This window comes from Eutrema salsugineum, unplaced genomic scaffold (genome assembly GCF_000478725.1).
Source record: "Eutrema salsugineum unplaced genomic scaffold, Eutsalg1_0 scaffold_9, whole genome shotgun sequence".
In the NCBI taxonomy this organism is placed as follows: domain Eukaryota; kingdom Viridiplantae; phylum Streptophyta; class Magnoliopsida; order Brassicales; family Brassicaceae; genus Eutrema; species Eutrema salsugineum.
In genome coordinates, this window is record NW_006256342.1 from 8,265,293 (window position 1) to 8,336,104 (window position 70,812).

Here is a 70,812-nt window from a genome sequence, read left to right on the forward strand (position 1 = left end):
AACCCTGTCTTTTTGGCAGACTTCTTCGTGAAATATACCTGGTGGAGTTTTGCTGGAAGTCTGCATTTTTTCATTTTTAAAAAGCATTTTTTAAAACTTTTGTGTGATGAATTTTTTGTTTTAATTTTTATTCTTGTTGTGAAGGTATATTTCCTTCACCTGTATTAATTTTGTATGCTTATGTGTTATACATTAATAGTTATTATTTTTATAGATTTGAAAGGTAATTGGCACATATTAGCAGACTGCATAAGAAGTCTGCTTGGCGAAGGAGAATAACACAGCAGACTACACTTGAAGTCTTCCTAATTAATTTAACAAAAAAACCGTTTTCGAATTAATGGTATATGTTAAAATAAATTTCTTGTTTGGACATCTTGATTTGCCTTTTTTGGTTACATATACGTGAGTTTCACGTTGATATGTGTTATAATTAGAAAGTGATGAATTTTCTTGAATGTTTAGACTTTTAGCCGATTATAGCAGACTTTTAGAAGTCTGCTCTATGTTACTTGGAAAACACGGTTTAGCTTATGTGGTTTACCTTTTTTGCAGATGCCGGCTCAGTTGCCTGTTGTATTTGGAGAATGGGTTATGGGTGCTCAGTTGTGGTATTTTGTGGTGGATAATCGCAAAGGAGGGAGGTTGTTCTTCTTGAATGATGGTTGTACACATGGAGAACTCGTAGCTATGGCTCTAGATGATTACATGCTGGATGGAAATACGGACAGCGTGTCTATCACTTATGCATTGCCAGATTCAATGTTAGCAAACATGGCTCCAGATACCCCTCCTATGCATATTACTAATGATAGACAAGTACAGAGCTTGATTGGGTTGAGTAAGACGCATGTTATACGTCTTTGTGTATCTAGTCGCAAGGACCATGATGGACGTACTAGTGGTGTTGATGCTGCTGATGGGTGTTCTGTTGAATGTGGGAATCAAACTACAGAGGAAGGTGAAGATGAAAATGTTGATGAGTATGATGATGATGAGATAAACGAGGACATCAAAAACGATCCAGTAAAGGAGGAAGATGGTACTGACTCTGAGGATCAGGACTACAGCCAATATGGGAAAATGAAGGATGAGGATTCAAATTCTGATTCAGAGGATGAGTGGATTGAAGAACCGGTTAAGGCTCCTCAAAGAGGATATGAAAGAAATTGGGTTGACAAAATAAAAGTAAACGGAAGTTTTGCTACAAAAGACGAGCTGATTTCTGAGATCAGGTTGACGGCTGTTATGTTGAAGTTTGCATTCAGAGCTGATAAGTCATCGAGACGTTTGTTTGTTGCTAAATGTGCTGTTAAAAGATGCCAATGGAGAGTTAGAGCATCTGTAAAGAATGAAGCAAAGACGTTTTGGGTCACAAAATATGTCAAAACTCATACCTGTTCTGTTTCAGAACGGTTGGCTCACCGAAAGCATACGACTCCAAGATACATTGGGAAGTTATTTATAGAGCGTGTGGGAATAATTGATGGGATTACTGCACAACACATCAAAGATTCAATACAGGTGATGTTTGGACTGAAAATAGACTACACAACTTCGTATAGAGCTTTGATGTATGCACAAGAATATGTGAGGGGAACCCCTGAGGATGGATATAGCCGACTGCCTTCTTATTTGCATCTGATCGCTGAAGCAAATCCGGGTACTATAACTGCCCTTGAACGCGACAGTCAGAATAGGTTCAAGTACCTATTCTTAGCCTTCAGAGCCTCCATAGCTGGTTTATAATATCTCAGACGGGTCATTGTTGTCGATGGGTGTCATCTGACTGGAAAGTATGAAGGGACTCTGCTAGTGGCGACAGCACAAGATGGTAACTTCCAGACGACGGTTATTTTTTTTTTTTACCGATTTGTGTTAATACAGTGTCCGTAGAAACGCTTATATATGTCCGTAGAAACCTATTTAACCGTCGTACCGGTTCAATAACCGTCGTACCAGTTCAATCGGATCCAGTAGGATCGATTAGATTTGGTTTATCGTACTGTTTTTTAAAACGCAATTGGTTTAGCCTTCAATTGGTATAGCTGGTTTGCAATATAATTTTAAAACTGTCTGGTTTAGTTTAATCTACGTATTAAGTCTGCATATGAAGTCTGCATATTAAGTCTGCATAATAAGTCTGCATAAAAAGTTTGCCTAAGAAGTCTGCGTAATAAGTCTGCATAATAAGTCTTCATAATAAGTCGGCATAATAAGTCTGCTAGTCTACAAATATGTCAGACACATAGTTTACATAATTAAACATTTGTTCATATATCTTCCGAGAACAACTACGATCAAGCTAAACAAACACCAAGAAAGACAATAACAGCAATCAGGATTGCACCAGCCACCATCGCATGAATCAACTTTAAGCCTCCAAAACGTGACTCCAAAAGTTTGTCCCTTAGTTGTGCTATATCTGCATCCAAGCTCATGATCCTGCAATGCATTGCCTCCATTGCTGGCTTATCAATACAATTCTGTACAGCTTTGCAATCACCAATTTTGAAGTAACGAATGGAGTCTGCGTGTTGCTCCACAACCAACCTAAGCTCTTGAAGCTCCTCGGTCATAGCTTCATCCCACCACTTGAATATATGGTAGCCACCATCCTATACAAACACTCAGAACCCATCACTAATCATCACAAAGGGAAACAATCACAAACATAACTATTCAACACAACAAATTATCACAAACCAATACAGCAAACGACTTATTACCTCATTATTATGGCATCCGTAGAACCTTCTACCTGGATTCAGGTCTGTAGAAGATGTCTGGAGCATTGGCACCAAACCGCAGTAACAACGGATAGGAAATCCAAAATTTCCACCAGATCGACGTCGAGCAGTCGAACTCATACATTCTCTCGAGCTGCTTGAAGGTTGAGTGTACCTGTATTGACCCATTCCAGCTAAAAAAGATTTTTTATGTAAGAAATGCATGCTTTTGGAAAAATTATATATAGACTTCAAGCTAAAGGCCAGAATCACATGAAAACAACAACTAAAAAAAATAACAAAATAATAACTTTGCAGCTAAAAACAAAACAACAAAAACAAACTTTCCAAACAAGTATTTCTTACTCGCTAAACAACAAAATAACAAAAAAGGTATATCTTGAAATAAAGAATTATTTTTACTTACTTGCTCACGGGATTGGGCTTAGATCTGTAAAAAAATAGTAAAGCAAAAGGACAAAAGAACAAAAGAACAATTTTAAAGGACAAACAAGTAAACAATAAGATACGGACTAAATAGAGAATGTAATGGCGAATAACTCACTGATCTGGAGAGATAACTAAGAACGATGAAGACGCCGGGTGAGATCTGCAGCAACAATATATATAGTGAGATATATAAAACAACATATGCATCAGAAACGAAAAAGAAGAGATGAGGAGTGCCGGGAAAGGCTTACTGCGAGAGAGAGTCGCGGCGAGAGAGACCAGAGTGCAGCGCCGTTTTACAGTGATCTAGAGTTTTTTATTTATGGTAACGACTGGTAAGTTTCTTTTTAAAAAAATTCCGGTTAGGTTAATTATTCCCGATTTATATCAATATTTAATTTTGATTTCGGTTCCGGTTTGACAAGACTTCGATCCGTAGTCTGCTGAGCAGACTGATAAAGAAGTCTGCAGCCCTAGTTATAATTATTCACTTTTTATGTTTATCTTAGATGGTTAAAAATGATTCATTTTTAATAAATTCTAATTTATATAGATCATACTTGTTGACATTTGATTTATAGAAACATATTTCAGTTTAAATAATTTTTATATAATTTTAAAATGTAAATATAAGATTAATAATATAGTAGACTTCGATCCGTAGTCTGCTGAGCAGACTGGTAAAGAAGTCTCCAACCCTAGTTTATAATTATTCACTTTTTATGTTTATCTTAGATGGTTAAAAATGATTCATTTTTAATAAATTCTAATTTATATAGATCATAATTGTTGACATTTGATTTATAAAAATATATTTCAGTTTAAATAATTTTTATATAATTTTAAAATTTAAATAATAATATAGCAGACTTCTTTATAAATCTGCTGAGCAGACTGATAAAGAAGTCTGCAGCCCTAGTTTATAATTATTCACTTTTTATGTTTATCTTAGATGGTTAAGAATGATTCATTTTTAATAAATTATAATCTTTATAGATCATACTTGTTGACATTTGATTTATAGAAACAAATTTCAGTTTACATTATTTTTATATAATTTTTAAATTTAAAATAAGATTAAATAATATAGCAGACTTCTTTATAAGTCTGCTCTGCAGACTTCATTAATATTTGCAGACTTCGCAGGGTTATAATCGTAATTGAGACATCCGTTTTATTGTTTACTCATGTAGGAGATAATAGTAATTTCTCTACCCCCTCTGACCTGTTTTTGCAATAGGTTGAATTTGGGGTATAATTTTGCATTTGGATTCAAATTGTGGCATATTTTTAGCAATTCCCCCGAAAAGTAATTAGTTGTAAAGATTCATTCCCTACATTGTGATAACATAACAGAATTGGTTTATTTTCCCAAAAATAATTATGATATTAAATGAAACTCTGACCAAAATATAGAGTTTAAAGTAAGTAAGAAACTCTCTTGTTTTCCTTTATACTATATATATTGAAGAAACCAGTTTCTAGTTTCTTGCTTTGCTCTTCTTATCATTTTCTTGGGCTCATCATCTCTGGTTTTCTGGGTGTTTATGCTGAATGTAACATAATCTTCGCTCTTGAGTTTTCTTACAAGTCATGGAAAATATCAATTCTGATGATCTTTTGTTGAAGATATATATTATTGTTTCTTCCAACAAAAGTCGCTGTAAGCACTAGCGTTTTGTCCAAGCGTTGGGAGTTTCTTTGGATGTGTTTGCCTAAACTTGAGTACGATCATAGTATTCTCCCTAGGCTTGAATTTTTTGGGAAGGGTAACCCATCCTGTCGCGCATCCATCCCGAATTTCTCGAACTTTTCAAAAAATATAGGAAATATTATTAGGCGACATCTAGGTGAATCTAAGTGAATATAGGATTAAGGGAATATTTCCATTCCATGTTATCTATTACTTGAAGGTGAAGCTAAGGCACACCTATATAATGTAATCTTTTGGAATGAATAACACATATCGATTGAGAGCAATACACCACTTTATCATGGTATCAGAGCCTCCCTTCACTACAAGAAAACAATCGTTTTCCAACTGTCCATTACGACGGTTTTAAAATCGTCGCAAACTTACAACTATTTTACGACGATGTTACGTCAAATTTAAAAACCGTCGTAAAACCGTCGTATAAAAAAATCATCGTAAACTCGACGTACAATTTACGACGAATTACGACGAATATACATCGATAACGAGAGATTTGCTAGTAAATGTAAAATCATCGTAAATTAGATGCAAAATTACGACGAATATACGACGACTGCATTTCGATGTACATATTACGACGATTTTACGTTGACAAAGAATTTAGGTGAAGAACATTTAAAACATGTTTACCTAACAATTGTAGATGAAAGATTTTATCGCATAATTGTCGTAAAATCGTCGTAATATTATTGTTGAATGTAAATTCGTCGTAAAATGTCGTCGTAAAAGCGTTGTAAAGCCCGAAATTTTCCTATATATAGATCTTCATTCCTTCTTTCAATCACAACACATCATCATTCAAACATAAGAGCATCATCATCTTGGAGACCCATTGTAGGTCTCTTAAATTTTAGTATAGTGTTGTAAATCCTTATATATTGGGTTGTCCATTGCTGGAAACCCGAATTAGGAGTTATTTACTTTGAAAAAAAGAAGTAATAATATTAAAAGGTTAATTTACTCCATTCACGTGGCTAGACGTGACACAAGAGACCAGCTCCTTTATTGTCTAATCAATAAAAAGAAATAGTATTTTGAGTTTATTTTCAAGATGTCTATTTACGGGCTAAGAAGTTGGATGTATATGCGTAAAGATTCAGATGGGGCGTTGACAGAAGAGTTCAAGAACGGGTTAGAAATATTTATATTTCAGGCTACAAATATGGAGAGAACGAAATATAGTGGGAAGATGTTTTATCCTTGTTTGATATGCAAGAATACGAGGTATACACTAACCAAAACCGTGTGGACGCATTTATTAAATAGAGGGTTTATGCCGCAATATTTTGTTTCCTATCTACATGGAGAAGGATATGGCAGTAATACTCATGGGAATGCTGGTAGTAGTAGTAATTATCAAAGTCATGTTGATTTTGATGAATCGAATTATGGTCATCAGCCTAGTCAGTATCAATATGATCAAAGTGTAGATCATGATATGATGCACGAAATGGTGACTGATGTATTTCATGAAACGCATACTGGTAATGCTGTTGAGGAACCTAATGTAGATGCCAAACGATTTTATGATTTGTTAGACAATGCTAATCAGCCAATCTACGAAGGATGTAGAGAAGGCTTGTCTAAATTATCGTTGGCAGCTAGGATGATGTCAATTAAAACAGATCATAACCTGGCATGGATGATTAGGCTGATCTTCTGAAAGAGTATCTACCGGAGGATAACTTGGCAGCGGGAACATACTATGAAATACAGAAGTTGATTTTTAGTCTTGGTCTACCTTCTGAGATGATAGATGTATGTGTTGACAACTGTATGATTTTTTGGAAAGATGATAATCAGCTGGAGGAATGTCAATTTTGCCAAAAACCAAGATACAGGCCGCAAACTGGTGGGCGTAAAAGGATACTGTACCAACGTATGTGGTATCTCCCTATAACTGATAGGTTAAAACGGCTTTATCAATCTGAAATTACAGCTGCATCAATGAGATGGCATGCAGAACATACACAAGTATATGGAGAAGTTGTTCATCCATCAGATGCAAAGGCATGGAAACACTTCAATATGGTATACCCAGATTTTGCTAAGTTCAAACGGAATGTCTATCTTGACCTGTGCACTGATGGTTTTAGTCCATTTGGTATGTCTGGTAAACAATATTCATTAAGGCCAGTAATCCTAACTCCTTATAACCTTCCTCCAGATTTGTGCATGCAAAGAGAATTTCTTTTCCTAAGTATTTTGGTTCCAGGTCCAAATCATCCGAAGCGAGCTCTCGATGTATTTCTGCAGCCACTCATACATGAGTTGAATCAGTTATGGTATACTGGCGTTCGCATTTATGACTGTTCTACGAGGAAATTTTTTACTATGCGGGCTGTGCTTATGTGGACAATAAGCGATTTCCCCGCTTATGGTATGCTATCAGGATGGATTACACATGGGAGGCTATCTTGTCCTTATTGTCTTCATCGAACTGATGCGTTTCAGCTAAAACATGGTAGAAAAACTTGTTGGTTTGATTGTCACCGGAGGTTTTTACCGGATAACCATCCATATCGGAGGAACAAGAGGTTATTTATGAAGAACAAAAGTGTACATGTCCCTCCACCCGTAAATTTAACAGGAGCTGATATACAGGCGCAAATCGATCATTGGAGGGCAGAGGAAACAGTAACGCTTGGGGGAAACTGGCACACTCCTGCAAATATGCCTGAAGGTTATGGAGTTCATCATAATTGGCACAAGAAAAGTATCTTTTGGCAATTACCTTATTGGAAAGATCATCTGCTCAGACACAATCTTGATGTCATGCACATTGAAAAAAACTTTTTTGATAACATCATGCATATAGTTATGAACGTAGCGGGAAGAACAAAAGACAATGGTAAGTCAAGATTGGACTTGCCTGATTTATGCAACAGAAGTGAGTTGCATCTACTGAGAAACGGGAAAGCACCAGTTCCTGTATTTCGGTTGAGTGCAGATCAAAAGTCAGCATTGTTCAGATGGGTTTCTTCTGACGTTAAATTTCCTGATGGTTATGTTTCTAATCTTTCCAAATCTGTTGAGAAGGGGGTAAAGTTTACTGGGATGAAAAGCCATGACTGCCATGTGTTTATGCAACGATTATTTCCATTTGCATTTGCTGAACTCTTGCCCAAAAATGTCCATGAAGCTATTGGAGGCATTGGTGCTTTTTTTCGGGATCTTAGTACACGAACTTTATCAGTTGATGTAATATCACAACTGGCATTGAATATTCCAATCTTGTTGTGCAATTTGGAAAAGATCTTTCCACCATCATTTTTTGATGTTATGGAACATCTTCCTGTTTATCTCCCACACGAAGCAGAGCTCGGTGGACCCATTCAGTACAAGTGGATGTATCCGTTCGAGCGTTTCATGAAGCATCTTAAGGGTAAAGCCAAAAAACTAGCTAAAGTGGAAGGCTCAATTGTGGCGGGAAGCTTGACGCAAGAGACTTCACATTTCACTTCATACTATTTTGCACCGAAAGTACGAACATGCAAAAGAGCTACTCGTCGATATGATGATGGAGGAGTTGGCCAAACATATTCTCACCGATCGGACGTCTTAGTGGAAAACTAAAAGAAGTTTGGTGGTCCAATGAAAAAGATTATCACAGTGCACATACGTATATCCTGTTAAATTGTGAAGAGTTGTCATCGTATGAAAGGTACTTTTTAATTAATAATATCTTTATATGAGTTGTCAGTATTAATAACTAATTGTTGTTTTCTCAGCACATTTGTTGATGAGGTTAAAAAATGCATATATGGGGTTTCTGAAACTGAAATCAATGATCGTAAAGATCAACACTTTGCCCAGTGGTTAAAAGCGCAAGTAAGTATAAAAATTTGAATTAAAAGACTACTTTGATATATATCCAAATGTATAAATTAAAGCATATTTTTTCCTTACTATTATAGGTGGACCCGAATGATCCTGACGAATTTCCAACATGGTTCCATGAGTTACTACTAGGTCCGATGGCAAAAATAACTACAGCCTCCATGTATTTCACTCGGGGCTATGTTTTTCACACATATCGTCACGGTGCAAAGCGGGCGACAACTAACTATGGAGTTTGTGTGAGAGGTGAAATAGATTTTTATGGAGTTCTGCAAGAAATAATTGAAGTAGAGTATCCTGGATTGTTAAGGCTGAAAACTGTTCTCTTCAAATGTGATTGGTTTGATCCAACTGTTGGAAGAGGGGTACGTCTAAACAAGTTCGGAGTTGTTGACGTTAACAAATCACGACGGTACAACAGGTTTAAGTCATTTATATTAGCTTCTCAAGCAGAACAGGTAACGTTTCTGCCATACCCTCGAGTTCGATCAACAGAAATCTCATGGTTAACTGTAGTTAAAGTCGCTCCGAGGGGCAAGATTGTAGGGGTTGAAGATGTTCCACTTCAACAGGACACTTGCATAGAGTTGTCTGAACCAGATATTGATGAGCAGATTTTCTTAATAGACCCTCGGAACAGGCAAGTTGAAGATCTTCCCGATGATACAGAAGAAGAAGGTGATGATGATGAGTTTGCTGAAACCGAAGATGACGATTTGGCGGAAGACGAAGGTGATGGTGACGAAGTAATAGAGGAAGAGGAGTCTGATTAAGGTTCATGCATTGTATGTAGTGAATACTTAATGTTTGTTATTATGTCATTTGTAACTTTGATTGTTAGAAAATTTAAAATTGAAAAAATTCGATTTTACGATCGTTTTACGACGATTTTACTAAACCCTAAACCCTAATTCTAGGTTATAAGCCCTAAATGAATAGGGTTTCAACATTATGACGTCTTTACGACGAACAGTCATAATATCATCGTAATATTACGACGATTTTACGACGAGTACACTATTTCGTCGTAAAACCGTTGTAATGTTGAAATCCAAGAATTTGAATCTTTTATATCTTATTGGTTGTAAGGTATTTCACAAATGTTTTTGATTGGTTATCTTATTGTATATGAAATGCTATCAATCTGATCAAAATTAAAAATTTGAAAAAAAACATACATATTTACAAGTTCATGCATGTTTTCGTAAATGCTAAGTGAAAGGTTATATATTATATTATGGAATTTCAATATTTACAATCTCATGTCTTAAATCCATCATACATGCAAAGTTGTAAACCTTTTGTTATATGTTAGGATACAATAACCTTTGCATTGTTCTTTATGCAATATCCTTTTTTTAAGATTTAGGGTTTAATAACTTTTTAAAAAAACATCGTAAAACCGTCGTAATATAATCGTAACTTTACGACGGTTTTACGACTAAGTTCTCTAAAACCGTTGTTGAACCGTCGTAACGTTTGCACCGGATAGGCTCTTGATCCGAGGTACGAGGTTATAAATGTTTAGACGTTACGACGGTTTTACGACGGTTTTGGGCAAAATCGTCGTAAAACCGTCGTAACGGTCAAACGCTCCCATCATGACACGTGTCATGTCATACAGTGGACCGACTGTTATACAACCGAATCGTCGTAAAATCTTCGTAAAGTTACGACGATTTTACGACGATCACAAAATCTATATAAGGGACGCGAGTTTTCCCCCTTTCGTCGCTCATTCCTCTCTTCTCCCCTCTCTCTCTACAAAACTTTCTCTCTCTAAACCCTAAACCTCTCCCTCTCTCCCTACTCTCCCAGCCAATACTTGTAAGTTTTTTTAAAATTATTTTCATTACAGATTCTTTTAGATTTAGGTTCGGAATTTAGATTTAGGTTCGGAATTTAGATTTAGGTTTCGGAATTTAGATAGGCCCGGATTTTATAATTAAATATATGATAAATTAGTAACAAATGTTTTTTAATTTTGTAGATTACGTTGATATGGCTCCTCGGGCTAAGAGGTTTCACTACCGACAGCTGGTAGATTCAGACGGTATAGCCCCATCTACCTCGGCGACCGGGTCAGTCATCCCGGAGTTGTACCGCAGCCGGCACCGCCTCCACCACCACCAGCCGAACCAGCGGCCCCCGAACCGGCCGATCCTGCTGTTCCGATCCAGCCTGTACCGTATGCCCAATTTACGGTATAAGATCTTCTACAACAACCGGGTCGTGAGAGTATGAACAAACTCGACCCGGATCGAGCTCCGGGAACATTTTGGTACGAAATTTTTTTAAAAAAATATTTTTAAAATAATTAATATTTATAATTATTTGAAATGAATTTACTTTTTCTTTGTATTTGACTAGGTTTACGACCGATAATGCAGTCGGTCGTAACGTTACGGATATCATCAAGGGGTTTTTCGTACAACCCTATACCAGCTGGAAGAAGCTGGATCAGGCCACACTTGACACCTGGTTCAAGTGTTTTGCGGTAAGTAATTTACAATTTTGTTTAATATTAATTATTATTTTTTACTTTTTACAATAATTACTAACTTTTGTTTTTTTTCCTAGCAAAACTGGCATTGGGAAACATCCGCACACGGACGTGTGGAGACGGTCTTCAAGGAGAAGGTCAAATTCTGCCTCAACAACACCGTTTCCGACTGGAAACGGAAGTGGGAGGTTGACGGCGACAAGGCCAAGCCGGCGCCTATGGCCAATTCCGTCTGGCGGGGTCTTGTCCAATACTGGTTGGATCCGCACAACCAGACTACTGCCGCCAAGTGTTCCGGATCCAGGTAATTTAATTTAATTAATAATTACATTATGTGTTTTTCTTCTTATAATATATTCTAATGAAAATATTTTTCAGGAATGCTACTGACGATGCAGGAAATCGGAAGAACGTCTCGCACACTTCCGGCCAAATTCTTTTTGCCGGAAGACGCCTTATGATGGTAAGTAAATTTAAATTATTAATTTTTTTGTTTTTAAATAATTAACCTCTTATTTGTCTTATAAATTTTTTCATTTTGATTTTGTAGGTCGAAGAAAACGGAGGAGAACTTCCTCCACGAAGGTTTTCGCCGAGACGCATAAGAAGCGGAACGTCGAATTCACGGATCCTCGGGCGGAGGAGATCTACAACGCCGCCTGTGCGGCGATCGAGGAGCGGCAGACGCAACTGACTCAGCAGGCGCGTCCACCGTCTCCCGGAGGTAGCTCGGTCCAATCGACCCCGGCGCTGACGGTGGCGGAGATGGACCAGATTTTCGAAGAGGTAAATTCAATTAATATATTTAATTAATGTAATTTTAATTTTGAAATTGAATTTCTAACCATAATGTTTTTAAATGTTTTTAAATATTTTTAGGTTGCCCCAAAGAAAAAGGGGTGGGTATTAGGGATGAGATCCATCTGTGATACCCCGAGAGCTACGGCGACAGGTCATGTCCGGGCCTCGGATCCGGTTATCCGCCAGGAGATTGACAAAATGCGGACCCACTACGAGACGAAGATCGACCAGCTGTATGGTCTCTTCGAGATCATGGGAGCCGACAACCCGGTGCTCATGGCGCAATTGGACAGGTTGCGGGCCGATGGGGTTGTCGGATCGTCTGCCGGGTCATCTTCTAGGAGGCAACCACCGGTGCAGACGGACGAGGAGATGTTCCGGTCTCTCGGGGTTGATCCTCCTAGAACTGGAGATCAGGCGCCGGAAGCCTCTAACCGAAGACCCAGCAAAGAACACGTCGAGGACGATGGGGAGCAGGCCGGTGACGGGATCGACGACATTGATGTAGATTTAGATTTAGAGCTGTAAGATTTTTTTGTAAATACTAAAATTAATTTTAATTTGAAATTTAATTAAATTTTAAATTGTAAATTAATTTTTTTTAATTTAAATTTTAATTCGAATTAAATTTTTTTTTATTTTCAATTATATTAAACGTCGTAAAATCGTCGTAATATAATTATTATTATTTTATAAAACCGTCGTATATTCGTCGTAAATAGTACGACGACGTTACAACCAAAATGTACGACGACAAATACGACGATTATACGTCCGTGTTTTACGACGATTTTACGATGGAATGATAAAATAATTTACGATTGATTGACGACGATTTTTGCGTCGTATATTTTACGACGATCTTACGTCGATTTTTAACGACCATTTAATGACGGTTCCAGGCGAAGACCAAATCGACGCAATTCGATGTAAAATCGTCGTAAACTGTACGACGCATTTACGACGATCTTTTTTCCTCGATGTTACGACGAAACGAAACTGTCGTATATTATACGACGATGTTACGATGAAACGAAACCGTCGTATATTATACGACGATGTTACGACGATTTGTCTATTACGACGATGAGTTTACGACGATTTTGAAATCGTCGGTAGTCTGTCGTAATAGCCCTATTACGACGAAATAACGACCATTTTGGCCGTTGTAAAATGATTTTTTTTTCTTGTAGTGCTTTGGTCTGTGTTAATTGCTCTCAAAAAAAAAAAAAAAAAAAAAACAAATTCCACCGTAACCTCAACGAACGATGGCTGGCAGTGGTGACAATTAAAAGGACCAACCATTGATGTCTCCTTACACCATTCAACAAGGTGAACACAGCGACCAAGTATTAACACCAATACTTTTGGATGGAGCAAACTACGAGCAATGGTCGAAGCTCATGGTCAATGTTCTCCGCACAAAGAGAAAATTAGGGTTTCTTGACGGAACCTTAAAACGACCGGAAAACGGCACAGATGGTGTTGAACGATGGGACATGGTTAACTCCATGATGATCGGTTGGCTCTACGCAAGCGTGGAACCACAACTCCACTCCGTGATTTCACTTGTCGACGACGTCTCGGTGATGTGGGCAAGTATCAAAAATTGGTTCTCGGTGAGTGATGGAACACGAGAACATCAACTTCATGAAGATATTCAGAAGTGCAAACAGGATGGGCAAACCGTAGAAGATTACTATGGCAAGTTGATGGTTCTTTGGGATGCTTTGGCAAATCTCGACAAAGGCTTCACCTGTTGCTGTAAAAAGACAAGTTGTGCGTCAATGGTGGAGTACAACAAGAAGCGAGATGGAGTTCGTATACACCAGTTCTTGATGGGACTCGATAGTCAGCAATTTAGAACAACCCGTTCTAATCTGCTTGCGCGTCTAACAGGGCTCAACTTGGACCAAGTGTACTCGCAGATCATACAAGAGGAACGCAATTTAAACGCTACTCGAAGCGCACAAGAACAAATCCCCAACGTTGGTTTCTCTGCATCAGCTGCAGTTGTTTCGCAGTCTCTCCTTTGCACTCATTGTGGTCGTGTCGCCATGAAAAGCAACAATGCTTTAAGATCGTCGGGTATCCGGACTGGTGGCCCGAACAGTTAGCAACACCCCAAAGCAACAACGGTCGAGGTCGGAGCTCTTCTTGTGGACGTGGACGAGGTCGAGGTTCCTCCTCCTCATCTTCTGCTTCTCAAGCTAATGCCACCACTACATCTATTGATGCACAAACAGGGATTTCGTCTCTTACACCTGCTCAATGGAGCAATCTGGCGAGTTTCTTAGAGAGTAAGAAGAACTCGGGTAATGAGAAGCTCTCTGGTAAGACTGAACAACTCATTTTGTTTGGTACTAAAAGTCCATTTGACTTAATCATCGATTCCGGTGCAAGTCATCATATGACCGGTGAAGTTAACTTGTTAACTAATCTCTAGAACATTGATGCGTGTCCCATCAAGTTGCCAAATGGTGGATTTACATGGGCTACTAAACATAGCACCTTGAATCTTGGTGGAAAATTGATTCTCCATAACGTGTTCTATGCACCTGATTTACATACTACACTTATCTATGTTGCTCAGTTACTTCGCGAGATTGCTGGTTCCGTGACATTTACCCGTGAGTTTTGCTTGATATTAGACCTTGCTTCAAGGACTTTGATTGGAGCGGGTGAGGCATGTGATGGGGTTTATCATTTGGCTGGAGCAGTTCTTCCTCAAGTCAGTCGGATTGCTAAGCTAAATAACCGAGAATTATGGCATAGAAGAATGGGTCATCCATCTTCGAAAGTTCTTTCCTTTCTTTCAGATGTTGGAGTTTTTAGTAGTAGTATTAGTGATTTAGAGAAGTGTTGTGATGTGTGCTTTTGCGCAAAACAATCTCGTGTTTCTTTTTAAGAAATTTCTAATAAAGCTGATGATTTATTTAGTTTGATTCAATATGACGTTTGGGGTCCATATCGAACCAAATCAACCAGTGGTTCTACATACTTTCTCACTATTGTTGACGATTTCTCATGGGCCGTATGGACACACCTTCTTCTTGAAAAATAATTTGTTGCGACAGTTCTGAAAATTTCATAGTTTGGGTTAAACGTCAGTTTGGAAAACAAGTACACACTGTACGTACGGACAATGACACAGAATTTCTTCCCTTGCGTAGCTACTTCTCGGAAAAAGGCATCTCTCATCAAACATCGTGTGTTTACACGCCGCAGCAGAATAGCCGTGTTGAGAGGAAACATAGGCATATCCTAAATGTCGTTCGAGCTTTACTATTTTAGGCTCATCTTCCAACACGTTTTTGGGGAGAAAGTATACAGGCTTCTGTTTTTCTCATCAATCGCACACCTTCCACACTCCTCCAGGGAAAAACACCTTATAAGCTCGTCTTTCAACAACCTCCAACATACGCTGATATTCGCACATTTGGCTGCTTGTGCTATGTTACACGCACACCTCGTGCCGGTGATAAGTTTGAAGATACAAGCTCTCGCTGTTTGTTTCTCGGATACCTTTTTGGCAAAAAAGGATGGCTAGTCTTTACTCAAAACAGAGAAATTATTCGTCTCTCGTGATGTTCACTTCCATGAAAATGTCTTCCCATGCTACCTGTTCCTCCTTTAATGGATATGATTGGGTTTTCTTCTACTGACTCACCTCTCATTGCACCATCGAATACGACATCCCCCGTACATCCAGAGGATTTGCAAACTGATATTGAGGGGGAGTTATCTTCGAATTTGAATCTTGGAGAGATCAGCGACGCAAATGATGACACTGCCCTGATCAAATCAGTTCCTCAGTTTGCACCTACACCAATTGTAGAAGAAGAGATACCTGCAGTTACTGAGGCTGCACCTCTACCAGTTATCGATCCAGAGAATTCATTTGAGGTTGAAGAACTGGATCGCGGTCATCACCTCAAGCGACCATCTGTTCGACTCAACAAATTTGTTACATATTCTGCAAAGATCAATGATAAACCCCCTCGTCGCGCACCTCACTCTACCACCTTGTCCTCAAGTAAGTGTCTATATCCCTTGTCTAACTCTGTTTCTCTTCATCTCCTCTCTTCTCTGCAGCAAATGTTTTTGAATGCGGTCGCTGCGTACTCTGAACCTCGGTCATTTAAAGAGGCCATGGAGCATGAACATTGGCGACTAGCCTCCAAAGATGAAGTTGTGGCACTTGAGAAAAATTACACTTGGGATATATGTGACCTTCCACCAGACAAACACGCTATTGGTAACAAATGGGTGTTTAAAGTAAAGCTCAACTCTGATGGTACACTAGAGCGATATAAGGCTCGATTGGTAGTGCTTGGAAATCGACAGAAAGAGGGAACATATTATGATGAAACTTTTGCACCGGTTGTAAAGATGACCACAATTCGGATCTTCTTAAAGGTAGCCGCTGCAAAGAATTGGAAGCTTTATCAAATGGATGTTCATAATGCGTTTCTTCACGGTGATTTAAAGGAGGAAATGCACATGAAGCTTTCTCATGGTTTTGCTGCAAGTGATCCAAAGAAAGTATGTCGGTTAAAGAAATCTCTTTACGGCCTTAAACAAGCTTCGAGATGTTAGTTCGCTAAACTTTTGAAATCATTACTTCGGTTTGGTTTCATTCAAAACAAGAAGGATTACTCTCTGTTTTCGTATCATCGAGGCACATCTTGTGTTTATGTTTTGGTATATGTTGATGACCTTGTCATTGGTGGTAATGACTCCGCGTTATTGACCAAATTCAAAGCTTATATGACCAAGTGCTTTCATATGAAGGATCTCGGTGTCTTAAAATACTTTCTTGGCTTAGAGATTTCGCGTGGAAAAGAAGGGATCTATGTTTCTTAGATGAAATACGCTCTAGATATTGTCACCGAGTGTGGACTAACAGGATCTCGGTCGTATGATACTCATATCGAGCAGAATCATACTCTGGCACATGATGAAGGAGAGTTCTTCAACAATCCTTCTCACTATCGTTGTTTGGTAGGCCGTCTGGTGTATTTGTCCATTACTCGGCCCGACTTGAGCTATGCCGTCCATTTGTTAGCTCAGTTTCTAATTAAACCATGGAAGAAACATTGGGACGCCGTGCTTCGTGTTGTTCGGTATCTCAAAGGGACTCTTGGTCAAGGAATATTTCTTAATTCTAACCCGAAACTTCACGTCAAGGCTTATTGCGACTCTGATTGGTCTGCCTGCCCCATTACGCGTCGTTCTTTAACTGGTTATGTTGTTCTCTTGGAAGACTCGCTTGTAGCTTGGAAAACTAAGAAGCAAGAGACTGTGTCTCGCTCTTCTACCGAGGCTGAATATTGTGCTATGCATTTACATACTCGGAGATACAGTAGCTTCTTCAGCTTCTTCCAGTGTTCGATATCAAACATCCAGAACCTGACTCCTTCTTTTGTGATAATAAGTCTGCACTCAACATTCTTCGGAATCCAGTTTTTCATGAGAGAACAAAGCATATAAAGAACAATAGCCACATCATTTGTGACGTATTTCAAGCTGGTGTGCTTGTTTCGGCTCATGTACGCACAACTGAGCAAATGGTGGATCTCTTAATCAAAGCACTCGGACGTGTCCAGTTCTCTTATCTTCTTCGCAAGATGGGAGTTTGCGATCTCCACTCGCCATCTTGAGGGAGAGTATTAGGCAACATCTAGGTGAATCTAAGTGAATATAGGATAAAGAAAATATTCTCATTCCATGTTATCTATTACTTGAAGGTGAAGCTAAGGCACACCTATATAACGTAATCTTTTGGAATGAATAACACATATCGATTGAAAGCAATACACCACTTTGTCAGGTAGGGACGGGAATGGGATTACCGGAACTTCCCGTTGGGTAGTTATAAAAAGTGAAATTTTAGAAATTTTGGTTAATTGAAATTTTTTTATATAATAAATATTGATTTTTTTCCAAGTTATTAACAATTAATAATTTTTTTAATAAATTTTGATTTTAGTCTAATTAGCCGAATTATCCGAACTCTTTCTCGTTCCTTTCCGGATTACATTTTACTTTCGGAATGTATGGGTAGTATGTTTTGTTTCCCGAATTTTCCGTTTCTGTCACATACCCGTAAATTTCTCTTCCGTTATTTTGTGGAAATATTTTGGATAGTATATTTAGATTGTTGAAATTCAATTCCCATCCCTTACCCGTAAATTCCCATCCTGATTCCCAAAAAATTCAAGCCTAAATTTCTCCCTAGGGGTGGGCTTGATGTTCTGTTGGAATTCCAGAGGAAGCTATGTTTTATCGACATGAATCTGTCCTTACATAGAGCTCCAGTCTTAGAGCGCTAACGTCTCAATTTAACCTGAAGATATAACATTTTGGGTTGCAAATGCTGTTTTCCGCTGTGTGCGTGAGCTAAGTATTAGTTACTTTTTATATTGTTACGAGGTCAAGCCTAATGCAACTCTGCCGCTAGGATTCTCGTGGATGTTCCTCGAATTACTTGTCTTCCCTCATTGAAAACTTTGTACCTTCGACGTGTGGCTTTGGCATACAATTTTCCACCATGTTTTGAACGGCTTTTATCTAATTGCCCTGTTCTTGAGGATCTAGTTGTGGAAGGATGTGAAGATGATCTGCAAGCATTAAGGGTAATCTCTTCGTCCTTGGGGAGACTTACCCTAGTGATAAGTATCGATTGTTATTCTTATGGGTTTGTGCTAAACACCCCTTCTTTGGAGTATTTCAAAATTTTAGATTATTATAGTAATGGTGATGGTTATTCTGATAATGACGATTATATTCCCTCCTTTTTATCGAAATTGGAAATATGCCTAAGCTGGAGGAGACCTATATCGATTCTATATACCCCAATATCCACAAGGACAACAACGTTATCAAGAAGTTTATCACGCAAATCACATCTGTCAAGCGGCTTTCATTATGCTTAGCAATCTTCGGCGAGGTAATAAGTTTCCTTCTATTAATCTAATTTTAGAACAATAGCTGGTTTTCTTAAGGTTGAATTTGTTTTATTACATATTCATTTCCTGCAGGTTATATATGGTGATAGTATTGTCTTCAATCAGCTTGAATATTTCACTAGATCAGGTTCATGTGGAAAAACCTGGTCAAACTTACTTGTCCGGTTGCTCAAAGATTCTCCTAAATTACAAGAACTGGAGATCTACGATAGTTATGTAGGTTTTCTTTATAGTTAATGTTATTTTAGTCTATAATGCACTGTTAGTGTATGGTTTAATCCAACCTCTTCTGTTTGATGCCAGGAACATATTCATTATGGTGTTAGTGAGAATCCTTGGGTGTGCTTGGAGAATAAATGTTCCTCAATGTTTGTTGTGGAGTCTCCAAACTTTCAAGTGGACAGGGATCAATGGATCGCAGAAAGATATTGATCTAGTGAAATATATCTTGAGGATTGCTAGCTGCTTAAAGACCGCTACAATCTTGGGACTCTCATCGCATGATCCAAAGAAAAAACTTGACGTGATCGAGGAGTTGTCACTTTCTTCCAGAGCTTCAACATCTTGCCAACTCAAGTTTTTTGCAAGGACTTAAACTATCATTATATGTTTTTTAAATGCCTAATTTATAATAATATTTAGAATTTCATTTATGTCCACCTATTGTCGAATAAACAAATGTATTTCAAATTTATAATAAGATATGATCTATGGTTGTATTTATATAGTGGCTACAATATGATTTATATAGATTGTTATTTGTGAACTTGTTGATTAGTCTTTAAGATTGAAACATGAAGAGGCCTTTTCAGATCGTGTTATTAATATAAATACGAAATAAAGGTCAAAGAAACAGAGCAAATCCTGACTTGCTCCAACAACAAACCCAAATACCCAAAGAGATTAAAAGAAAGGCCCCAAACCACAAACCCCGGCAGTATCAACCGGTACAAATGCTTAATAAACTGAAGAAAATCAGAAACTTGAAATCCAATGGAAGCAAATCCAAGTTGGTTTTTGATTTCTTGGATCTTTCTTTAAGGATTCCAAAGGAGTGTAGTCTCTGCAATCATGGAAGTAACGATGTAAGGGTCCATGTTTGAAGCTGGCCTCCTATCCTCAAAGTATCCTTTCCCTTCTTTCTCAGTATCACGTCCTACTCGGATCGATGCTCCACGGTTTGCAACACCCTTTTAACAAGATTCAAAACACATAAAGATTCAGTATACAAAAAAAAATGTGATTCAACTTTTTGAAATTTATAACAAAATGTTACCCATAGGAAAGTGTTGATGTCAGCAGTTTCATGGTGTCCGGTTAGACGACGCTCGTTGCCTTCACCGTAAGCTGAAATGTGCTCCTTGTGTCTTAGCCCGAGCTTATCGATTGCCTTCTTGATTACCTCATATCCTCCTTCTTCTCTCATCGATTTAGTACTGAAAAAGCATTCACCATTTTTCAGATTTTTTTCTAAGAGATCAAACTACTTAACAAGGTCAAGTTTCATGATCCTTTTACCTGTAATTGGTGTGAGCACCAGCTCCGTTCCAATCACCTGGAATTGGTTTTGGGTCAAAAGACACAACCACACCAGCAATCTCTGTGATCCTCTGTTTTTTAAAACCCACCAAAACTTGTAAATAATTTTTAAACTTTCATCAAACATTGAGAGTGGATGGTTTTAATTATACCTCCAAAATGTAACGAGCGATCCACACTTCATCAGCAGCTGAGATTCCAACTGATGGGCCGACTTGAAACTCCCACTGTCTCAACAAAATGATTTGATCATTACAACTTTTAGCAAAAAGATTGAAACTTTTGGGTCACTCATAAGTGATCTAAAGATTGGTTTTTTGAAGATTACCTGACCAGGCATGACTTCTCCATTGATGCCACTGATGTTGATTCCGGCATACAAGCAGGCCTTATAGTGAGAATCAACAATGTCTCTCCCAAAAGATTTGTCAGCTCCAACACTGCAGTAGTATGGTCCCTGCATGAGATGGGTTTATAGAAACATCAGATCGCTGCCAAGAACAGTGAATCGAGGAAGAGTGAAAACGGAATGTACCTGAGGACCGGGGAAGCCACCAATGGGCCATCCAACAGGCCACTTCACATCCTTCTGCAACAAAGTGTATTCTTGTTCTATCCCGTACCTGATTTACAGAGCAAAATCAGCAATCTAAGACCGCAAGAAACCGAAAAAAGAGTAACAAGAAACAGGGGAATTTGGACCAACCAAGGCACTTCAGCTACAACAGCAGGGTTGCTGAAGATCTGAGCTGCAGCATGTCTCTTGTTCGTAGGGATCGGTTCACCCGCAGGAGTGTAAGCATCACACATGACCTGATCAAACCGATAAAAACGGTTATAACTTCTAAAACAGAACATGTTCAAGTAAACCACAGTTTACCAACTCACAAGAATGTTGTTGCCTTTACGGAACGGATCTTTGAAAATCGCTTGAGGGCTAAGGAACACAAACAGAAAAGAAAGATTAAGAATAAGAAAAACAGAAACAAAGGAGATTGGTTTTTAAAGAAAGTGATAATATTTGTGAAAAAAATCTAAAAATGCCTTACTATAAGATCACTTCACTGTCTTCACCAGGAGCTTGGCCAGTGCTTGAACCATCGTAATTCCATTTCGGGAGTTTTGATGGATCGGTCACTGGTCCAGGTAGAGTCTGCAAGGTAAAAAAAGAACAGGGACTCAGACTTGTAATCAAATCTATGTAAATTGAAAATTTCATATAAACCAGAAAATATGAGTCAATATTTCAGAGAAATTTTCGATTTTTTATCAAATTAAAGTGAAGATTTTAGTAAAGAAAAATAATTACCCTGGCTTTGCTTCTCATATCCATTCCAGAGCCACCAACCCTATTTTGTAAAATCAAAGAAAACCCAAATTAGAAAAAGACAAAACACAACTCTTTTTGAGATTGAAGATATAAGAACGCTTAAAGAATGACTTTACAATGAAACAAAAACAGAGGGTTAAGAATGTATACAAATAGGCAAAAACAGAGGAAGAAGACGAACCATATGTATTCAGCGATGATTTTCTCAGTGCTGTCTGAGAGGTCAAGGTTAATGAGATCTGTAAGAAGACTCATGGTTACAAAAAGAGGTGATGTAATGAGAAATAATCAAATATTGGATTTGTGGTTTTTTGGTTTATGAGATGATGTTTTGGAGTTCGTGGTTGTGAGGGAGTACTTATATAGAGAGATAGAGAGAGAGACTCTGTTTTACGTATTATTTTAAAATTGAAATATAATTTTATTAATAACGCGATTTCTTTTTCTTTGTTAGCAATGGAATCACGGCGTATTAAATTGAAATTCTTTAGTTTATTTGCTTTTGTTTTCGTGTAGTCATTAATTTCATTGTGGACTTTTGTTTTAGCAAAAAAGAATAAAAAGTTAATTGTTGACTTACTCTCGCCTCTCGGGTTATATATATTCAAGTAGGTGCAGAATTTATGTATGCGTTGAATTTTTTCGTTCATACTTCGTAAGGGTAGGTATTCTAGGGTAATAATTACTTAGCATTTGCAAAGTTACCGTTCCGATTTTATAGCGTATAACTCCAAAAGAGTGTTTTATTTTTTAAAAACCAAGAAATCTGAAATTGAAGTCCAGATTAATTTATATGATATCATTTTAAAAATCTGTGTTCTTAAATAAAGAAAACACGATACATAAATCAACATAATTACAATCCCATTTTACCATCGATCTATTTGGTAGATAATGACCAAAATCATTTAGAGAATTAGAGTTGCTATTACTAAAAAAGAAATGGACAGACATTAATATGGGACGTCGTTGTGATGCTTCAATTACAAAAAACGCCATTTTAATGTTCGAAAAAAACAAAACAAGAAAAAACAAAAAAAAAATACAAAACACCATTTTTATTTATCCATGGGTTCTCTATTACGAAAGAATAATTGAAACTTTAAAAGCCAAAACATGTGCCGGTTAAAGAACCGGTTGCCGGTTAAAGACAAGTTGGAAGGCGATTGTACGGTTTCAGGACGTGTCGGGCCCATTCTCCTCAAAGTTGTTGTTGCGACTGCCTTAAGCTGCGAGCCACACCCAATTATGATCTACACAGTCCATAAGAGAGACAAACAAACAAACAAAATATAAGGAAATCAAGAAAGAAAAAATAATATAAAGAAAGCGATTTTGAGAAGCGCCCGCTGTTCTTTGTTGAAGATATAAATCTAGAAATTATTTGTTATTTTTACATGATGTTTATGTGATATTAAGAATTTATAAGGAAACATTAACCAAGATTGATGTCACCCAAGAAGTGATTTTTTTTTTCAACTCTTAAGAAGTGATGACAGTAGCACGGTGTTCGTGGTAAAAAGGTTTATGTAAGTCTAGGTTAGGGTTTGAAATCCCATTAATAATAAAATTTTATTAGAGAAGTCCTCAGGTTAGAATATTGGATTTTCATAAGTCTAAAGATTAACTTGGATTTAGTTCAGATTTGGCTCTGGTAAAATAGCTCACTTGCTACTCGTATTACTATTTTACGAAAATAGAATTAAGGTCTAGTAAAATCATTTTGTTGTGAAAACTTAGAAACTTTATTAATCACTGGAATGTATATATAGAGTACATAGGAAATCTAGATTAAGTACAATGCCCTGATGGACCTAATGGGCCGGTATAAGAGTCCATATATGATATGTGTTATAACACTCCCCCTTGGACGAGTGAACCGGGTCAGCTACTCAATCGGGATCTCGATAATGCGCTGGGGAATGTTGCCTCATTAAAACCTTACCAGGAAAAACCCAGTGGGACAAAACCATGGTGAAGGAAAAAGAGTACAATACGCATTACTCCCCCTGATTGTAGCATCACTGCAGATCTCTAAGTCTATACATTCCTATCTGTTTGACGAGCTTCCGGTGTGTTGAAGTAGGCAATGATTTGGTGAAGAGGTCAGCTGAATTCTCACTGGATCGGACCTGCTGAACGCTGAGAGTGCCGTCCTTCTGCCAGTCTGAGGTTGAGAAGAACTTCGGTAGAATGTGCTTCGTCCGATCTCCTTTGATATATCCTTCCTTGAGCTGAGCTATGCATGCCGCGTTGTCTTCATACATCACCGTGGGCTGTGTGTCTTCGTCCATACCACAATCTCTGCGGATGTGCTGAGTCATGGAGCGCAGCCAGACGCATTCCCTACTAGCCTCATGAATGGCTAGGATTTCAGCATGGTTTGATGAAGTGGCAGTGAGTGTCTGCTTCATTGATCTCCAAGAGATGGCTGTTCCTCCATGCGTAAAAACGTAGCCAGTTTGAGACTTGGCAGTGTGCGGATCTGATAGATATCCTGCATCGGCGAAGCCGACTAACCCATCTTTATTTTGGTTAGTATAGAAGAGTCGTAAGTCTTGAGTACCTCGAAGGTATCTTAGGAGATGTTTTATACCGTTCCAGTGCCTCTGAGTTGGAGATGAACTATATCGAGCGAGGAGGTTCACGGCGAAACATATGTCTGGTCTAGTGTGACTAGCCAGGTACATTAACGCTCCTACAGCACTGAAGTATGGCTTTTCAGGACCAAGGATTTCTTCATCATCCTTTTTGGGACCAACAGGGTCATCACTTAAGCTTCTAACTACCATTGGGCTGGTCAATGGGTGAGCTTGGTCCATATTAAATCGCTTGAGTACCTTTTCGATATAAGCCGATTGATGCACAAGGATTCCTCCTTTGATGTACTCAAGTTGTAATCCCAAACAGTACTTTGTTTTGCCTAGGTCTTTCACTTCGAATTCTGCTTTTAAGCAGTCGACTGTTTGGGAGATCTCACCAGATGTTCCGAGGATGTTTAGATCATCCACGTATACTGCTATGATTACAAATCCTTTGTTTGAGTACTTCTTGATGAAGATGCATGGACTGATGGGGTCATTTTTGTAGCCTTCTTTGATGAGGTAATCGCTGAGGCGGTTGTACCACATACGCCCACTTTGTTTCAGTCCATACAAGGATTTGTTCAGCCTGATGCAGTATTGATCTCGAGATGCATTTTTGTCTTTTAGTTCAATGCCATCTGGGAGTCTCATATATATTTCGTTGTCCAGGGGCCCATAGAGATATGCGGTTACAACATCCATTAACCGCAGATCAAGATTTTCTCTTATGGCCAGACTTATGAGGAATCGGAATGTTGTTGCATCCACCACTGGAGAATAAGTCTCCTCATAATCGATTCCGGGTCTCTGTGAGAATCCTTGTGCTACAAGCCGTGCTTTGTATCGAACGACTTCACCGAGTTCGTTCCTTTTGCGCACAAAGACCCATTTGTGGCCCACTGGCTTGATGTGTGATGGGGTCCGGATGATCGGACCGAACACGTTTCTGAGTTTGAGACTCTTTAACTCCACGTTTATGGCTTCTTTCCATTTTAGCCAATCTGTTCGATGTGTACACTGTGTTATTGACGTGGGTTCTAGATCCTCTTGCGTGAGCGCAACATCAAGTGCTACTTTGTATGCAAAGAGTGCATTTAAGTCGACTTCTTTTTGATTCCATTGTATTCCGGACATATTGTAATTGATGGAGATCTCATTGTTATCTTCTGAACCTGGAGATTCGGCGTCCCGAACTTCCATTGAGGGTTCATTAGATTGAGTCTCAGCCGCGGCTATGTCTGATATTGCAGGAATCCCGGTTTCGGTTATTGCACCTTTCTTTGATTTCCGGGGATTCTTATCTTTGGAACCGAGAGGTCTGCCCCGTTTGAGACGTGGTGCAGACTCTGTAGCAACTTGGGTCTGTCCCGTTGGGACAGCTATTCGTACTGGTGCATTACAAGCTGGGATGTACGATTTGGTTACTTTGGTCGGGTCAGCAAAGGAATCTGGCAATTGATTAGCTAGCTTTTGATAATGAATAATCTTTTGGATCTCTGAATCACATTCTAGAGTCCGAGGATCTTGCCAATTTAATGATGTTTGATTCCATGAAAGATCTTTGACTAGCTTGTTTGTCTCACCACCTAAAGAGGGATATACCGATTCATCGAATTGGCAATCCGCATATCTGGCCTTGAAGAGATCTCCAGTGGTTGGCTCGAGATATCTTATGATGGTGGGAGAGTCAAAACCAACATATATTCCCATCCTTCTTTGAGGTCCCATTTTGGTTCGATGTGGTGGAGCAATGGGTACATATACTGAACACCCAAATGTTTTGAGATGGGAGATGTCTGGCTCATGACCCGAGAGTAGTTGGGATGGGGAATATTTGTGTTCACTAGATGGCCGGATGCGTATGAGTTCAGCAGCATGTAATACTGCATGTCCCCATGCTGAGGCCGGGAGCTTTGATCTCATGAGTAATGGTCGGGCTATCCATTGAATGCGTTTAATGAATGATTCAGCCAATCCATTTTGAGTATGGACATGTGCTACAGGATGTTCCACGGTTACCCCTATGGCCATACAGTAGTCATTAAACGCTTGTGAGGTAAATTCACCAGCATTGTCAAGGCGGATAGTCTTTAGTGGGAAGTCGGGGAAATGGGCCCGCAATTTTATGATTTGGGCCAAGAACCTAGCGAAGGTTTGGTTCCGAGAGGACAAGAGACAAACATATGACCAACGGGTCGATGCGTCTATAAGGACCATGAAGTACCGGAATGGTCCGGAAGATGGATGTATAGGTCCACAGATATCGCCCTGGATTCTTTCTAGGAAATGAAGTGTTTGTTTAGAGATTTTAACTGGTGAAGGCCGAGTGATCAATTTGCCTTGAGAACAAGCTGTGCACATGAGGTGTTGAGGATAAGCTCGGTTTTCTTTGAGGGTATGCCCTTGAGAGTTTTGAATTAGTTTACGCATCATATTTGCACCGGGATGACCGAGCCGGTCGTGCCAAATAGTATAATCAGTAAACCGGGCTTTGAGAGTGGTATTAGCTTCAATCATACTGACTTTAGCATGGTAAAGTCCAGTAGAGAGCGCGGGTATGGTTTCGAGGATTTGTTTATGGCCGTCTACGGTTTTAGTGACTAGGAGGGATTCTTTGTTCCCTTGACCTTGGGTTTCTATGTGGAAACCATTCTGTCTTAGGAAAGTTTCTAAATTTGGAAAGTTTCTAATTTGGGTAATTTTCTAAATGAGGAAAGTTTCTATGTCGGAAAAATTTCTATATGAGGAAAGTTTTTATATGAGGAAACTGTCTATTAGAGGGAACTTTCTCGGAAATAGTAAATTTTAAAGGGTATGGTTTTAGTTACCCCGAACATGATGTCGGTTTAATATGTGATTTAATCGGTTAAAGCCGAATATAATTTCGGTTAATGAGAACCAGGTTTAGCCGGTTTTAGGCGGTTTAGGAGGAACCCTAGGGGAGCCGAATATGATTAGGGTTTTATCTAGGGTTTTAACGGTTTGGAAAACATATTTTGGATGTGATTTCGAGATCTATAGGATCTGTGGTCGATGGTTTTAATAATTTCACAAGGACAACAAAGAAATCACGTGAAAAAGACTAGGGTTTAAGCATTATGACTTACGATTTTGAAGATTACAAAATCGTGAATCAAGCTTAGGATTTAGGGTTGATTTTCTTAGTTTATTCAATCAAGTGTTTCAAGCAAGAGAATCAACAATCAAATAAGCTGCAACAAGCTTATTAAACATGAAGAAAATCGAATAGGTTTATGCCATAAACATGGCCAAAAACGGTTGTTAGGTTTTTGTAGATTAGGGTTTTATAAAACGAGTTTAAAACCTTTGAACATGCATAAACTTGTAATTTAAACAATCAATCAACAAGTTATCAATCAATCATCAGAGTATCAAACACTTTCAATCAATTAGAGATCGATTTTTTTTTTTTTATAGGGTTTTGAAGTGTTTAAACAACAGGTTCTATGGCTTTCAGTTTTAGAAGATACCTTTTCCACCTTTGGATTTCTGACAGGCTAATGAAACTGGGAGCTAATAGACCTCAGTTAGCCGCTATAAATTCCAAGGATTGATCACCAAAACTGGAGAAGCTGCTGATTGAAGAAGGAAAACTCGGATCTGGTTTTTTTTTTTTTTTTTCGGTTGATCGTCGTGTACTGTAAGTGTGCGTGAGGGCGCGTCCGACGTTGGATCGACAAACGGTTTTCACCAGTAGATTCGTCTCGTCGAGGGCTTCGATTTGATATGTAGATCGTCTTCTGGTTCCTCACGGTTTGGAAGATATGCGTCTTTTAAGTTTCGACTTGCTTTTAGGGTTTTGGTGGTGGCCGGATTTATTAGGGTTTTTCGCTCAGAGAGTCTTATCGTGCTGATAACGTGTTGTGAAAACTTAGAAACTTTATTAATCACTGGAATGTATATATAGAGTACATAGGAAATCTAGATTAAGTACAATGCCCTGATGGACCTAATGGGCCGGTATAAGAGTCCATATATGATATGTGTTATAACACATTTATGTTTTTTAAATTTAATTTTACAATAATGAACCATTTATTAATGTAAATATCTATATTCAAAGAATACCAAATTGTAAAAACCATTTTTTTTATAAGTACATTTTATGATATCAAACCGGCAAATGGCGTCCAACGTTTAATACTGATGTTAATAACTTTCATCAATGACTATGGTGAGTGGTGTCTACCACTTTGATGTGATCAACAACTTTTTTTTTGGATAACCAGAAAATTTTGGACCAAAGCTTGTACATCCTTTATGTCTGGATCAATTTTTAATATTATTATATGTTCTAACTGTTATTTGATCCGGTGATATAGAGTACATTTCCAGTCGAGCTATAATTTTTGGTAGTTTTTGTTTTAAAGTTAATATGTTCAAATATATGACTAATCCTATTATATTCAACTTAGTTAAAATTATATACAATGTTTTCAAAAAATTTAACATAATTGTTTGACACAACGTTATATACTGTTTTTCGTTAAAGACAAATCATTATATTCGTATTGAAATCGATAACTGAAAGAAGTTGACCAAAAAAAAGACGATAATTAACCAGAGTAATTTGTACCACCACAACATACTACAATGATTATCTTAACTCCCGCAATAGCCATTGCTCTTTGCACCTACAACCGCATAAAAAGAGAGGGGAAACAAAAATAAAATAAAACTTACTTACGCATGATTCTTGTTTGTGTGCTTTTAGAAAGAAAATTAATTATACAGAAGGTGTTCTAAACTTTTTCTTCTGAATCCTTTAAAAAAAAACTTTTTCTTTTCTTTTTGGTTTATATTTTCTAAACTTTTTCCGACGACACTTTGTATTAGTAATTCTTAATTGATTCAAAAGCATGTGACTTAATTCTGTTATTTTATTTTCCGGGGAAAAGTTGAAAAACAAAGTGGATGCTTTGATTCTTGACCGTACGTCTAATTTTTCAGCTTACCAATATATAAGACCTTCACCTTACCAACCAAACAGCCCCTCTTTTTTTAGCATCTACATTGAGAACTAAAGTATGTTGAAGAAGGTGTTCTTCCAATGTAGATCGAACATAACCTTCTGTGGATTGTTATGTTCGTTATTTTTCACCTGCAATCAGAAGCTGGCCTTTTTTCAAGTTTAAGCAAGAGTTGGGATTTGCGGTCTAAATATTACTTTCTCTGTTTTTAATAGAACAATATTCTAGAATTTTCACACATTTTTTTAAAAAACATATTTAGTAATAAATGATAATCTCTCATGAAACATGTTCTCATGAATTAATAATAATTCGATAATTTTAAATATTAATCTATCTGTTTTTCAGAACTTTATTTTTATTTTAGCAAGAGTTTTATTTTTTATTTCAGATGCAAATTTTTTAATATTTAGTTTTAACCTTATTGTGTTTAATGTATTAACTAGAAAGAAAAATTTATTTAGTGTATTATATAGGGTAAAGTAGAATTTTTTATAGTATTTTTTTTTAATATGTTTGAAGTTTTTAGAATTATTTTTTTGTTGGGAAACGGAAGGAGTATCAACTGAAATTTTTTAAAGGTTTATCATTTATTGATATCAATTAATAAAAAGTTCATAAAAACCTAAAAACTCATTATTTATGAAACAAAAATAAACCTGAAAAACCAATCTTAGCAGTCGTTATTTTCACACCCAAAAAAAAAAAAATTAATTACGCTAGTGGCTGAATTCCTCACAGGTGCTGTTTAGATAAGGAAAACGACCCTTCCATCATCATTAATTTCCTTTTGTTTGTTTGTTTTGAGTTCACTAGTTTATTGCGCCTTTTTTTGTTCTTTCTCAAAGCCTATACAGTTTCAAAGCCAACTCTACCCAAAGGCCAAAGTACTTTTTTTTTTACCCAAAGTACATTTTAATCTAGTTCCAGTGTATATAAAACAGAAACAGAACAAATTTTAGTCGTAACATATCGTCATCATGCATTGATAAGTTTAGTGCGTATGTTTCTCTTGGCAAAAATTGTATAGGCTGGTGCACCGAGCACTTGTTTTATGCAGGAATAACTTTTTTTTTGTTAGCTTTTTGGGTAGAGAACAAAACTATATACAAATAGATATTTTAGTAAGAAACGACGATTTGAGTACTTATGATAAAAGGATTTAACTATAAATAGACAACGATCTTGTTTGTAGCATACGGCTAATTAAAGATTAAAGAACCTCTTAGAATTTATACGTATAAAATTGATTTTTTTTCAAAAATATCTAAATTTGAACTCTAATATTGAATTCATAAGTCTTATAAACTCTTGATCAACCAATATAAGTTTTGTACAATTCTTAATAGACTTTAAGTAAACAAAAATAATTAAAAGATTGATGCTGTAAACAAACAAATATAAGTTAACCTAGTTAAAAGAATGAAGAGAGAAGAAAAACAGAAAAAAATCGTAATGCTTTGATGTAGTATTTAGTGGATAAAAATAATAATGGGAATAGAAAGAAACAAAAAATTGAGTTAAAGAACAAAATTTGATAAGAAAAAGAATCGTTGAAGCTGGAAAGCTACGAGGACCAATGAAAAAAAAAAAGAATTTAATTTACTTGTACTACCCAAACCTATCAGATTATTATTGCATCATGCAACTTCCAATGTAGATGTCGACACTTGTGCAGTGTAGATGTCGACGCAAAATGTGTTCATTCTCAACTGCAAATATGTACTGTATCTCATTTTTTTCAATGCAATTACTAAGGTTCAATAATACAAGCAATGATAATTTTTTTTTTTGCGGTAATTGGAGACCGAGAGATAGTGGTAAGAAATGTAGAAGGAAAAAAGTACAATAAAATTGTCAACACGATCGTAAAACTAAATCACATTTTTTTTTAAAAAAAAATAGTTTATTTGGTCTCGTACGTTGCAGCTTTTTTTTGGTGGGGGGGGTGGGGGGGGGGTAATAAATATATAAGTTAATATTGCTCCAATAATTGAATTGAATCTGAATCTCAACTAACTTAGAATATAGTTAAAGTCAAATCTACATGTTTATGGGTTTATGGACGTCACATTTTGTGTCCTCTCGCGATCGAGCACCCTCATCTATGACTATGCCAACAAATTTGCAATATATATAGAATCTACAACTACAACTAATACTTCTTCTTTCTGAAAAATAAAGAAATGTATAAGTGAAAAATCAAAGCCGACAATTTATAGTCGACTAAATTATAATGGGATTTCGTATAATTTAAAAATTATAAGACCATATTTTCTTTGGCGAAAATAAAACAATAAGAATACTATCATTAAAAATCCATAATTGGTCTCCTCATACATACGCAAGAAGGAGATTAAGGGACAAACGTTAGTCAACTTTGCCTTTTGGAGGAGACTTAAGCCATTGTCACTCTGTTTAATCGCAGAGGCTAAGGCTTAAACTTGGCCTTAAGTACACTTGTAAAGCTATTAAGTCTATTCAGTTTTGATTTTCTTACAAATATAAAAAAATATCAGATTTTCATTTATGTCGCGAAGATTAAAGGCCAAACTTAATTATTTCAATGATGTTAAAAACGAGGTTATCAGTTTAGAGCAATCTAAAAGCAAAATCTTTTCGGCCCATATAATTAAATTTATTTAACTCATAAAGTGAGAAATGCGGAGAAGGGAAACCGAAGAGATGATCGTAGATACTAATTGTTCTCATATTCTTTTTTTGGTAACTTATAAAAATGGTACTAATTTCCGAATTAATAGCCCCACCACGTATATATCTAGCTAGCCTTACCACATGCATGGTTTGGTAGAAAATTTCTAAAATGCCCATAATCGTTTTCTTTTTTTTTTGAACCTTCATGCCCATAATCTGTAACACTTATTTCATGGATAAAATTAAGTTTTTGATGGTTGTTCAATTAGTTGAACCGAGTGGTATTATTACATTATTACTCAATGTTTTCTTGTATGTATTATTGAAGAATATCTGTATATTAGCAAAAATATTACTAAGAGCTAAGAGATATCGACGAATTCTTTTTCTTTTATACACAGAGCTAGAAGTTCAGATTTGGATGATGGGATGCGTGTTATGCATCATGTGGCAACCTTCTTTTTTCAGATAGATTCTTTAGAGTTAGTAAAGATGACGACATATCTTACGGATTTGTCTGCGTTCTCGACTCAAATAACAAAGTTTTTGAGCCTGGAAGCAAATTTCGTATGTTCTTTGTGTTTATTTGTAAAAGCAAATCTATATGATACATAGTGCTAACTCTCGCTTTTGTGATATACTGATATTCTATTATGGTTTTAATATAATAAGACATATAGAGAAAGAAATTAAGAAAATCATTATACCACGCACATAGACATATTTATATGACAAAGTATCACTATAATTATATATTTATATGACAAAGTCGTTGTTAGCTTAAATAAAAAATGTACTAACAATAATAGTATTATAAATTGTAATAAGTTTGACAACGAAACATGCATCCGACTATTAATAAACTAGGTAATTGGTTACTATATAATTTTGAGAGAATTAAAAAATAAATAAATTCAGGTTACTTCCGTTTCAATGTCTATATACTCCGTCGTCAATAATTTACAGCAACTCATTACGTACATATTGGTTAGATGAATCACTGATTACATCAACCCAAAATAGTTTAAACTTTAGTTTATGAAATATTCAAATCGTGTATTTCGAGCATTCTCAAACTCATTATAGCGCTAAACTTGCAAATTTTTTATTTAAAAATTATTTTTACGTCAAAAAAAAATGAATGCCAAAACAAAATAAATTTTATCACAACAGAGTTGGTAATATAAAGACTTCTACAATTTGTTGCCATTTTGATATAATCTAAATAAAAAATAGTTGCCATCAAACTCAGCATCGATATATAAATAAACTAACTTTAGAAACATAACATCTTATAAATGTTCTATACATACTAGTCTATAGATTATACACATCATATCCTAGCTGAACATTCTAATTATTAGTCATCAATGGAATTACAATTTTTTTTGTTGGCTATTAATGCTAATTTCTGTATAATTATACGATTGCTTTTGTCTTGAAACAAAACCAGTAGTTTACTTGGGATCTGATGCGAATCACTTTTAGAACTCTTCTTCCATTTGTTTTAATAAGTATGAGTGACGCAGTCTCTAGTTAAATTTCCTAGATTGGGAAAATATCCACTGATAGAGCAGATCTTTTTTGATACCATATAGGTTATACTAGAGACATTTAGAAGATAGTATTCAATATGGTTCTAAAAAGAGAACGTTATTGTTTTTATATTTCTCTCACTGATGTATATGGTTTGTTCCGTATCATTTTTCTAGAGTGCTTATATAAGTAATTTTTGCAAAAAAATCGTACAACTAAATAACATATGAAATCATTTTTTTTAATCGATAACATATGAAATCATTAATCAACTTGTTTGGAGTTTTATCACACAAACAAACTATTTAACGTGTTGGATACACCACATTTGTAATAAATCCAGAAAATGTATATATCGATGGTGGATGGTTTGCCATGTATTGTCATAACTTTTTCTTAACTTTTAACTAACCTTTATCACTGCTTTTTGTTGGTTCTACGATTCGATCGATCAAGAACCACTCAGAAACTACTTTTACATCTGTTTCGATCTCACAAAGATTAATTTCACTTTAAATCCGAATATATGTATGTGTTATGTGTGTGCACCGAGTGAGCAATGACTCAGTTTAAGTAATTGGGTGGACAGAAAGAAAAGATGAAACGAAGAAATTTGCCTATTATTAGTATAGGTTCACTGGACGGTTGATAATGTTCCACCTTTTTTCCCCCTCATTACATCTTATCTTTACGTTGTACTCTAAAATATTTCTTACAATTGAAATTTTTTTCTTATATCTTTTTCCGGGAATTCATGAGTGTTGAGGTAAATAAATGAAACAATGACATCTTTTAATTAAATCACAGTGATGGAAAACAATTGATTTAAATCACAATAATTGACGATATTAGTTATGTTGTTGTTTCTTCGACATCCAAAAAAAAAAAATTTAAGATTGTTGAATCGTTAAAAAGAATGCTAAAAATAACAGAAAAAATAATCTCTAAAAAACTCATTAATCAAATCAATAAAATACCGAGAAAAAAGTAAACATAAAAAAACCTATTTATAAGAAAACTTAAAAACCCTAGTAAATATAAATTCTTATAATAATCTAACTAAATAAATAAAAGATGAATATCATAAGATACGCTCATCATTATCACATTTACTTTGCCTCCGATAGAAAACAAATTCATTTACACATTGGCACGATTTTTTACAGTATTATTCGATAATATTAAGAACTTTGTTAGATCTTGAAGTTCAAAACTCTGGTTCTCACAGAAAGAGGGATTCTGACATTGTGAGCTCCATTGTCAGTCCAAGTCAAGCTCCCAAAAAGATAATCAGTATTCGTTCTATGAGTCGTGGAGACTTTCACCTTAAATGTAATCTTCTTGGCGTTGGAACCGAACTCAAGAGTCTCAGGAGTCACCTGCACGTTAATACCTTGAGGCGGTTCGATCAAAGCTTTGTAAACCGAACCAACAGGTCCAACATTGGTCACGGTTCTAGTTATGGTGATCTCTTCACTGAGATATGGGATTGTGATGGAAGGCAAGTTGACATCAAGCATGGATGGAGTTGGAGAAGGGCAAGTGTAGTTTTTTCCAAGTAGTTTTGAGATGGATCTATCGTCGTAGCCTGCGGAGCACAAGTAATGAACATATTCATTGTAGCCCATGTCGTAGACAAGTCCCGGGTCCGCTACTTTCCCCGGGTTCACAAGGCCGCCTCCGTAGTCAAATGGATCAGCAAGTTTGCGTGGGGAACCCTCCGCCGCAATAGGCTCTCCCGATGGGTCCGATTGAAATGCTGCAATGGTTTTTCAGTCATTCACCGGTATTTCTTGGGTAGCAAGAAAACAATATTTTTGCACGAGTAAGAGTATATGAGTTTTACCGGTAGTCACAAGAGCGGATCGGATCGCAGCAGGAGACCAGTCAGGGTGTTTTTTCCTAACAAGTGCGACGATTCCTGACACGACAGGTGTAGCCATTGATGTCCCCGACATGAATTCATATCCTGCCGGAGATGGTACGGCTGCAAGTATACCGGCACCTGGTGCTGCTATATCCGGCTGTACTTAAAACCACAAGCCAACTTCAGTACCGTGCAAGACAAGTTAAATGTAAGAAAGCAAAAAGTAAGTTAGGAGTTAATATTTCACCTTGAAAATGGCAGGAGATAGTGAATTGGGACCCCTAGAAGAAAATCTTGAGACCTTAGACGCTGAAGGTCGACCAACGAATGTCTTGGTTGGGCTGATCTTAGCCTTTGGATATCTGCGGAAATCATTCAAAGAGAAAATAATCTCTAGTGCATCAAAAGATCATAATTGGGTTACAAAGAGAGCAATGTGAAGGAGGAGAAACTTACGTGGTTGTTTGGAGATACAACAAAATGTCCATCCCAAGTTCGTAGTCTACGTAGGCACATGCAATAGAGGCCGTGCACGGTTCGACAGTATCAGTTGGCTGTGTCGCGATAATGACGCCAACGGCGCCTTTTGATTGTACAAAAGTCACAAAATCGTCTGCAAATTTTACTGTTTGGAACGAAAACAAGATTTTTCCCTTAGCTATACCGGCTTGAAAATCCTCTTTTTTCAAATCGTCGAAGTAAAGAAGATCAGCGAATCCGACTTCTTTTCCAATGTATAGACTTTCTTGACCCTAAGAATGAAATCCCACAAAACTTAATTAAAGAAAAGGTTACAATTGTTTGTATCACAAGCAACCTGATACGTACCAGTAAGGTTATATTGTTTCCAAGAGTGATGGGCGTGAAGAACTCTCGATCCATGGTCATAGCCGCGACAGTTATGATCCACGGAGCAACGTTAGAGATGGTTTGAGATTGTGGACCATCGTTCCCACCAGCGCAAACCACAGGGATTCCCTTCATAACAGCATGGAAAGCAGCAATTGCGAAATCACTCCTATCAACCTCGAAATCAAGCGGGATTTCAGATCCGAGTGAGAGCGATAGAACATCGACGCCATCGCGTATGGCATGATCGATTGCTTTTAGAATATCCGGTGTAAAACACTCCTCGTTGTTCCAGCACACTTTGTAAGAGGCTATACGGGCCCGTGGAGCACTGCCTCTCGCGGTTCCCTGAGCTAGACCGAGGAAGTTCGCATCTTGGACGAAAGAACCCACAGCAGTCGATGCACAATGTGTTCCGTGGCCGACTTTGTCCAAAGGTGAGAGGACCTCGTCTTTCGCTGCGGCATTGAAAGTCCCATTGTACTTTGTGAGGAGACCCTTTGCATAGTACGTAGCTCCGATCAACTTTCTGTTGCAACTAGATGCGTTGAACGCTTCTCCTGAAACGCATTGTCCCTTCCAACGTGTCGGGATCGGTCCAAGACCAACGTCATTAAACGACTTTGAGTCTGGCCATATTCCTGAGTCAAGGATTCCTATGATTGCATCACTTCCCATGTCGGTTTCTTGGAAGAGACCGGTTGGAGCGGTTGGAGTGAGTCCCAAGTAATCATTAACCCTTGTTGTTTTCAGCTTCATATTCTTGCTTCTCGTTATGTGAACAACATGGGGATGCTCTATTACAAATCCAAATCCGAAGTGAATATTTGTTTCGTAGTTTGACCTAATTCTTGTGCAACACGTTTTGTCATAGAGAGTGGATTTAAATTTACCTGAGAGTTCCCTTGCTTGAGATGTTGTGAGCTTTGCTGAAAATCCTGAGAAACCATGTCTGTAACTATAAATTATAGACTCACGAGAAGCTTTTTTGCTGCATTATCAGTCAAAACATTTACATCCGTTAACCAATGTTGTCGAGTAACATTCATTTTTCACGCAATAATTATGATCTTGGGGACGATATACAAATGCTTATGATTGATTACCTTCCAAGAAGCGATCCGAGAATATCATGATGTGAATCAGTAACAAGTTTAGGATCATCATGTTGCCTCTCACCCAAATGTACCGTGTAAATCTATATAACATCACGTGGAAATCAAAATAGCGAAATGGTTCGCATTTAACGTCTCTCTCTTTTATCGCAGAAGAAAAAGATTCATAATAATGTACCTGGCTTTCTTCATTGGCAGCAGATGTAAGAGCTATCTTCAGGAAACATGCTAAACCTATGAACAGAACTACAATCTGCTTCCTATTGTTTGATACAATCAGAGATGACAACTCCATTTATTTTCTGGGTTTTAAGAGATGCGGAGGCTGATTCTTCTAGAAGAAGAATCTTTCAAGAATATTAGGGTTCTTATTCTTGAATCTCCTCAACAATGTCCTCTCTGATTGCATCCCAGCAGCATAATAATGATTGTGTTCAACTCATCTCGTATTTAAAATGAAGGATTTGGTTAAGAATACTGGGAGTTCTATTTTTTAGATTACAACGAAGATAGGCCATAACACCCAAGCTAAATTGTTAATTTGGGACTACTCTGGTTTATAGTTTAGGAGAAAACACGGATTTGTTTATTTTTTTCCTTTTTTCGGGTCAAACAAGGATTTGTTTCTTTTTATATAATTATCGGTGTAAAACGGTAAAACTTAAAACTGTTGTGTTTTTATTATCTGTCAAAACCATGATTTTAAGATACATATTAAAAATTATATATAAAAGTCCAATAGATTTTAATTAAAAAAGATATGATTTTTATTAAAAGAGATATCTGTCAAGCCAACCAGCGGCGATAGCAGCTCGATTCCCGAGATATAAAGTTCAATGATATATGTCAATTTACAGGTTTGATGATAGTTAAAAAATCAAATATATGTTTTTAATTTTAAAATATCAAATAAACTACTTCAATAATTAAAATTTATGGAAAATGGATAACAGTGATTAAAAAAAAAGTATTTCAGTGGAAAAGTAACAACGAAATAAGATAGAATAACATAATTAAATCTTCGCCTTGTAAAGATATTAATATTTGTAGGATAAACTAGATTTTTAGAATAACATAATCAGTTACGCTCGTCGTTTATTTCATATCAAAACGAATCTTGTTTGGATGACTGACTAAGTGGTTGTCAGTAATAAACTAGATTTTTACCTGTTTTTAACCTTTGTTTTTGAGTTTTTCTTAATCGAGTTAAAATATTTTTTTCTCTTTTTTTTCTTTCTTTTTTTACCTCTTTTGCACCTTCTCAAAAAGGACATCATTTTGAGTTAGAGAGTTGTCTATCACAATTTACAGACCAATACCTTGTGATGAAGACAAAAGGAAGGAATTATCAAATAATAGCTAGAACAGACCATTACAAGGTTATAGAGCATACAGAGTAAGTACTCGCAAGGAGAGATAAACCACTAAATTGATTCCGAAAACAGTTTTTCTTCCTATTAGGACACGGCAAGATCAGGTATGTGAGAACTGAAACAGATCTATCCAAAAGAGATAATAGATGGTTTAGCCTTCATTCACACTCATAATCTTCTTCATATCTACGAGCTACAAGTTTCTCCTATTCCAAAACGGTGTCTTCCCTGAAGCTAGCATAAAGGAAAATGATATAGTGTTTTTTCTTTTTCTTTATCTTGCTAACATAACAAATGAAGATGGTGTTTATTGTAAAAGTCTCACATCAGTAGTTGGAGAATTGTGAAGTAATATATAAAAGATAAGGGTCAATCAACTTATCGTCAATTAGTTTTAAGTTAGAAGCCCATAAATCCATATTTAATATAATAGCAGAGCCGCTCGATCTTTGGCCCCTCCACAGTTGGAGGTCTCTCTGTGGATGTTTGTTCCCATAAATTTTTACGCTTCAACTCTGATTGGTTTGAGCGTAAGGGGAAATATTGTGAAAATCCCATATCGGTAGTTGGAGAATTTATGAAATAATATATAAAGGATAAAGGCCAATCCACCTATCGCCGATTAGTTTTAAGTTGGAAACCCATAAACCCATATTTAACATGGTATTAGAACCACCCGATCTTTGGGTCCTCCCCGATTAGAGGCCTCCCCGTGAATATTTGTTCCCACAAATTTGTTGAAAAATTTATGAAATCTATTATATAATAAGAGAGTTTTCTCTCCATCTAGGATGTTCACATCAGCAAATCCATAAATATATATGCATTTATTACATATATATTTATTATTAATATATCAAGTATAATAAAATATAATAAAAAAGATTTTAATGTTAAAAAAAGAAATAAATGATAATTAGATATCAATAATTAAATAACCTTGTAATACTAACTAAATTAAAAATATTTATATTTTATTAAAAATGATATATTATTAAATTGAAAAAAAAATTAGAAAACAATGATAATTAAAAAAAAGTCAAAAGATAGAAAAAGATTAAAATTCAAAATATATATAAAAAAAGATGAAGACGAAATAATATCAAGAGAAAGAAAAACTAAAAGAAAAATAAGAAGAAGTAGAAATAGACGTCGAAGACCATGAAAAAGAATTAAAAAAAAAAAGAAAGAGATCACAAAACTGATGAAGAGAAATTTTAGAAATCATGAAGACAAAGATGTTATAGGTAACGAATGAGAACAGAAGATGAAGATAACAAACTATGAGAATATGAAGATGGAAAATGAAAAAACAAAATTTTTAAAAAATATAAAAGTACACAAAATAAAAATTAACAGAATTAAATAGTATAATTAAGAGAAATTTGTTGTTATATAGAAACACTAATAAGGATAATTAACAGAACAAATACATTAATTGTTAACACAAGACAAAAATATATATAAAAAAACCCATTAATACTAAAAAAATTATCAAACAAATTATTTATTAAGAAATAGCATATAAAACATATAAAATACAAACACAAATTAAAATCTGCGCGAATCGCGGAATCAACCCTAATAATATATAAAAGGTAAGAGATAATCAACTTATCACCAATTAATTTTAAGTTGAAAGCCAATAAACTCATATTTAACGTGGTGCCGACAATTTAGCTTCCAAAACTTTATTAACATTTTTCTTTCTTGTTATGGAGTTGAATCAAACTCTATTTGATATTGAGTATTGATCAGAGTCTGATTACGACTTCAGATTTATGAGCGAACGAAGAATACTGAAAACGATTCAGCCAAATGAATACGGCGATGCTTCTTCATTGTGTTGCGTGTATGTTTGCAAGATCGAGCAAATGACATGTTTTTTGGTTAAAGAACATGACATTTTAAAGAACATGTCATTTTAAAGAAAATGTCATGTCATTTTAAAGAACATGGCATTCTAAGATCATGATTTCAAAGAACATGACATCATTGTTAAAGAACATGACATGATTGTTATAGAACATGTAATTTTAAAGAACAGAACATGACACTAACATGTTAAAGAACATGGCATGATTTTAAAGGACATGATATGATTGTCATTTTAAAACCATGACATAACATGACATGACATGGTTTCAAAAAAAGAAACATGGTAAAGAACATGACATTTTTAAAAGCTTTTTTGTTGAAGAACATGTCATTTTATTTCACCACAAATTTCCTAAATTGAATGTTATTGTTAGTGTTCGCTTCGACAGATTACAGAAAGAAAAATGGAGGACCCAAAAAATGAATAAATTCATATAGTGGAAGATATGACAAAATAAAACTATCACAACAACGAAGAAGAAGAAGAAGATGACACCATTGGCAACTATTAAGAAAGTGTTAATTGTGCCAAACAAATCAGAGAGTAAGAGAGTGAGGCATCTCGATATATGAGGATAAGTAGAAACAATTAATAAACCCGTCCATAACCATAAGTATCATACACTAATTCTAAAACAAAGCATTAATTAATCTTAGAAAAATAATGCCCAATTTACTAACAACCTTTGGATTAGATATTATTTCCTAGAAAGCTGTTGACGACAGCAGTCCACAAAGTGAATTTGCGGTTATATATAGATTCGTAACTGTTAATCTCTTGGCAAACAAGTTAGGTGGAATAAAAAAAGTTAGGTGGAATGCCAAAAAAAGAGTCCCAAATTCAGCATATAATAAGTCAAACAAATCATAGGATATTGCATGTTTTTGTTTAAAATGGTAATTTGTTTATCTCTTAACTGTGTCTGTCTATTTTAAGAATCTGGTTAAATTGGTTTTTGATAGTTTGACCTGTTTCTTTTATATCTCTTTTAAATATGAGACAAAACAAAGACGCCCTAGCAGCTTGTGATGCAATCGGAGAATCATTGTTGAGGGGGGCAAGATTGTTGTTACCCTTCACATATCTCTAAACCCTAGAAATGAGGTATTCTTCTCTGATTGCAGATACAAGTTCTAAGGTGTGTCCTGTGGTCATCAGTCTACTGTTAATCCTTGCGGCACAAGTCAATGGCTTGAACAAGGTTTATTTCGTTTTTCTGCATGCTTTTTCAATTTATCTTTTGAGTGATGAATCTGATGATATGTGTCAAGAAACCTACTTGGTATAAAGGTTTTCTTATTTTTTACGGTCTTAAGGCTTTGCCTTATAAACACAATTGATAACCTAATTACAAAGATGTAAATTGTAAACTATACATCAATAAATCTAACATATCTCTCTAAATAATACGAACTATCTTTTGTCTTTCCGTATAATCCCAGATTCACATTGTCCACTTGGGAGCAAAGAAACATGATACACCTGAGCTGGTTACTAGATCACATTACCAAATTCTTGAACCAGTTCTTGGAAGGTAGGTATATTGTTATTTCTTACAATCCTTATGAAATAAGTGCAGAAACTGATGTTATACTCATTTTCTTTTTCTATATTTTTTCTGCCATAGCAAAGAATCTGCCAAGAAGTCTATAGTATACAGTTACAAGCATGGTTTTTCCGGGTTTGCAGCAAAACTTACCGCTTCCCAAGCGAAGAACCTATCAGGTAACGTCAAATGTTCATCGAGTTTATATCAATATACTTTCCATTAAACTCAAAAGTAGTTATATGCATAGCGTAATCAATTTTTTTTTTCTGACAGCTCATCCCGAGGTTCTTTCTGTTATGCCGAGTCGAGTACTGAGGTTGAAAACAACCAGGACTTTCGACTACCTGGGGCTTTTGCCTAGTACTCCAAAAGGTCTTCTACATGATACCCGCTTGGGTAGTGAAGCTATTATTGGTGTTATAGACTCAGGGATATGGCCAGAGTCAGGGTCATTCAACGACACAGGTCTAGGACCGATCCCAAAGCGCTGGAAGGGAAAATGTGAGTCTGGGGATGGATTTGACCCTAAAAAGCATTGCAACAAGAAGGTTATAGGGGCTAAGTTCTTTATTGAGGGTCTTTCTGCAATGAGGGATGGACAATATGATTTCACTGAAGAAAATGATTTTAGGTCCTCTAGAGATGGCGTAGGCCATGGAACACACGTGTCTGCAATAGCTGCTGGTTCTTTTGTGGAGAAAGCAAGCTACCATGGACTTGCTGGAGGAGCAGCTAGAGGCGCTGCTCCTCATGCACGTATAGCCGTGTACAAGGCGTGTTGGGCCAATGTTGGATGTATTACACCTGATATCCTTAAAGCCATCGAGCATAGCATACGTGATGGGGTTGATGTCATATCTATTTCGATTGGTACTGATGCGCCAGCGAGTTTTGATATTGATGAGAAAGATATTGCATTTGGTTCATTCCAAGCCGTGATGCAAGGCATCCCTGTTGTCGCCGCTGCTGGAAATGAAGGACCTAACGCTCAAACTGTTGATAACGTTGCTCCATGGATCATAAATGTAGCTGCTACATCCATGGACCGTTCTTTCCCAATGCCCATCACTCTTGGAAACAATCTAACAATCCTCGTATGACCCATTTTCCTGATTTCCATTTTTATTTTTATAATATCATGTTTTTTTCTTTTTAGTATGATTTGTGACACCAAGGCAGACTTTCCCTCGGGCAGAAGGCTTAGTGTGCACAAGTTGCTTTCAAAGACTTGATAGTCAATTCAATTCTACTTTTGATTGCATTGTTTTAGGGTGAAGGTTTAAACACATTTCAAGAAGTTGGATTTACTGATCTTGTATTATCGGATGAATTGATGGAGGCCTCAATCGCACAAGGGGCAACTAAAGGGCAAATCGTGCTTGCTTTTACGCCAAACTTTGAAGCTAAAGAAAAGGCGGAACGTGTAATGAAGGCCGGATGTGCTGGCATGATCTATGCGCAATCTGTACTTGATCCTACCGTTTGCAGTAGCTTCGATATTCCTTGTGCCGTGGTAGATTACGAATTCGGAACCGACATTTTATACTATATCCAAACCACAGAGTAATAGATCTTCACCATCTTTCTTTAATCATCTTTTTTTCTGTTCTTATTTTTATTTTCTATTTGGCACACCAACGATCTTGATTTTTCCAGGGTGCCTATAGCAAAGCTAAGCCCTTCAAAGACACTCATTGGCCGGCCCATTGCATCTAGAGTGGCTCGTTTCTCTTGTAGAGGACCTAATTCAGTTTCTCCAGCCATTCTTAAGGTTTGTGAAGCAAGTAACTCTCTTTTTATTTTCTTATAACACATTGGTGCAAGTATTGATCATTTTTTCGGTACTCTGCTGGATAATAATGCAGCCAGACATAGCAGCACCGGGTGTTAGCATTCTTTCTGCAGTATCCGGTGGGTATAAATTAATGTCAGGAACATCAATGGCGACTCCTGTTGTGTCCGGAATCGTTGGGCTACTCAGACAAATCCGCCCTAACTGGTCTCCTGCTGCAATCCGATCCGCTCTTGTCACAACAGGTTCTCACACTCCGAAACTATACTAAAAAATAGTGGTGTTCAATCAGAAGTTTCAGTTCGGTTCCTATAACCGGTTCTTGCGTTTTACCAAGAAAATAATTACCTAATTAACATAATTCGAAAATTTTATTTTCTTGTAGTGTTTCAACAATTTTACTAAACATATCTACTTTCTTCATTTTTCTCTTTATTGAAATGAAGCATGGAGGACAGATCCATTTGGAGAGCCTCTATTTTCAGAGGGATCAACGCGAAAACTTGCTGACCCGTTTGACTATGGAGGAGGCTTAATCAACCCAGAGAAAGTAACAGACCCGGGACTTGTATACGACATGGGCTTCGATGACTATGTTCATTACTTGTGTTCTGCGGAATACGGCGATTCAGAAATTTCCAAACTAATTGGCAAAGATTACAAGTGCCCTTGGCCAAAGCCATCGATGCTTAATTTCAACTTGCCTTCGATCACAATCCCAAGTCTCACTGGAGAGGTCACAGTGGCTAGAACCGTAACCAATGTTGGACCGCCCGGTTCAGTTTACAAAGCTATGGTTGAGAATCCTTTTGGTATAGAGCTTGAGGTGAATCCGAAGACTCTTGAGTTTGGTTCCAACACTACAAAGATTACGTATAGTGTGAGAGTAAGAACGAATCATAAAGTGAACAGTGATTTTTATTTTGGGAGCTTGTGTTGGACCGATGGAGTTCATAACGTCACTATTCCCGTTTCTGTGAGAACAAAGATCTTGAGGAATTATGGTTGATTATTCTTCATTTGTAACCATAGTTTTTTCTCTCGTAATAATTCAATCTGGATCTTGAGGTTCTTTGATGGATTCAAGTCTTATATTTCCATATATAAGTATAATATATGATCTAGTCTTCACCAATATCACGGAAGTATAGTTATATGTATTAGGTTAATTGAATAATACAGTATATGAGCGATCTTTGATTCATCAATATCACGGTACTTACCAACCGGTAAACCCATGTCTTTATTTTCATAGTATCAAAGCACGAAATGTAATCTCGAGCAGTGGAAAAAATCATTGACATGAGTTATAATAGAAAAAATTGTATAAATTTAATGGAAAAAGTAAAAAACAATCACCATTGATAAACATTTCAAAGATATACTTTACGCTCACTCATATTTTGAAATCGTTTTATCACAGTTTCATTTGTGATAGTTTCAACCACATGTTTTTCAATAAAACAAACTAGACAATCGCTTAAAAACTCATCACAATGCTATTATGCGAGATTATCTTCACAATTTTCATTGCAGAAAAACACCTTTCGACGGTTGCGATTGCAACAGAAAGAATCAAACATAGCTTCAAAAGACGATAGACCAAAGGATGAGAAAGATGTTTCCTTGTCTCCACCAATACACGAGCAAGATCACCAAGACTTACTATGTTAGTAAACCTATCATCCTTTTGCACATTATCAAGGTAGATGTCAAGTTGATGATCAAGTGATCTCCGCTCTACAAAACTAAAGTCATCTGGATAAAGCTCAGCCAATCTCACCAACTTTGACTTGTCAAATTGACGAAAAGAATCTATCGGACTTAAGGATGCCATACAAACAAGTAGCTTAGAATTCATCTCGTCAAAGCGATCATTAAACTCTTGAAGTTGCATATCTAAGACGGTGTAAAAACAATCCACCTTATAATGATGCAAGTTGGTTATACCAGTCTTTGTCCTTGGCTTTCTTGAATCAACAAACTCGTCCTCGACATTAGTCAATTCAGTTTCATTTTTGTCACTAAAAGAATAAACTTTAGCCACAAAACCATCCCATCCATCATCTCTAAGCTTTTGCAACTGTCGTTTAGTAGATTCCACCAATGAAACAGCATTCAAGATCTCTTGGTCTCCTTTTTGTAGAGCCTTTAATAAGTTATTAGTGAGTCCAAGAACAACAAGCATCATCTGTAGATAGAAAACAAAATCAAAGGTGTGAAAATATTTGAGGAGGCTATATGCTTGTTGTCTTTTGGTGCTCTGTGCCATAATTCTGAATATGTTCAAGAACTTCAACAATACACGGAAACATCTCAACAAGGCGTAATAATGTCTTATAATGTGAACCCCAACGCGTATTTCCAGGGTTTTCAAGTGATCGGTCTTGATTCAGCCCAGTTCCACTCTTTATTTCACCATTCTTGATCCCTTCATCCATTCTTTTGCGATTACTTTCAGTGAGAACTACTTTTCTTTTGCAAGAAGCACCAAAACACATTCAACAAAAGATGAATCATGTCAAAAAATTCTCCTACTTGATTATGTTTTTTTTGCAACAGCCACAACAACCAACTGTAATTGATGAGCAAAGCAATGAACATAATAAGCAGATCTACTTTCTTTCAAAATCAATGAGCGCAATCCATTGAATTCTCCTTTCATATTGATAGCTCCATCATAACCTTGTCCTCTAACCTTTTTTAAACTCAATCCATTTTTGACAAATAAAGAATCAATAGCATGCTTTAGAGTTAAAGAAGATGTCTCTTTCATATGACTAATGCCAATAAATCTTTCTTTCACTAACCCAAATTTATCAACAAAGCGAAAAACCACAGCCATTTGCTCTTTATCAGAAACATCAGCAGATTCATCTACCAACAAGGCAAAGACATCATTATCAATTTCTTGGATAACATAGTTACCTCTTCTGCAAAGCAATGTGCAATGTATTTTTGAATCGGAGGAGATGTCATCTGATTATTTTTAGGAGCATTGCTCCGCACAACTTTTCTTACAGCCTCATTCTGACTAGCTGTATATTTCAGAAGCTCTATGAAATTACCTTTGTTTGTTGAGACTTCTTTCTCATTATGAGCACGAAAAGATAAGCCTTGGTGTAACAAGTGTCTAGAAACATCAATCGAAGCACTCAAACGGATCCAATACTCATCTTTCATAATATCGTTTTGCTTATGTAAAGCATGCCTGATAGACTGACCTTGTCTCATCAAATCTTCACATTTATTTTTGGCATTGCTGTGAAAACTAGTATGATCACACACAAGTTTACTGAAGCTATCAGCCTTATTCCAGCTAGAAAAACCCGTCGATACAAAAGCATCACACCCACTTTGTTTTCCAACTTGAACTCTGAATAAGTAACAAAATAGGCAAAAAGCCTTTTCTTCTGACATGCTATACTCTAACCAATCAGGATACTGATCAAACCAATGTGGATTAAAGCGCCGCAATGCATTTCCTATTGACTTTGTTTAAAAGTATGACCGCGAGGTTGACAAGGTCCTCTAATCAAGTATTTGCGTCGTACCTCATCTCTTTGATCAGGATGATAATCTTGAATGTTTTTTTGCTTTGCTAGATCATGTGGTAAATCATCCAATTCAATATTAGATGGTGGAGATCTTCGTTTCAGAAACTGTTCCATTGTGTTTGACTCTTGAATGTTTTTTCGCTTTGCTGGATCATGTGATAAATCATCCAATTCAATATTAGATGGTGGAGATCTTCTTTTCAGAAACTTTTCCATCGTGTTTGACTGTTGAATGTTTTTTTCCTTTTCTGGATTTATATTAGATGGTGGAGATTTTTTTCCAGAAATTGTTCCATTATATTTGACATTACAACCTACATGTACACCAAAACAAAAATATGTTAATCATAATTTAATATTTAAAAATTTGTAGCATAATATATAAAAAATTGTATATTATTATCAGAAGCATGGATGATTGACGTCTATATTTTAAATTGCTTAAAATAGACAGTCAAGCAATTTAGCCACATCTTATTAGATTTTTAAAAATAAAAGGGAAGTTTCATATAATTACTTGAAACTTATCTTGCTGATCGATATACAGCTTCCCCTTTAAAAAAAAACACTAATATGGAGCTTAGTTTCTAAATTATATTAGAATGGGTCCACAACTTATAAATAATATTTTAAGATGAATAAATCTTATTTATAGTGAAAGTTTTCCTTCTAAACAACAGAACTTGTCGATGTGGGATAAGTACTCTTATGCAAAATTTAATATTTTTTTGAATACACGTGGGTCAACTGATCCAGGTCCAGCAAGCCTCCCTCCGCCACTGATTTCGAGGCTTTTTTGATTCTTGATTTATTTTTTTCTTTTGCTAAATTTTAGGTATTCATGAAATATTTATATAGGTGTTAGAAGTTGTGTTAACAAATTGACCGACCTCAAAACTTGGTCTCACGGTAAAAAATAAAAATAAAAAATAAAAATCATGTAAGCAAATTCAATAATGTATCACGAAGTAACGATAAAAGATGTCAAGTGGATAATAACAAAATGAATGACCAGAAAACGCCCACTTTGCGGATCAGACACTGTTTTATCTGGTAGCTCGAAAAAGACATTCTGTTAAAGAGTAGGAGGAGGTCCCAAAAAGACAGTCCTCAACGTCTATGATTCGACATACTCAGCTAACAAACTTAAAATTCTTGATTTTCTCTATTCCCTCGTTAAACGTTGTACTGATTTTGTTCTATGTGCATCAAAACAAAATGAGCGATCAAATTGGTGCAGCAAAGTTAAAAATCACCATCAATATTAAGAAAAAACCATCATCAAATTAAACAAATGGTTCTATTAGAATGTCCCACATCGATGAAATAGAAGATTTGTGGACAATATACAAGTGTGTGGCAATCCTTCACTCTTGAGCTACTTTTTTGGTATGAGTTAGACCCATTATTAATATGGTGTCAGAGTCCAATATTCTAATTTCTCGATTGTGAGACACACCCGTGGATGTCCAATCCCACAAACTTCACGCTTCAGATGTCCAATCCTAAGCGTAAGGGAGGTGTATTAGAATGTCCCACATCGATGAAATAGAAAATTTGTAGACAATATATAAGTGTATGGCAATTCTCCACTCTTGAGCTAGCTTTTGGATGTGAGTTAGGTCCATTACTAATAGGTTTCTGGGCTAGTAGCGAGTTCTAAGGAGCCTTCAAATATTGTGCGTCTTTGAGACCCCATTTCTTCCGATGAGACACTAGAATATCAAGTTTCTCGGTCATAAAAGTTATATCAAGAGGGCATATAAATAACGTTGATGAATTGCCCATGCAACAAGAAACTTGCTGAGATAATTCATTGTCAAATCAAACTCTTGACGACATTCTACTTATCGGCAAAACAATCGAGTATTTACATATAAAGAGGTTTCATGTCTAAAAATGCAAATATTCACTGTAATATCATGTATGTAAACAAAGGATATGGATTAAACAACAAAAAAAATTTAATATATATATATACACTATTATTTAAAGAGTCATTTAAAAAAAATATTTTATAAGTTATTATATGAAATGCCATTATGAATAACAAAGAATAATTAAAATAGAGAATACTATAATTATATTATTATTTAATTTTAAATTATTAAAATATTAACATATTCTGTATTTAAAAAAAAATAATTAATACAACAAATCTATTTAAATTTTTATATTATTTTCACTATAATTTGTATTATTGTATTTGAATATATATCAAAATAAAATTAAAATGGATTAAGTTTGAATTTATATTTCACTCTATTGCAAAACTAAACAAGTTCGTCCTGTTTGACAGTTCTATTTATAATAATTAGTTACTTATATTATAAATTTAGAAAATTATAAAAATAATTATAAGAAAATTATCTCGTGGGTTCAATCCTAGTATCATTTGAAACCAAATACATATATGGATTCACTTAAATAACTTGGAATGTATAATGCAATAAGTTGTGTAGTCAAGATTTCATTACATTTCCATATTAATTTATGTTGGGAATCAATCCAAAGTCCCACATCGGAAGTTTAGATTAATATGATCTAGTATATAAGTAATGTCCAACTCTAATTAGTATGAGGCCTTTTGGGAAGGATCCCAAAACTAAATCCGTGCGGGCTTTGCCAGTTAGGCCCAAAGCGGACAATATCATACTAATTGGGGGAGTTGGACATGGGCTTAGAAAAGCCCAATAAATGATATCAGAGTCTAGATCAATGAAAAGTGGACCTGGAGAAGTTGGATTGGACTGAATGTTTGGTGTGGGATAGAAACCCTCAAGATGACCTTGCGATTAAGAAGAACAAAATGGTACTAAGTATCGCTTAGATCAAGAGTTATAGGGTCTTTGGCTTGAGGGGGAGATTGTTGGAAATCAATCCAAAGTCCTACATCGGAAGTTTAGACTAATATGGTCTAGTATATAAGTAATGTCCAACTTCTAATTAGTATGAGGCCTTTTGGGAAAGAGCCCAAAACTAAATCCGTACGGGCTTTACCAGTTAGGCCCAAAGCAGACAATATCATACTAATTAGAGGAGTTGGACATAGACTTAAAAAAGCCTAATAATTTATACTAACAATTTTTGGTAGTCAGAGTTACTATTTTATGGTCAAACAATAGCCTAAATTGAACTATAAAAAGCGATGAAGAGTAGCTTCAATTTCACCATTAAAAGGAAAACAACAAAAAAATTGTGTTTAAAGAATGAAGAGTCTTTCCTTTAATTAAGCTTATGTGATTGGTTTCTCTATTTATCCTCGATACATAAGTATTCTTTCTTTTCATTATCTAGTTTAATACATCGAATCATATATGAATACTAGTTAATTTGTCCACGCGTCGCATGGACTATATATATATTTATCAAGTGTAGTTTTATAAATAAAAAATTTTAAGAAAATTAAAAAAAATTATTTCTGTTCTAAGTTAGAAGAATCCAAAATTTATAAATAAGCTTTTGATTTTAACAAAAGGGTTAAAAAATCTTTCTGAAATATAAAGATAAGAAATCAAAAATCCGAATCATATCTAGATATCATAATTAACGATATTTCATTAGACATATACATTTAATTTTTTTTTTTTCTACTTTTTTCTTAGCTTTTTACAAAATTTTTTGGTTTTATAAAATTATAGAAATCGAAAACCCTATAAACATAAGAAATCGTAAACATTATAATAATTAGCGATATTCTAGCACAAATTTCGTTTTTTTAAATGACATTCTAAATTTTATTCTAATCTTTGTTTTTTTAAACATTTTAGTTGGATTTTTTTCTAAAATTTCAGAAACATAAGAAATGGTAAATTTCTAGTTTGTGTTTTTTTTAAAAAAACATTTTTGTCAAATTTTTTTCTAAATTTGGGTTTAATATAAATTTAAAACGGTTTGATTGACTATAGAATTAAGCATTAAACCATAATTTAGACCAAATTATTTTTTGTGTTTTTTTTTAATGTTTTTATTTATTTTTTTCTAAATTTTGGTTTAATAGAAATTTAAAAACACTAGAAATGTGGCTTATATTTATACTAAACTATAAGAAATTGATGTCTAGATTTTAGTTAACATTTTAGTTAGATTTTTTAATTATTTTGAAGACATTAGTGATAACTAAGAGTTTTCAAGGCTCTTTATAAAGGTAATCAATCCCCTGTCTTGTAGTACAAGGGGTTTATCAATCCATATGTGGTGTTAGACACTAAACTATGTGATCAGGTTCTTAATTCAAGCAAACAAGAGTGATTTTGATTAACTAATGACAACTACAAACTTAAAAACAGGATTAATGACTAAAGAAGTGATCAAACAAAGAACTAAACAAATGACAAGTGATGAGAATGTATGTATGATGATGAGAAAGGTCTTAGACATGATAGTGGATTAGGGTTCCTTCAGTGATAAACTAATGAGCTAATGAATCACATGATCAAGCAAACCATTTAAAATCTAAAAACGAAATATTAAAAGAGAATACGAGAATTAAATGACGTAATAACTAAACTTAACGAAAATAACTAAAAATGATAAAAACGGATATTCTAATGCTTAAATGAAAATGAACTAAAAAGGAAAGACAATATTGAACTAAAGCTTTAAAGAAAATCGGTGTAAAACAATGGAGAAGAAAGCGTTGGGGTTCAGGGAAGTTTTCTCAGGGGTACGAACGATTCAAAACATTGCTAGAGAGGAAATTTTGTAAGATCTTAGCTTAAAATTTTCGAACTAGAGTCACAGAAGTATGAATACGCCACTGTCGTGATCATAGACAACTATCTCTCTCAACCCTGACCAGTAGGTTTCCACTCTGGCCCTGGAAGAGAAGAGATGCATTATGTTTAAGACTCGTCCTAATTCACAAATCGCCCATAGGTAGGTTTCCACTCCTATGTTTGTTTTGCTCTCCCAAACTAGATCTGATACCTGATGAACACTTTCGTGTCACCAAGCATCTGGATCAGATTGAAGTTCATGACGCTACTCTCATGCAGTAAAAACGAATTCAGAAGAAAAAGTTCTAAGATTCAGCTCAATAGCCAATGGAATCCTCACCGAACATATAAATCCTAATCGAAAATCCCTTAATCCCAACAATAAAACTACTCAGACATGATGAACGAAATTAAAGACATAATATTAAGAAATAGAATAGAAACCGAAATTGAAAAAGAAAGAACAAGGGTTCAAGAGAACAAATCTCTCTCTCCCTAAAAGCTAAAGCAAAAACAATGAAAGTATGAAGTAAATAATTTGGTTCTCTAGGGTTGCATGATTTCTAGGGCTCCTAAGACATGTATTTATAGTGCTCAAGACCTCTCTAGACGTCACTTAGGGTTTCTCCAAATGTGGGCTTCAGAAATGGGCTTTTTGGGCTCGGAGGTTGAAGGCCGCGGTCGGGACAAGTGTGACCGCGGTGGATGAGTGGTTTGCCGCGGTCGGGATGCTCCTGACCGCGGGAAAACGCTTGTTGGCCGCGGGTGTAAGTGCTCGCCGGCTGGTTTACGGGACATCTTGCTCTTCACGTATCTTTTGATTGAACCGTTGGATTGCCAAGCTGTAAAGTGCACTGGAAAGCTGATACTTCCATCTTTAAGGTCTCCAAATTTGAGCTGGATCAGACGGTGAGAAGGCCTTCAATCAGGGGTGAACTTCTGACGGTTTGACTCTGAGCTGAAATCTGGTTTTCTATCCATTTTGTTAAGCTTTTCCCTAAGTTACCTGAAAAGAGTCTTGGAACTACAAATACTAGAAAAACATAATAAAAGTACTTAAAAGCAATTAAAAACATAGAAAAAATATTTCAAAACGATCCATAAAAGTGGTCAAAATACGGTGTTATCAACTCCCCCAGACTTAAACCTTTGTTTGTCCCCAAACAAAGCAAAAGCCTAAACTGGTTAAGTGAAAACAAAAATAGGAAATGCACAAATCTCATAGACATGAACTCCTAAACTAGGACCAAAGATAGTGCATCAATCCACAACTTAGTCTAGAAAATTCTCACTAATGCACAAGAGATACTAGTCCACTTTTTCCGTCATGCAAAACTTAAACAATTTAAATCTTGATTTCAGTCAACTAGCTCTCAACATTCATTAAGTTCAATAGTGAGTTCTCATTAATGACATCATCCAGGGTAGACGGCGTTTGGCATTAAAAGGCTATTTAAGTGGTGGAGTTAAAGTGTTTCGGGTTACCTGAATATCTGGAGGATGCAAGATAATATGCAAAACAGCAAGAGAGATAAGGACCTGTTGATGACCACAGTTTTCAGTCACTTCTTCTTGCCAAATGTTGTTGCATAATCCTTCCTCCTTTGTTGTAAACAGCTATTCCCCCAGACTTAGATTCTTTCCGGGAATCAGAAAACAATCTCCAAAACTCCATAAAATTGAACTCCAGTTGCCTTGGGATTTAAGATTCGACCTCTCTAGACTCTCTAAGGCTTTTATTTCCTTTATTTCCTTTATTTTCTTATTTTCGGATTTTTTTTTTTTTTTTTGGAAAGGAAATGCCTTTTAAAGAGAGAGAGACTAGAGGACGAGATTGTACCAAAATTTGAGATTTTTCTAAGGCAAACTGAGCTTCCTCTTGTGTTGAATCCCTCCAAGAGCTTTTCCGGCAAATCGCAGGTCTCTGTCCTTGGTGACTGAAAACTGCGTCGTTCCTCTTTCTCTCCAACGTTTTTGCACTTATCTGCATATAAGACAATAGAAAACAAGAATGCATGTGGTTTGAAAGAGGATTGGTTAAGGTGGGGAACTAGCTAAAGATGAACTAGCCATTCAGGATCAATAGAGAGTGGTAAAAGGATAAAGGAGTCCTGAATGTATGATTCGTTTCCCTGGTCTAATGCTTCAATGAGAAAATTAAGTCCAAATTAAGTCCAAATAAAACAGAGCTAGTGTATCCCTTCATCTAAATCGAAATCATTCAAATTCCTCTGGGGTACTTCGTTTCAAATGTGCTTAGCTACCGCCTAGTCTAGTCCTAAATCATGAATGAGCATGTCACTAGGAACAGTCTAAAGCACACAATCAACTATCATTGATTCATGTTCACCATTCCCTTTTAAAACGTATTTTGTTTTGAAAACCGATTTTGAAAAACTTTAAGGAAAATGCAAAAAGTGTAGATAATGCAAGACTCATGAAAGAAAGGTGGTTAGAAAGGGATGAAATCCTCCCCCAGACTTAAATCACACTGTCCTCAGTGTGAAACAAGTCGAGATTGGATGAGAAAAATGCATAAATAATCGAATTGGTAAGGACAAAGAGAACTTACCTGGATCCGGGATGCTGGTGGAGATGAACCGGATTCATTCGAAGGGGTTTGGGAAGGTGATTAAGTGGTGATGAAGGTGGTGGAGGGTGATGAATGAGGTGGAGGGTGATTGGTGAGGTGAAATGAGGTGAAAGGGGTGGTTTGGGTCGGGCTCGAATCTCAACGACCAAGTGCCGCGGTCAGGGGCTGCACGACCACGGCAAACAAGCACTTGGCCGCGGTCAGAACTACGCGACCGCGGCCGACGGTAGGTTTCCCGCGGTCCGGACACCTGCGACCATGGGGGCTTATATCGCGGCCTCTTCCTGCTTCTCCTTGGTTCCTGCTGGGCCGAGCAGTCAGGTACCATCCTTCTTTTTGGTTTTTTCCTGGTTTTTTGATTTTTTTGGCTTTTTTGTTTTATAAGAAACACCTGAAACTAAGAAAAAGAAAAAGATCAAAAGAAAAAGAAAGAAAAATTCTAAAGAAAACAATACCTAAATGGGTTGCCTCCCATTAAGCGCTTTTGTTTTAAGTCGTTTAGCTCGACTTTTGGTATTGGACGTGACTTATTCCAATGAAGTAGACCTTGTCCTGAGAAAAGTCTTTTTCGACATCTCCTTGCTTTGCTTAGCAGGTTCTTCGTCACTCCAAAGCTCTTCTTCAAATTCTTCTGCTGCAGAACGTTTTCCTGCTTTGCTGTTGTATGGAACAGCTTCTGTGAAGACATCTTTGTCGATATTAGCAAATGAAATCCTCCGGTTTGGCCAGTCCATTATAGCTCCGGAAGTTGCTAGAAAAGACCATCCCAGAATCACTGGATATGTTGCATCTCTCATCTCGACAATGTAGAAGTCGACATGCACTATGCAATCTCCTATTCTCAAAGGAATTTCATGAGCTATTCCTTGAGGTGTTGCATTGGAATCATCAGCTAGGCTAATCTTTGCTCTAGTCCTGCGCAGGTGTCTAATACCAAGTCTCAAAGCAATTGCCTTGGACATCATGTTAAGACAAGCTCCAGAATCACATAGCACGTTTTTAAACATTTCTCCTCTAATAGAACAAGAGATAAGAAACTGACCTACACCATCGATTTTGTGAAGTGTTCGAACAGGTTTACCTTTTCTTGCATGATTGAACAAGTCCTCTATCTCAGGGATTGATTCTTTGCTTTCACTGAAGTAGTGGCCTATCATGAAGTCCTTGCAGGCTTTGGCAAAAGTGATTCCTTCAGGTAAGTTTCGAACCACATCATTGAATTCATCGAGCTTTTCTTTGCTGATTTTGTTGGTGTAGTGGCTGCAGTCTTCTGGATTTTTGAGGTGAATCTCATAGACAGCTGCTTCTGGTGTTGTCATGTATCGAGCTCTCATAAAGTATCTATGGATATCGTCTTTAGACTCCTTGCAGTATCTGAAAAAGACTTGCAAACGACCAAGTTTCCAGATTTCATCAAAGCTTAAATGAGCAGGGAATGATCTGACTACGTTGTTGAACTCCATTAGCTTCTCTCTACTAATGTTGTTGGTGATCCATTGAATTTCTCCTGAGCCATCTTCTGATGAATATCCTGCGTTTGGATCTTCTACAAACAATCCATACTCTTCATCTTCAGAGTATTGCTCTTCATACTCATCTTCACAAGACAAAGCCATGTTGCAAGGCCATGACTTGTCCTCTTCTTCAGATCTTTGGGTGCTTATGGAGCAAACCAGTTGTTGATGAAGTGGTTTAGTCATCCCAGGAGGTGTACCAGACGTACAGATGCTTATATGAGCTGAACGGGACTGTTTTGGAACGTTTTTACGGTTGGTCTTGACTGCAGGTGACGCGACCGCGGGGAAGCGACCATGGGCCGCGGGCAGACCCATCACGACCGCGGGGAAGCGACTATGGGCCGCGGGCAGACCCATCACGACCGCGGGGGAGCGCCTGTTGGCCGCGGTCGGAGCCAACGCGACCGCGGGGATTTGCCTCCGAGTTGCTCTGCTGCTGTTGCTTCCTCCTTTGCCTCCTTGGTGGTCTCCTGGGTCTTCTGGCTTGATGTACTTTCTCTCTGGGCTTGAGTTTTTAGTTTTGGTTGCTGGAATCTGCTCTCCAAGTCCTTGCATGATCTCCTTAACCTTTTCTTCAACTTCATCAAGAGCATAGACTACTTTGTCCATGGTTGAGTCAAGCTCTTCGGTTTTTGTCGATGACTTTGTACACCTTCTCTGAAACTTCGACTGTAAAGTCATAAGACTCGTTCTTAGCTTCGTTTAGGGATTTGTCCACGTCATCAAGCTTGAAATCCAGGTCCATGACTTTGCTTTTGGTGTTGCGAAGCTCATAGTTGTGCTTTGCTTGCTCTTCCTCCATGCTGTTGAACCTGTTAGCAATCATAGCTGCATCCTTGGTTGCACGTTCTTCTATTGAATTGACTTGTGAGGCTAGGTTATCGATTTTTTCATTGAAAAGTTTCGATATCCCATCAATCCTTTCGTTTAGAGCAGTTGTTGCGGTTGCTTGAGCTTCTATGAATTGTCTGATCACGCCTTCGAGCTGACTCAGTCTGTTGCTGAGCTGGACGTTCTCATCTTGCTGGAGAACTTGGTGAGGTAGGCGATACACAGAGTATCTAGGGTTCGCCATTTGAGGTGCGTAGGGCTCCTTCTAGAACGTTCTGTTGTCTTCGAGCTGAGTTTTTTCTTAGAGATCGCGTAGATGCTTCTCTCTGCGTCTGGTGGCTTGAGGAGTGTTATAGAAACCTTCCTCATTGTGTTTATTTCGATTTATAGGATCCATATATTCTGAAATGGAAAGAAAATAACCGAAAAATGGAAAATTGCAGAAAAAGGGGTTCTAGAGTCGATTTACTATCCTTTCTCGGGGTTTTGCAGAAAAGAAAACGCGTGCCTTCCCCGGCAACGGCGCCAAAAACTTGATGGTGACTTGATGTGTGGGTGTCGAGGGTTGTCAAGTTTTACCCTAATTGAAATCAATAGCCGCAAGTGCACAGCTGATCGATTGTAGTACTTAGGGATCGAATCCACAGGGAAGGAGGATCTTTTGCTGCAAAAAGCCTTTGAAATAAGTTAAAGTAAGGAAGTCTAGAACAAAAACGGTTTTGTAGGGGTTTGGTAGTGTGTTTAAAATCTAAAAACGAAATATTAAAAGAGAATACGGGAATTAAATGACGTAATAACTAAACTTAACGAAAATAACTAAAAATGATAAAAACGGATATTCTAATGCTTAAATGAAAATGAACTAAAAAGGAAAGACAATATTGAACTAAAGCTTTAAAGAAAATCTGTGTAAAACAATGGAGAAGAAAGCGTTGGGGTTCAGGGAAGTTTTCTCAGGGGTACGAACGATTCAAAACATTGCTAGAGAGGAAATTTTGTAAGATCTTAGCTTAAAATTTTCGAACTAGAGTCACAGAAGTATGAATACGCCACTGTCGTGATCATAGACAACTATCTCTCTCAACCCTGACCAGTAGGTTTCCACTCTGGCCCTGGAAGAGAAGAGATGCATTATGTTTAAGACTCGTCCTAATTCACAAATCGCCCATAGGTAGGTTTCCACTCCTATGTTTGTTTTGCTCTCCCAAACTAGATCTGATACCTGATGAACACTTTCGTGTCACCAAGCATCTGGATCAGATTGAAGTTCATGACGCTACTCTCATGCAGTAAAAACGAATTCAGAAGAAAAAGTTCTAAGATTCAGCTCAATAGCCAATGGAATCCTCACCGAACATATAAATCATCATCGAAAATCCCTTAATCCCAACAATAAAACTACTCAGACATGATGAACGAAATTAAAGACATAATTTTAAGAAGTAGAATAGAAACCGAAATTGAAAAAGAAAGAACAAGGGTTCAAGAGAACAAATCTCTCTCTCCCTAAAAGCTAAAGCAAAAACAATGAAAGTATGAAGTAAATAATTCGGTTCTCTAGGGTTGCATGATTTCTAGGGCTCCTAAGACATGTATTTATAGTGCTCAAGACCTCTCTAGACGTCACTTAGGGTTTCTCCAAATGTGGGCTTCAGAAATGGGCTTTTTGGGCTCGGAGGTTGAAGGCCGCGGTCGGGACAAGTGTGACCGCGGTGGATGAGTGGTTTGCCGCAGTCGGGATGCTCCTGACCGCGGGAAAACGCTTGTTGGGCGCGGGTGGAAGTGCTCGACGGCTGGTTTACGAGAATAACGGATAGTCTCTAATAACTAAACTTAACGAAAATGAATAAAAACGAGAAAAATGGATATTCTAATTGCTTAAATGAAAATTAACTAAAAAGGAAGGAAAATATTGAACTAAAGCTGATATAAAAACGGTGTGAATCTATAGGAAAGAAGGCGTTGGGGTTCAGGGAAGTTTTCTCAGGGGTATGAACGATTCAAAACATTGCTAGAGTAAAATTGATAAGATCTTAGCTTAAACTTTTCGAACTGGAGTCACGGACGTATGAATACGCCACTGTCGTGATCATAGACAACTATCTCTCTCAACCCTGACCAGTAGGTTTCTACTCTGGCCCTGGAAGAGAAGAGATGCATTATGTTTAAGACTCGTCAGCATTCACAAATCGCCCATAGGTAGGTTTCCACTCCTATGTTTGTTTTGCTCTCCCAAACTAGATCTGACACCGGATGAACACTTTCGTGTCACCAAGCATCTGGATCAGATTGTAGTTCATGACGCTACTGTCATGCAGTAAAAACGAATTCAGAAGAAAAAGTTCTAAGATTCGGCTCAAAAGCTCATGGAATCCTCATCAAACATATAAATCCCCATCAAAAATCCCTTAGTCCCAACAATAAAACTACTCAGACATGATGAACGAAATCAAAAACATAGTATTAAAAAGTAGAATAGAAACCGAAATTGAAAAGGAAAGAACAAGGGTTCAAGAGACAAATCTCTCTCTCCCTAAAAGCTAAAGCAAAAACAATAAAAGTATGAAGTAATAATTCGGTTCTCTCTTTTAGGGTTCTTAAAACATGTATTTACAGTGCTCAAGACATCTCTGGACGTCACTTAGGGTTTCTCCAAATGAAGGAATCATTGTGGGCTTCAGAAATGGGCCTTCGGGCTCGGAGTTGGCTGGTCGCGGTCGGGATGGCTGTGACCGCAGGAAAGGGATGGCTGGCTGCGATCGGGATGCTTCTGACCACGGGAAATGGCCTGCTGGCCGCGGGTGGAATTGCTTGCTGCCTGGTTTACGGGACATCTTGCTCTTCGCGTATCTTTTGATTGAACCGTTGGATTGCCAAGCTGTAAAGTGCACTGGAAAGCTGATACTTCCATCTTTAAGGTCTCCAAATTTGAGCTGGATCAGACGGTGAGAAGGCCTTCAATCAGGGGTGAATTTTGGATGGTTTGACTCTGAGCTGAAATCTAGTTTTCTATCCATTTTGTTAAGCTTTTCCCTAAGTTACCTGAAAAGAGTCTTGGAACTACAAATACTAGAAAAACATAATAAATGTACTTAAAAGCAATTAAAAACATAGAAAAAGTATTTCAAAACGATCCATAAAAGTGGTCAAAATACGGTGTTATCATTTTGTAAGAGCTTGAAGTTGTACAAGAAGTTGTCACCATTGCTATCTTCCAAGAACTTGACTTTGGTGAGTGTAGCTTCATCAATCAACTCATGCCTGACCTCAACATCATCAAAGACAAAACCTCTTGCTTTCAGAATCTTTGTCACCAGCCATCCATTGTGCAACTTAGTGAGCTTCTTTCTCTTACCCTCACTCCAAGCAATGTCCTTGTATATCAGCATATGGCGTGCCAAGAATGCACCACCAGTAGGGATGTAGTGTGGGAGATGAAATTTTCTCTTGCTCTTCAAATGACTGATGAGAGGATGTAAGCCCATACCCAGTATTTCCATATCAGCTAGATGCACCACACCATCATTGTGCTTGGTAAAGAACATTTGGCAAAGCACCTTGTGAGCATAGCGGATGGCTGGGTTTCTTATCCATGAACTCTTGCATCTTCCTCCCCTGAAGCTCCCAAAAGCAATTGTATCCCACAGGTCAGTAATCATGTGATCAGGGTATGTGAACTTCAATGACTCATCCTGAGTAGGTTTTGAGAATGCAAAGATCTCATCTAATTCCTTGAAGCTCACTTGGTATTGTGTACCATTGATTGTGAACTCTATATGCCCAAGACCATTTCCCTCCATGATCCTCTGATCTCTTGGGCCATATCCACAAACTTCAAGGGATGCAAGGAACTCTTGTGTTACACCATCATGAGCCACATCTTTCATCTCAAAGAATCCACCAAATCCCATGTTGTTAAAAATGAGCTTAACCTCTTCAAGAATCCCCATATTTTTCAGCAACTCCATGTCAGGGAACTTGGTTTGCAGCACCTTTACATTCTTGAACACAGCAAAGTAGTCATCAAAAGTTGGTTCTTTGTCCTCAGGTTCTGACTTTCTTTTTGCTTTCTTAACCGGCTGCATTGGGATTTCAGGATCACTCTCTGTTTCTTCTTCAATCCTCAGCCACAGCCACCTCTTTTCCTGCTCTGTGAACAACCTCAACCAGTGCCAGTTCTTTACCAGAAGTCTTTGAAGTAGGGGCCTTTGTTTTCTTTACCAAAAAATCGAGATACTTGGTGAATTTCAAGAAATTTTGAAGAAAAAAAAATTCCAACAACAGGTTATTCTCAAGCAAGATCCATGCATTTCCTATCCATTCTACTTGCACAATACTCACAAAATGATTCCAAGGTATCAAGAGGCCTATTAAAATCGATTCCATTTGTTTTCCTGTTCATGAATAGTACACTAAAGCATGGAAAAGGTGAGTTTTCACAGACTAAATACCTTGGAATCTTTAAGTTTCGAGTGAAAAACGAATGTGCAGCAAGAAACTAGACAGGATTACGAGTTCAATGCAGTTGGAATTTCTCAATTTGGTGCAAGAATGAGAGAGATATGAGTGTTTAAAGCTCAAGAATGGTGAGAAAGGAGCAAACTCGCGAAGAAGAAGAGGGAGAGGTGGGGAACAGCTGTCTTGGCGCGTCCTTTGACCGGTCAACGTCCGTACGGTCAACTTTTTTTTTCAAAATTTGGTCGCGCCTGGTTGACCGTGGCACGTGACCGTGTCAAAGCCCATGTGTGTTCTTTCTCTTTGCCGCGGCCTGGGTGCGTCCGTGTCATCCGACCGTGTCAATGTCCGAATGTTGGTTTCTTTTCCAATCTGTGCCACGGTCACTCCTTCTTCCCGTGGCAAACCCCTCGTGGCAATCACCAAACATATGTCCTTTTCTTCTTGCTTTGCCACGGCCTGGTCCTCTTCCCGTGGCAACTAAACCGTGGCAATCACCGAATGATGGCTCCTTTTCTCTTGCCTTTGCCACGGCCAGCTTGCGTTCCCGTGCCTTTAGGCCGTGTCAACACCCAAACCATGGTCATTTCTTTTTGCTTTTTGCCATGGTCGCCCATGTTCCATATCTTTTAACCGTGGCAAACACCGAACCATTGCATCTTTTGCCACGGTCACCTTCTAAGCCCGTGATTCATCCTCGTGGCATAGCTAAAAAGCTTGCCACGCCCTGGTATCTGACTGTGGCTGGTGACCATGTCAAAGGCCGAGCATAAGTTTGTGCCCACTCATTCATTCCTTTTCAACTCCTGTTCACTTTCCAAGGGTCCACACTCAAACCTGTAACCTGTAGACACTAAACAAACCCATCAAAGCATCCTAAAACATAAAAAAGAAAGAAATCAAAAGATCAAAAGCATATTTACAAATGATAAGCTTGGGGTGTCTCCCAAGAGCACTTTGTTTAAAGTCTCTAAGTTTGACTTTGGAAACCTGTTTAACAGGCTGGTGGTGGATCAAGAAAGGGAACTGATGTAGCTTCCTCCTTCCTTTGTGAAACCAGATAGTGCTTGATCCTTTGGCCATTTACCACAAACTGTTGGCCATTCTTTCCTTCTAAGACAATAGCACCATATGGTCTCACTTCAAGAACTTTAAAAGGTCCAGACCATCTAGACTTAAGTTTTCCAGGAAACAACTTAAGCCTAGAGTTGAACAGCAACACCAGATCACCATCCTTGAACTCCCTTTTCAGAATCTTTTGATCATGCAGAGCTTTTGTCTTCTCCTTATAGATCTTTGAGCTTTCAAAAGCCCCAAGCCTTATCTCTTCAAGTTCATGGAGTTGAATGATCCTTTTCTCTTGAGCTGTCTTGATATCAAAGTTCAGCAACTTCACAGCCCACAAAGCTTTGTACTCCAACTCAACAGGAAGGTGGCAGCTCTTCCCATATAGCAGATTGAAAGGTGATGTCCCAATAGGAGTTTTAAAGGCAGTTCTATAAGCCCACAATGCATCATCTAGCCTTTTGCTCCAATCTTTTCTGCTTGAGCTAACAGTCCTCTCAAGAATGGCTTTGATCTGTCTATTAGATACTTCAACCTGGCCACTAGTTTGAGGATGATAAGGAGTAGCTACCTTGTGTTTCACTCCATGATTTCTCAGCAAACCCTCTAAAGTCATGTTCACAAAATGAGATCCTCCATCAGAGATGAAAACCCTGGGTACTCCAAATCTTGGGAAGATAATGCTCTTGAACAGCTTCACTACAACCTTGGAATCATTGGTAGGGGAAGCAATGGCCTCAACCCGTTTGGACACATAGTCCACAGCAACAAGTATATACTGATTCCCATAGGATGAAATGAAGGGCCCCATAAAGTCAACTCCCCAACAATCAAAGATCACAACCTCTAGAATTGGGTTTTGAGGCATCTCACTCCTCTTTGATATGTTTCCATGCCTCTGACAGGCATCACATGCTGAAACAACCAACTGAGCATCTTTGAACATTTTGGCCACCAAAACCCACTCTGAAGAATCTTTGCCACAGTCTTGAATGCTCCCGTGTGACCTCCAAAAGCTGAACCATGACACTCTTGCAACACAGGTTACATCTCCTCCTCAGCAAGACACCTTCTATACAGCTGATCTTTGTTCAGGACATAGAGGTAGGGTTCATCCCAATGGTATCTTTGAACTTCTCTGAAGAAATTCTTCCTGTGGTAAGCATCTAATTCAGGTGGTTCCACTCCACAAGCGAAATAGTTCACAATGTCTGCAAACCAAGGCATCCTCCTCTCTTGAATGCTGTCCACTTCTTCAAACTCCAAATAAGAATGGAGCACCATTAGTGATTCCTCAGGAAGACTATCATTAAGAGGGACTTCAGAGTCTATTCTCAACCTAGAGAGATGGTCTGCAGCTCCATTCTCTATACCCTTTTTATCTTGTACTTCCATATCAAACTCCTGAAGTAGAAGAACCCATCTCAATAGTCTTGGCTTAGCATCCTTCTTGGTCATCAGATACCTGAGGGCTGCATGATCAGTATATACAATGACTTTTGATCCCACCAGGTAGCTTCTGAATTTGTCAAAGGCAAAGACTATTGCCAGCATTTCCTTCTCAGTAGTAGCATACTTCTCTTGTGCAGAGTCAAGTGTTCTACTGGCATAGTAGATAACATGTAGCTTCTTGTCTTTCCTTTGCCCAAGAACTGCTCTAACAGCAAAATCAGATGCATCTGTCATAACCTCAAAAGGAAGGGACCAATCTGGTGCCTGGACTATTGGTGCACTGACTAATGCATCCTTGATCATCTTGAAGGCTTATTCACATTCAGCATCAAAGATGAAATCCACTTCTTTACACAACAGCCTTGTCAAGGGCCTGGCTATTCTTGAGAAGTCTTTGATAAATCTTCTGTAAAACCCTGCATGCCCAAGGAAACTCCTTATCCCTTTGACTGAAGTGGGGGTTTGCAGGTTCACCATTACATCCACTTTTGCTCTGTCAACCTCTATGCCCTTCTCAGATATCTTGTGCCCAAGAACTATTCCTTCCTGCACCATGAAGTGGCATTTCTCCCAGTTCAACACCAAGTTATGCTGCTCACATCTCTCCAAGACCTGTGACAAATTAGAGAGACAATCCGAGAAGGAGGAGCCATAGACACTAAAGTCATCCATGAACACCTCCACCTTCTCTTCAATGATGTCAGAGAAGATATGCATCATGCAACGTTGAAATGTGGCATGGGCATTACAGAGACCAAAAGGCATTCGCCTGTATGCAAATGTGCCATAAGGGCATGTGAATGTTGTTTTCTCTTGATCTCGGGGATCTATGGGAATTTGGAAGAACCCGAGTACCCATCGAGAAAAAAAAAGAAGGGGTGGTTTGCAAGCCTCTCTAACATCTGATCAATGAAAGGCAAAGGAAAATGATCCTTTCTAGAGGCTGCATTGAGCTTTCTATAGTCTATACACATTCTGTGTCCTGTGACAGTCCTAGTAGCTATCAGCTCATCCTTCTCGTTTTTAACTACTGTGATCCCACCCTTCTTGGGCACAACATGAACAGGAGACACCCATCTTGAGTCAGAGATTGGGTAAATTATCCCTGCCTCAAGAAGTTTTAGTATCTCCTTCTTAACCACTTCCTTAAGGTTGGGGTTAAGACGTCGTTGATGCTCAATAGAGGACATGGATTGGTCCTCTAGGTGGATCCTGTGGGTGCAAATGTCAGGAGAGATCCCTATAATATCAGCCAAAGAATACCCTATGACTCTCCTGAACTTTCTTATCTCACTAAGCAATGCACTCTCTTGATACTCTAATAAGCTATCATTGATGATTACTGGATATGTGGGGTTTAAGCCCAAGAAAGCATACATGAGCCCTGTTGGTAGAGGCTTGAGCTCAACAGGGGGTGCATCAGCCTCATTCCAATCCTGGTACAAGCTGCTTTGGCTGGTGTCTGATTCTTTGATAGCAAAAACCTCAGAGCCACTTTGTTTCAGCTCCAAAAACCTTGTCTTAGGACCCAGCTCTCTAGCATTGTCCAAATACAACTTGTACCCTTCACTTGCTTCAGCTAAGAGCCCATTGTCTCCTTGTTCTTGAGTTAGAGCAGCTTGAAGAGGATCCTCAGTGTTCAGCTCCTCTAGCAACTCATCAGCCAACTGATCCATTGTCTCCACATAGAAACATTGACCATCAATGGTGGGTTTCTTCATCATCTCATTCACATCAAACTTGAGCTTTTCAGACCCAAGTTGAAGCTCTATTATCCCACCTCTCACATCAATTATAGCTCCTGCAGTTGCCAAGAATGGCCTGCCCAAGATAAGAGGATCAACTGGTTCTTCATCCATTTCCAGCACAAAAAAATCTGTTGGAACCTCAAAACCACCTATCTTAACAGGTAGATCTTCCAACATACCAACAGGCAATCTAACTGATCTATCTGCAAGGATAAGAGAGATCCTTGCTGGTTTGAAGACTCTAAAGCCCAGCTTCTTTGCTATGGAGAATGGCATCAAGCTGACTGATGCTCCTAGATCACAAAGACATCCAGAGAATAGAAGAGGTCCAATGGCACAAGGGAGTGTGAAACTCCCTGGATCAGTTAACTTCCTTGGAATGGACTTCTTCTGAATGATAGCACTGCATTCATGACTTAGTACCACCATGCCTTGAAGCTCTTTTGTCTTGTTCAGAATGGCATCCTTCAAGAACTTGCCCATCTTTGGCATCATTAGAAATGCATCAATCAGAGGCATTGTGAGTGGTGTCTCCTTGAGTGCCTTCTCAAATACAGCTCTTGCCTTGTCCACAAGTTGCTTCTTAAACCTCCCTGGGAATGGGAGCTTGGGTTGGTATGGAGGTGGTGGCGCATATGTCTTCTCTGGTTCAGGTTCCTTTGCTACCTCTTTACCCTTTTCTGTCCTTGGTTTCTCAGCAACCTGATCATCTTTTAAGGCTGCCTCCCCCTCAGTTTGATCATTGTCCTCAATGATCACATTGTTGTTCTCAATACCAGGTAACTCCTTTCCACTCCTCAGTGTAATGGCCTTAGCATATTCTTTGGGGTTGGGTTCTGGTTTTCCAGGTAGGTGACCTTGGTTCCTTGAGCTTGATGCCTGGTTTTGCTTCAGTTCCTTGATTTCCTGCTGCATAGCTGCATTCTGACTTGTAAAGATCTGTTGACCCTGAAGTAGTTGTTGCAGAATACCAACCATATCTTTCCCCATCTGTGGCTGCTGCTGAACCATTAGTGGCTGAAACTGTTGTTGAACCGGCGCCTGCTGTTGGAACTGTGGTGGACCAAACCCTGGTGGTGCCTTTTGTTGTTGCTGTGAGTTGAAACCAGTACCCTGAAATGGTTGTTGTTGCTGACCAAAACCCTGATTCTGAGCAAACTGATTCTTGGGTTGAAAAGACCCTTGAAAATTGTTCTTGGGAACAAAGTTCTGTGGAGCTTGAGAATTGGGATAGACTTGATCTTGTGGGTTAGCTACATTGGTGTTCCTGTAAGAAAGGTTTGGATTGGCATTACCATACTGATATCTCTGGAACCTCTGATTCCCAATGTAGTTAAGCTCCTCTTGGGTAAGACCTTCTTCACTTATGTTCTCAAAGATTTGAGAAGGTTCCTCATACTCTCCAACAAAATGCATTGGCTTCTGAGTGGTGAATTTCAGCTTGTCCAATTCACTTCTCAACTCCTTAACTTCCCTAGTGAGCCTCTGTTCTAAGCTTGAACCTTCAGATCTATTTGATCTGTCATAGTCTTCACCATAAGTATCATTGCTCAATGCTAAGTTCTCCACTAGCTCTAATGCAGCATGTATCTCCTTTCCCAGAAAGTTCCCATTGGAAGCAGTATCCAGCTGGTTTCTAATCTTGGGAAGAGCTCCTCTATATAGTGTGCTGAGAAATGAAGCCTCACTAAACCCATGGTGTGGGCATTGGTTTGTGTAGCTCCTGAATCTCTCATATGCTTCACCAAAACTCTCATTGCTGTGCTGAGTGAAACTAGAGATTTGATTCCTCAGTTTTGCAGTTCTTGAGGTGGAGAAGAACTTAGATAGGAAAGCTTGCTTGCATTGCTCCCAGGTTTGAATGGAGCCTCTTGGAAGATTCTTCTCCCATTGGTGAGTTTTGTCACCAAGACTGAATGGAAATAGTCTTAGCTTGAAGCTGTCCTCTGAAACTCCATTAATCTTGGTCAGGTCACATACTTTATCAAATTGATCCAAGTGTTCCAAGGGATCTTCCATTGCTAATCCATGGAACTTTGAGTTCTGGACCATATTCAACAAGGATGCCTTCACTTCAAAGTTGTTGTTTTGCACAGGTGGTGCCTGACTTCCAGCTCCATACTGATGAGCATTGGCCCTGTCATTCTCTCCAACATAGACTTGTGGTTGCTCATATCTTCTTTGCTGGTGTTGGAAAGGTTGATGTTGGTGGTGCACCTGTTGTCTTTGCTGTGCATTGGCCTGATGCCTCTGCTGATGAACTGGAGCTTGTCCCTGGTGGACATAAGCTTGTTGGTGATGCACCTGTTCCTGATGAACATTACCCTGATTTAACCCTTGACCAACTCCATTACCAGCTCCATTACCAGCTCCATTACCCTGAGCCTGTTGCTCCTGAACTGGTTGTTCTATGTCTACCATGAGCTCTCTTTGTTCCTCCATATCAGCCTGATCAACCTGTCTTCCACGTCTGTCCCTTCTCCTCCTTGGTACCAAAAGATTGATGTTGTCGTTGAGAGGGAAAGGTGGACCACAGCTTCTTGATCTAGACCTGGCGTTCATACACCTGAAATCACAAACATAACTTGAAAGTAATCAGTAAAAACAAGAAAATAAGCACTTGATCTCAAGAACAGATCAGAGCTTAATGCTAAACAAACCACAATTTGGCAACAGCGCCAATTGATAACTAAGAGTTTTCAAGGCTCTTTGTAGAGGTTATCAATCCCCTGTCTTGTAGTACAAGGGGTTTATCAATCCATATGTGGTGTTAGACACTAAACTATGTGATCAGGTTCTTAATTCAAGCAAACAAGAGTGATTTTGATTAACTAATGACAACTACAAACTTAAAAACAGGATTAAAGACTAAAGAAGTGATCAAACAAAGAACTAAACAAATGACAAGTGATGAGAATGCACTACAAGAAATATGCTTATTGATAGCACATTTTAATAGTGTAATATTTGTAACTGCTATTAAATGTCATTTTCGGAATTGGGTACTCTAATATAGCACTTAAAAAATGCTAAAGAGTAAATAATGTGAGCGGGAACAAAAAAAGGCTTTGGCTCGCATAAAACACTTATGCCCGCCAACACTTAGTAAAAATTTCATGTTATAGACAAAACATAACAACATTCTGTCGACTAAAAAAAAAACCATTTTCTCGGGTGAGCAAAAAATAGAAAGTTCTAGGGTTTACGAGAGAAGAGAGTGATCTCAAATTCATCAAGCCGATTAACAATCTGACGCTCTGAAACCCTCATCGTCGGAAATCTCTTTCACCAGTGTCGATTTCGGGTTTAGATCAGGTCATCTTGATTCCTGTTGGAGTTAAGCTCTCGATTTTGGAGATTTCTGGGTTTAGTAGGAAATTTTCGGCGATTGAGGCAGAGTTGTTTGTCAAGTTCAGCGGAAACTAGACGACGCACATGCAAAGGTAACTCCAATTTCACTCTTCATAAACCCTAAATGTAATTCCATCATTCGATTCATTTAATTCTTATACTTGTTTTACTTACTACACTTTCATTCTCATTTCTTCCCTCTTGAGGTTTCGAAGCTGAAGAGAAACTAAAAGACAGCGAGAAGACATCAAATACATAGGCGAACAAAGCTCAATCGTGTCTGATTTCATCGATAATCAAGGTAAATGTAACTCGTTAATCGGTTTAGGGTTTACACAGAATTGATACGAAACTCGTTTATATTGAACTCTACTTTCTCTTCCGGAGTACTTTTAGGGTGTTTGTTTAGGGTTGAGTCGTTTAGCTAACAATTGTTATTAAGGTTGGAGTATACAATGGTGGACAAGGCATGGGTTCACCTATGCATGTATCACTTAATAAACATGTGTTCAGGGTAGATGTGCTTCTATATAGTTTACCTGTATAGTTTTGACTTTTTATATTCATCGACATGCATATGTTGAAGAGCGGATCCTGCATATGAGATTGGTGCTAGGAATTTTGTGCCTGTGCACTGATTGTCGAAACGTAGACCGTCATTCTAAAAATGATGTAGTGGATCACTTGGTCACAAGAGGAATGGATGAGACGTACAAGCTAAGGACTGATTGGTATCATCATGGGGAAGTAAACTGTGGGTCTGACGAAGCAAGGAAAGTGATAAGAGAGTGGAACGAGGAGATTGTAGGGTTGTATCAAGCTGTCGAATACTTGGATGAAGAGTTAGCTAACAAGACGGACTTATGCGATGTTGCTGAAGGTTTAGACAAGAGAGAAGACGAGTTTCTAGCTAAACTTGCTGATGCCGAAACGCCATTGTATCCAAGTTGTGCCAGCCATAGCAAGCTATCAGCAATTGTATCGTTGTTTAGGCTGAAGACTCAGAATGGGTGGTCGGACAAGAGCTTCAACGAGCTGTTAGAGACACTGCCGAGTATGTTGCCGGAGGATAATGTGCTTCACACCTCGTTGTATGACGTGAAGAAGTTCCTCAAGTCTTTCCATATGGGGTACGAGAAGATCCATGCCTGTGTTAATGATTGTTGTCTTTTCAGAAAGGGGTTGAAGAAGTTAGACAACTGTCCCAAGTGCAAGACATCAAGATGGAAGACTAACTTCCAAACCGGTGAACTTAAAAAAGGTGTCCCTCAGAAAGTTTTGAGGTACTTTCTCATCATTCCGAGGCTGAAGAGGATGTTTAGGTCAGAGCAAACTGCTAAGGAGCTACGGTGGCATTTTACTAACAAAAGTAATGATGGAAAGCTGTGTCATCCCGTAGACTCCGTAACATGGGACCAGATGAATTCCAAGTACCCGTTGTTTGCCGCAGAATCAAG

At 37.5% G+C, this 70,812-nt stretch overlaps 8 protein-coding genes and 1 non-coding gene across 10 annotated transcripts in view; 5 read left to right on the forward strand and 4 right to left on the reverse strand.

Moving 5' to 3' along the window:
* Positions 1-2,300: 2,300 nt before the first annotated feature.
* Positions 2,301-2,918, reverse strand: LOC112085194 (uncharacterized protein At4g04775-like). Its single transcript, XM_024154286.1, has 2 exons — positions 2,730-2,918; positions 2,301-2,618 (listed from the first exon to the last, which is right to left on the reverse strand). Exons 1-2 carry the CDS (start codon positions 2,916-2,918, stop codon positions 2,301-2,303), a joined length of 507 nt encoding a protein of 168 aa, XP_024010054.1.
* Positions 2,919-16,903: 13,985 nt separating this feature from the next.
* Positions 16,904-17,530, forward strand: LOC112085196 (uncharacterized mitochondrial protein AtMg00810-like). Its single transcript, XM_024154292.1, has one exon. The coding sequence runs from the start codon at positions 16,904-16,906 to the stop codon at positions 17,528-17,530; it is 627 nt and encodes a 208-aa protein (XP_024010060.1).
* A 1,324-nt stretch (positions 17,531-18,854) lies between these two features.
* LOC18008743 (putative F-box/FBD/LRR-repeat protein At4g00315) lies at positions 18,855-19,603 on the forward strand. Its single transcript, XM_024154296.1, is given in 4 exon segments — positions 18,855-18,989; positions 19,081-19,224; positions 19,312-19,364; positions 19,366-19,603. Coding segments are annotated over 4 exon segments (570 nt in total).
* Positions 19,604-19,795: 192 nt separating this feature from the next.
* Positions 19,796-22,214, reverse strand: LOC18008663 (glutamine synthetase cytosolic isozyme 1-2). Of its 2 annotated transcripts, XM_006391302.2 has the most exons (11): positions 22,059-22,214; positions 21,857-21,896; positions 21,597-21,700; positions 21,436-21,484; positions 21,254-21,360; positions 21,083-21,170; positions 20,876-21,004; positions 20,700-20,774; positions 20,527-20,618; positions 20,285-20,444; positions 19,796-20,198 (listed from the first exon to the last, which is right to left on the reverse strand). In XM_006391302.2, the coding sequence occupies exons 1-11, from the start codon at positions 22,130-22,132 to the stop codon at positions 20,046-20,048; spliced, it is 1,071 nt and encodes a 356-aa protein (XP_006391364.1). In that variant the 5' UTR covers positions 22,133-22,214; the 3' UTR covers positions 19,796-20,045. The 2 variants fall into 2 exon arrangements, with proteins under 2 accessions (XP_006391364.1, XP_024006525.1); XM_024150757.1 differs by lacking the exon at positions 20,285-20,444 and having other exon boundaries at positions 20,078-20,150.
* A 12,623-nt stretch (positions 22,215-34,837) lies between these two features.
* LOC18008581 (subtilisin-like protease SBT3.16) lies at positions 34,838-37,777 on the reverse strand. The gene is made up of 8 exons (XM_024150840.1): positions 37,654-37,777; positions 37,467-37,558; positions 37,254-37,351; positions 36,340-37,157; positions 35,968-36,263; positions 35,759-35,873; positions 35,491-35,668; positions 34,838-35,403 (listed from the first exon to the last, which is right to left on the reverse strand). The coding sequence occupies exons 1-8, from the start codon at positions 37,768-37,770 to the stop codon at positions 34,838-34,840; spliced, it is 2,280 nt and encodes a 759-aa protein (XP_024006608.1). The 5' UTR covers positions 37,771-37,777.
* Positions 37,778-41,826: 4,049 nt separating this feature from the next.
* Positions 41,827-45,077, forward strand: LOC18008818 (subtilisin-like protease SBT3.17). The gene is made up of 8 exons (XM_024154300.1): positions 41,827-41,928; positions 42,170-42,261; positions 42,355-42,452; positions 42,550-43,370; positions 43,547-43,839; positions 43,933-44,047; positions 44,142-44,313; positions 44,515-45,077. Exons 1-8 carry the CDS (start codon positions 41,827-41,829, stop codon positions 45,075-45,077), a joined length of 2,256 nt encoding a protein of 751 aa, XP_024010068.1.
* Positions 45,078-45,548: 471 nt separating this feature from the next.
* LOC18008840 lies at positions 45,549-47,841 on the reverse strand. The gene is made up of 6 exons (XM_024154305.1): positions 47,623-47,841; positions 47,293-47,512; positions 47,115-47,184; positions 46,739-46,782; positions 46,363-46,562; positions 45,549-45,950 (listed from the first exon to the last, which is right to left on the reverse strand). The coding sequence occupies exons 1-6, from the start codon at positions 47,839-47,841 to the stop codon at positions 45,549-45,551; spliced, it is 1,155 nt and encodes a 384-aa protein (XP_024010073.1).
* Positions 47,842-67,694: 19,853 nt separating this feature from the next.
* Positions 67,695-67,801, forward strand: LOC112087202. The gene has a single exon (XR_002899965.1). It is a non-coding gene; the product is annotated as a small nucleolar RNA R71 (small nucleolar RNA).
* A 2,253-nt stretch (positions 67,802-70,054) lies between these two features.
* LOC112085202 overlaps positions 70,055-70,812 on the forward strand; it is a 2,357-nt gene continuing 1,599 nt past the window's right edge. The window contains exon 1 of the mRNA XM_024154310.1: positions 70,055-70,812. This exon is cut by the window's right edge and continues 736 nt beyond it. Within this exon, the coding sequence (XP_024010078.1) occupies positions 70,055-70,812 (758 nt within the window).

Bases quoted from the DNA above. Each gene is read 5' to 3' on its own strand.
- LOC112085196 (XM_024154292.1), top strand. From the start codon at position 16,904: ATGAAATACGCTCTAGATATTGTCACCGAGTGTGGACTAACAGGATCT.
- LOC112085194 (XM_024154286.1), bottom strand. From the start codon at position 2,918: ATGGGTCAATACAGGTACACTCAACCTTCAAGCAGCTCGAGAGAATGT. The intron at 2,619-2,729 runs GTAATAAGTCGT...GTGTTTGTATAG, and splicing joins ACGGATGCCATAATAATGAG to GATGGTGGCTACCATATATT.
- LOC18008840 (XM_024154305.1), bottom strand. From the start codon at position 47,841: ATGGAAAAGTTTCTGAAAAGAAGATCTCCACCATCTAATATTGAATTG. The intron at 46,563-46,738 runs TCAATATGAAAG...GTTGAATGTGTT, and splicing joins ACAAGGTTATGATGGAGCTA to TTGGTGCTTCTTGCAAAAGA. The intron at 45,951-46,362 runs GTTCTTGAACAT...CAACTTCAAGAG, and splicing joins TGTTTCCGTGTATTGTTGAA to TTTAATGATCGCTTTGACGA.
- LOC18008581 (XM_024150840.1), bottom strand. From the start codon at position 37,770: ATGGAGTTGTCATCTCTGATTGTATCAAACAATAGGAAGCAGATTGTA. The intron at 37,559-37,653 runs GTACATTATTAT...GATGTTATATAG, and splicing joins CTGCCAATGAAGAAAGCCAG to ATTTACACGGTACATTTGGG. The intron at 35,874-35,967 runs GTAAGTTTCTCC...TGATTTCCGCAG, and splicing joins TTGTATCTCCAAACAACCAC to ATATCCAAAGGCTAAGATCA.
- LOC18008818 (XM_024154300.1), top strand. From the start codon at position 41,827: ATGAGGTATTCTTCTCTGATTGCAGATACAAGTTCTAAGGTGTGTCCT. The intron at 42,453-42,549 runs GTAACGTCAAAT...TTTTTCTGACAG, and splicing joins CCAAGCGAAGAACCTATCAG to CTCATCCCGAGGTTCTTTCT. The intron at 43,840-43,932 runs GTAATAGATCTT...TGATTTTTCCAG, and splicing joins TACTATATCCAAACCACAGA to GGTGCCTATAGCAAAGCTAA.
- LOC18008663 (XM_006391302.2), bottom strand. From the start codon at position 22,132: ATGAGTCTTCTTACAGATCTCATTAACCTTGACCTCTCAGACAGCACT. The intron at 21,897-22,058 runs GTTCGTCTTCTT...TTTACAAAATAG, and splicing joins ATCATCGCTGAATACATATG to GGTTGGTGGCTCTGGAATGG. The intron at 21,485-21,596 runs GTAAGGCATTTT...TGTGTTCCTTAG, and splicing joins GACAGTGAAGTGATCTTATA to CCCTCAAGCGATTTTCAAAG.